General features: G+C 41.2%; 3 protein-coding genes and 1 long non-coding RNA gene across 4 annotated transcripts; 2 read left to right on the top strand and 2 right to left on the bottom strand.

The window, feature by feature from the left end:
* Positions 1-17,398: 17,398 nt before the first annotated feature.
* On the bottom strand, positions 17,399-31,823 carry LOC119735589 (eukaryotic translation initiation factor 3 subunit F-like). The gene is made up of 8 exons (XM_038209352.1): positions 31,661-31,823; positions 28,694-28,764; positions 26,891-26,970; positions 24,426-24,563; positions 22,227-22,318; positions 20,198-20,334; positions 18,965-19,078; positions 17,399-17,916 (listed from the first exon to the last, which is right to left on the bottom strand). The coding sequence occupies exons 1-8, from the start codon at positions 31,773-31,775 to the stop codon at positions 17,824-17,826; spliced, it is 840 nt and encodes a 279-aa protein (XP_038065280.1). The 5' UTR covers positions 31,776-31,823; the 3' UTR covers positions 17,399-17,823.
* Positions 31,824-32,092: 269 nt separating this feature from the next.
* Positions 32,093-38,289, top strand: LOC119735588 (protein Flattop homolog). Its single transcript, XM_038209351.1, has 4 exons — positions 32,093-32,245; positions 35,535-35,597; positions 36,300-36,557; positions 37,947-38,289. Exons 1-4 carry the CDS (start codon positions 32,219-32,221, stop codon positions 38,106-38,108), a joined length of 510 nt encoding a protein of 169 aa, XP_038065279.1. The 5' UTR covers positions 32,093-32,218; the 3' UTR covers positions 38,109-38,289.
* A 2,777-nt stretch (positions 38,290-41,066) lies between these two features.
* Positions 41,067-45,535, bottom strand: LOC119736259. Its single transcript, XR_005272299.1, has 3 exons — positions 45,351-45,535; positions 44,126-44,269; positions 41,067-41,312 (listed from the first exon to the last, which is right to left on the bottom strand). It is a non-coding gene; the product is annotated as an uncharacterized LOC119736259 (long non-coding RNA).
* Positions 45,536-48,438: 2,903 nt separating this feature from the next.
* Positions 48,439-50,600, top strand: LOC119735527 (E3 ubiquitin-protein ligase TRIM71-like). Its single transcript, XM_038209264.1, has one exon. It carries the CDS (start codon positions 48,547-48,549, stop codon positions 50,503-50,505), a length of 1,959 nt encoding a protein of 652 aa, XP_038065192.1. The 5' UTR covers positions 48,439-48,546; the 3' UTR covers positions 50,506-50,600.
* Positions 50,601-72,089: the final 21,489 nt, after the last annotated feature.

Genomic DNA, 72,089 nt, shown 5'->3' with positions numbered 1-72,089 from the left:
CACAGAAACCTTCGTATGCAAATTAGGTGAACAGCGCCGAATTTTATGACGCAATCGTCAAATTCTTGCTTTAAAATACGCGCATGACATCGTCGTCGATCAATTTCGGCCACTCTCGCTAGGAGTAGGAGTCCATCTCTTCAATCCCGTTTGTCTTCTTTCCAGTATTTGGTTCAAATTCAAATGAATTTATTTCAAATAGTTGAGGATTTTAGCTGTCGAATGGTGTGCCACATGTGGGTGGTCGGTTTGATTGTGCGATGGTCGCGAGCAATATGCATGGACATTTTTCGAAGGAAATGCCAAAAATTGCGAATGATCAGTTAGTCTGTATACAGTATACACGTACGTACGTGCAGCAGAGCAGGGGATCTACCCGATGTTCCCCCGGAAATACCGATGTTCCCCCAAATCCATAGGATTAGGGTTAGGGTTAGGGTTAGGGTTATATTGGTAAGGATTTCGAGGAACATCGGTATTAGGGAACATCGGAATTGGGGAACATAGACATGCACCCGTGCAGGAGCTATGGAAGAAGCGTTACAAAGCAAGGATTCCGTTTGTTGATGGCCTTTTTTTTTCGTCCCTTACTATCCCAAAGCGACGGGACGGGGTTGAGTGGGTGGGGTGAGGGAGGCCCGCGGGTTGGAGTGCAGGTTGGAAGGGTGGGGAGATAGGGGGCGGTGCACCGGGAACACTCCATGCACATTTTTTATTGACCCTTTTGGCCTTGCCAATTATCCCGACCCCTTGGGGCGGGGCGGGGATAAAATTTCCTTTGTTCCTAATTTTTCCTTTTTTCCGTGCACCATTATCCAGACCCCGGGGAAGGGGGCGTTAGGGACGGGGGGAGGGGCGAATGGGGGATGGGGGCAAATGGGGGATGGGGCCGCGTCCCCACTTCTACGCCTGTGCAATTAAGCGTGGGTGTGGGTGTGTGTGGGTGTGGGGGGGGGGGGGGAGTTTAGAGTACTCCGAATCAGGAGGTTGGAATATCATGGTTTTTTTATTCACCCTTTGCGCTGTCCCCTGGCGCGGAATGGAATCGTCACCGACACCACGAAGTAACACCCATCTACATACCAGTAAAAACTGGCAATCGGAGAAAACGGCAACTAAAGTTGAACGCCTTCTAAAACAGCACTTTGCGTCAAAACGACAGAGTATTTTCAGTTGGGTTTCTCGTTCTGGACATTTGATGAATTGAATTTATTAAATCTGCTGTTTTTCACTCGTTTGTGTATTAAATAAACAAGAAATAAGAGAAACAAGATGAGTGTTAGTTCGTGAAACCAAAAAAGCTGCGAAACTGTAAATTTTCGTTTTCACGAAGTAACACTCTTCAATGTATTTAACATGAGGAAAGTGCAACTTCAGGTCAGCACGCGCGCGCTCATACAACTTGCTACAAGAAGAGTGTTACTTCGTGAAAACGTTTTTGCTCACTTATGAGCAGAGTGCGCGCCATGCATTGCAATGGAAAATGGAACTTGAGTGTTACTTCGTGAAAACGAAATTGTCACTTTTGCGCAAAAGTTGCCATGGATACTTAGCGTAATTATTAAAGTAAAGCTCTTGAAGCTTTGGAACTTCGTGCAATGGTAGGCCTTGATGAATAATGTTAAAAAATCCAGAAAACTGAAAATCGAAAAAAATATGCTTTAACACGGTAGTGTTACTTCGTGGTGTCGGTGACGAAATATGGGGTGAAAATATCTTATTTTCATGCAATGATGTTTTTGGGTTTTTTTTTGGGGGGGGGCTTTATACGTAAACTTAAAAACAGTAATCATGAAAAATATAAAATTTAATAAAAATGCAAATTGCAGAAACGAATATCTCATATCTATTTTGTGAAAATGTTGTGGCTCTGAAAAGAGCCGTTTTGGTTTTAGTTTGTTGATTCGATGATTTCTTCGAAGGCTTGGCCGACACTTTCTTCTGCTTGCTCGATGTGTTCTTGCTGGCTGGCTTCTTGGCTGGCTTCTTGGCTGGCTTGGCTGGCATGGCTTGGTGGAGGATTTCTTGACAGATGTATATTTGACTTGGATGGCGTTTTCTTGGCAGCTTTCTTGGGTGACTTCTTCGGCGCGGGTTTCTTGACTTTATTCACCATTTTGGCTTTCTTGGCTTTTCTGCAATCTTGGCTTTCATTTCCCGTTCCTTCTTGGCCTTGATTCTCTCCTTCTCCTTAGCTGCATTAGCCTTGGCCGGCAGCCTTCTCTTTCTCCTCGGTGGTGTCAAACTTGAACGTACCAGCGGCTCCCTTACCTGCCATCCGAGTGAGCCTCCAACTTCATTGATTCATGTTTTATTATTTAAAAGTTTACTCTAGCATGGCTTATTACACAGAAATTCTTAGGGTGGATTATCTGGATCCGCACGTCCGTACCCCCGTGGGCGTACCAAACACCTCCCGCATGCAAAAAAAACCATGTCTTTTTTCGCCTCTTTGGCCGACGTTCTGACTTGGTGGGTCCTTTTTCCGCAAGTTCAGAATATTTTCTCTAAAAATTGGTGCAAAATACATGTATTTGAAATGCCTTCCTTTGTCAGAAACCAACAAAATAGAAACTGCATTCTCATGTTTAGACGATACACAATGACATCAGAGGAGAATAACAATCAGTACTGACGAACTGTTCGCTCACAAGATGCCTTTGATCACTAGTTCTCCATAATTATTTAGAGTATTTTGTATTCGGAGTATTCATCATTTTCCATCGTTTCTGACCTTTCAATAACATTGGACTTAAAGGGAAATCTTAAGGGCTCCGCTAAGCCTCATATAATTATGTCAGACGCATATAGGCCCCAAGTCCGGCAAAATCTAATATAAGGCCCATAACTGTTATAAAATTCCGACGCCTAGGTCCGACACCTCATCAGTCCGACGCCTAATAATTTGGAAATTTCGGACTTCCGAGGCGTGGCGGGGGTCCAGGTTTATCATCGGAGGAGTCGGACTTGCGATATATAGGCCTAAGGCCCCAACCTTGATAGTATAGCCTCCCATGCAGCTACGGAACAACTCGAAATTTGGTTAATCAGGGTATATATATTGTTTTATTTCGTAGTACTATGCAGTTTTCTTTGACCATGGAGGGATGGTTTGACTTTCAGGTTTTGAGTTATCAGTGTTGACTTTATCCAGATTTCGCTTATTCCAATTTGTCAGCGTTTTCACGAAGGGGTGAATTTGCCGCAATAGGTGTTGGGGTTTAACGGTTAGGGTTAGGTTTGGGGAACAGGTATAACATAATGCACCCGTTGAACTTGCAGTGGTTGTCAGAAAAGAGGTTTTAAGTTGGTCACGATTTGGAATAAACATTTCGCATACTACTGACTAACTTTTGAAACACAGATGAAACTTCAAAGATGTACCAATTACAGAATAATGGAACAACAATTGCGAGGTACCGGTATCGTAACTAATCCCCATAGATGTTTGTCTGGTCGTGAAAACTAAATCCCACACACTTGTTGTTTTGGCAAATTGCCGATACCCATTCCCCACCCTTTGCACGAATTTGTCTCTTCGTAAAAAATCAAAAGACATTCAGGTGAAGTTTTCTCAACATTGATTGTTATGATTTCGTTGATTTTATCTGATTTTGACCCAGACTTCTTTCCAAAAAATGTTCGTTGCGTGCAATTTCAGCCGGAACAAGAATTTTGAAAAAAGGTATGATTTTTGGATTGATAATTTAGTCCCTCCGTAAAAACGCTGAAAACCTTTTGCAATTTGATTCAAAAATTTCAAAACTATTTTTTAAAAGACTTAAATCTAAAAATTAATGTGGCCTGACGTTGCGAACTTAGCAAGTTCTTCTTCAGAGGCTAATAAAACAGAAATGACAGAGGCACATGCATTAACAAGGGGGTGCACACAAACATGCAGGGGTGAAAGAAGAAACACAAAAGGAGGATTAGGTGGGAAAGGTGTGGAAAGATGCAGGGGAGGGTGGATGAGAGAACAAAGAAACAAAGGGAGATGGCAAACCACAAGGGGTCTGGTATGAACAGGGGAGGGACCAGAAAGACTTGTCATGCTTACTGCTTACTGCTTACTTACTCTGATTCGATTTTTAAAGAACGGGTTTTTGACTATTATGTATTAGCCTGGGGGAGATTATAATCTGGATTGTTTGTTTTGCGTCTGTTCTTTGACGACTCTTCGGAATTGCCCCCATGATCTACCCCTTTCGTGAAGTTGGCATCAAGTGTATTTCCTTTTATTTTCATGCCTTTGTTGTTATAACTTCTCGACATTATTGACAAGTGGTGAACATTCATATTCGTACTTGTATTAGTCATCTAAATTAAAAGCAAACACATTCTTGTCCTGGTGTAAATCAAAGAGTAAAAACAGTAAAAACAGCATGCAAGAACTGACAATAGTAAAACTTACATTTAAATTAACCTATGAATAAAATATGCCTGTAAAACACAATAATTTTTAGAATGATAACATAAAGACTGATAGCAAAAAGACACGATGCCTATCCGCCCTGGGCTAGCACTATGACAATGAAATATAACTTTAAAAATATGCCGGGGAAAAAAGGATAAAGAACTTTAAAAATGTTTTTTTTTCCATCGTCGTAAAATACTAAAAACCACAGGTGCAGATTTTGAAAAGTTATTAAACTTAAATAAAGTTATTTTGTACTGTGTTTTCCAGTGGCTAATTCACAACAAATGATGTAGAGATCTAAACGGTCTTTCATATTTGCTGTATTATTATGTAACTTTGAATATACATGTAATGCCAAATTGCATTTTGGTCAAAAATAAAATGAAGCAAGCTTTGAGTCGAACTCCGATTTGAAAAAATTGACTTGAAGCTCGCCGATCCCCTGGATCATCCAATACATGTACATACACGTATACGTATTTGTATGCAGCATGTATGCATAGTGCCTTGCCGTGGCGTGGGAACGTATCAGATTACATATCGGCCGACCGCAATATCGATCGGTTCAAAAATAGATGGTCCGCGCGGGAATTGACCTGGATTGACCCGCAAACGTTCGGGTTGTCTGTGACGTAGGCAAGTCACCGACATATTTTTCTAAAAATGACTGCAAGTGCGCAGGCGTGCAAATTCCCGCACGATGCATAGGCCAAGTTCGTATGTGGTATGGCCATGGAATTTGGGTGTGATTATGGTAAAAATGGACCCTTTTTAAGGTCTCTCACACCGTAGTTATGTCTCCAGCGTTACATGTGAATTCCTGATGAGCTTGTTAAGCTGGAGTTACTCAAGCTAATAGTAATTGTACTGGGTATACGAACTGCACACGGAGTTGTTTATCGACGCAGGTCACGGACGTGTCCCCTGCTTCACGTGCATTGACGTGTCCCCTGCTGCTTCACGTGCATGTACATGTACATGTACATGTTTGTATATAGACAATGCCTTGTTAGTTCACAGCCATAAACTTGTTGGAGAAAGTCACTACAAAATAAAATCCCAACCATATGCCGGCAACTCTACACACACCCACCACTTGTTAAGGAAAAACTACTCCTTGTCATGCTTGTCATAACGAGATATCAAAATTTGCATGTCTCTCACTTTTTAAAAACTCGCGCTAAGAATTTAAACAAGTTCATAAAGTCATGAAGTTCAGTTACACACCCTTGAGATTGGTTATTGTTTTTTTCCAACAGTGGGCATGGCGAGTTATTGTTGTTCAGCAAGCAAGGATCATCACAAGCCAACGGCACATCCTCACCAGGGCTGGAGTCTGCATGCACGGTAAGGTTTGGGGAAATGTCACAACATCTCAACACCTTCACTGCCAGAGACGAACATTTTCTGCTCGAGAAGTTTTCAGTAGAGTTGTACACTTTTAAATGCCCAGTTGCCACAATATCAAGCCTTCGTTCTTGAGGACAATTCTTGCGCAGGCTGTTCTTCCGTGCTCTTTATTTTCTTCTAAGGAATCCTATATTAAAAGATCCTGCGGTGTCTGTCTGATGTCTTTCTGTCTGTCTGATGTCTATTGGTCTGTCTGATGTCTGTGTGTCATATTTGTTTTGTAAAAGGCTAAAGATGTGTGCGGGAACCACAAAATGCAATGGAGAGACTTTAGTTACATGTCATAGCTCCGTGGTTGTATAAGCTCAAATTCACTGTCCTCTGAAGTCACGGTTTGCACGTACAAAAAAATGATTGATTTGTTTTCTTTTGCTTTTTTGGCAAATTTCTTTCTTTCAGACTTTGAATAATTAAATATTACAACATGACATATGTACATTGTATCTCTATGAAAACACTTTTAAAAGTATTGCTATTATGAAAAACTCACCGGTATAATGTTCATGATGCCCCTTTAATCGTTGATATGAATATGCATTTTAAAACTACAACCCCTTCTCAAAAATACGTCAATTGAGGGAGCACTTATATATTTTTTTCAGATTCATTAATCATTAAGCAGGGTCCTCCCCAAGATTTGCTCAAACCTGTGGGGGAAGTTTTGTTGTGATACACCAACTTGCGGAGCCATGGTGTGGGGTTTGGGGCCCGCTTAGGCCCCCCCAAAAAAGTCTCCGGTTTCTGGTATGCGCGCCCGTCGCCGTAGCCATGCGCGTCGGCAAAATGAAAAAGTTTTTTTTTCAATGAAAGATGATGTCTTAAAACCGCCAAACTCACTGGTTTGACTGGAATCCTGCTGCTGCACAATTTTAACGTGTTTTTAGATTGGGTTATGTTTGAGAATAAGCTTTATGTGGCCTCTCTGGACTCCCACATATTTGCACTAAGTTTAGTCGGGCACCATTTGCAGTCATCAGCCGACATTTGAAGCAAAAAATCAGGTAAAAAAAAAAAAAAGCTGCGTCGCCGCACCACTTTTTCGGCAAGCTCCATACCAGAAACCGGAGACTTTGTTTGGGGGGCCTTAAGGGCCACGAAATATTTTGAACTTTAGAAGCTCTCTGGTGCATTTTAGAGCAAATATTGGGGTCTTTAAGGAAGATTTTTCCTCAAAATTTTCCTCCTGGCCGATTTGCCCTAGATTTTTGTTGTTTATTTACCTCTGCTTTTGTTTTTTTTTCCACTGACAATACAAACTTGCCACCAAGCTAGCAGGTGTCGCGGCATCCCACGGCATCCCGCCAGTGTATAAAATAGCACATCCAAAAAATCCAAGAGAGGACTTTTCAGAATTGAACTGAAACACAATCAGTGATTATGAGAACCAGGATTTGTTTGAAATAATGTACAAGACTCTGTTTATTCCGCCACGCAAAACGCCATGGCACCACAATTTTGTAATTATTTTTTTTTTACGTTTTCCTTCTTTTTCCAGAAAGTTGTTAATGTGTCGAGCTCAGAGGTTGCATCCTTCCTCAAATCAGCTACTGAAGGGGGACTTCGGGTCTGACTCCAAAGCTTTGTGTGAGTTGTTGGTCTTTTTACTAAAATGTTGCATTTTCTCAATTTCTGTGGTTTGACCCTACATCTTTTTTTTAAAATCCAGACAAAGGGCATTGGAAGTTATGTCCAAGTTGAGGCGTTTGATTCTTGTGACAGAGTCTAGCTTCCAAATGTGGGTTCTTCTCTCGTTTGCTGTCATCGTCTCTTCATCACACCTGCAACTCGGTGGAGAAAAGCCATGTCTTTGTGTCATCGTCCAGGGTGATAATGCCATGTTCGCCGTGGAGTGGCCGGTGCTGTGGACAGGACTCGATGATATGGTCAACTGACTGCTCTGGGTGGCCACAGTTGCATGCGGCAGAGTCCCTGAGCCCCCAGCCTTTCATAGTCGCGGCGAAGCGGCCTACGCCGGTTCTGAGGCGGCTCAGCATCGTCCATCGTTTGCGCGGCAGGTCTTCGCCGAGCGGCTCGCCTGGCTCATCCACGAAACGGTGCAGCCTGGAATGGTCTGATGCTTGCCATTCTTCTGTCCAGCGCCGTTTGAGCCACAGCATTTTGGAAATGTCAGGTGGTACGGAGCACAGAACTGGTTGGCGTGCTCCTTGAAAGGATGTCGTGACTTTAGGCGGGCGCGGTGTGGGATCTCTGTGGCAGTTTTGTGGAGAAGATGGTTGTTGGTGGCCTTGCGCGACAGTGCCAGGACGGCCGCTTCTCGACGTAGAGATGGTGGGGCGATGCCTGCGAGGATCGGTAGTTGGTTGACCGGTGTGGCGCGCAGGCAGCCGGAGACCGTGCGCAGGGCGTTGGTGAGCGTAATGTCCAGCTTCTTGGTGTGGGTGCTCCTACACCAGACTGGGGCGCAATACTCAGCGGCGGAGAAGACCAGCGCTTGGGTGGAGATGCGCAGTGTCTTAGTTGATGCACCCCACGTTGTGCCAGCTAGCCGTCGTATGAGGGCAACGCGGGCTGATGTCTTCGCTGACACATTTCCCAGGTGATGGCGGTACGTCAGGGTGCAATCGAGCTTGACCCCTAGGTATGTCGGAGTAGCCTGGAACTGGAGTCTGTTGTTGTTGACGATGATGTTGAGCTCGCGGCTTGCCTCTCTGTTGTTGAGATGGAATGCGGAGGACATGGTTTTGGCCACAGAGAGCTTCAAGCGCCAGTTCCACAGATACATGTATGTGGACAAGGTGTCCATGTCAGCCGTGAGCCCCGATTCGATTGTCTCCCAGCACTTGTCGGCAAACATGATGGTAAGGTCGCCTGCATATCCATACTTGCTCGACAGGGTGTCTGGGAGGTCCTGGATGTAGATATTAAACAACATCGGGGCTAGTACTGAGCCTTGGGGGACACCATTCTTGAGTCTTCTCAGCCTGCTGTGTTGGCCATCGCTGGTGTGGAGGGTGAAGCATCTCCATGATGCAGCCCACCATGTGTCGGTCCGGGATCGTCTGTAGGGGCTTGAGATGGAGTCCGCGGAGCCAGACTGTGTCGTACGCCGCCGTTAGATCGAGGAGGACGACGCCCTCCTTCTCACATTTCTGGAAGGTGTCCTCGATGTCCTGAGTGAGAAGGGTCACCTGGTCTGCCGTGGACTTCCCGCGGCGGAAACCGGCTTGCTCCTTTGGCAGTATTGGGTCGATCACCGGATTGAGGCATGCATGCAGGAGGCATTCCATGATCTTGTACGACACGCACAGGAGAGCGATGGGCCGGTATCCCTTTGGGTCATCCATCGGCTTGTTCGGCTTCGGGAGGGCGATGACTTTTGCGCGGCGCCAGATCTTCAGGAGCTTGGAGGAGCGGTAGCAGACAGAGCAGAAGGATCTTAGCCACTCAGTTGCTTGGCTGCCCTGATGTAGAATGAACTCTGGGTGGATGTTGTCGATCCCGGCTGCTTTGTTTAACTTCAGATGTTTGAAAGCCGACACCATCTCGTCGTTGGTGAAGTCTCCCGAGAGGTTGCGGTCGGCGCACGGGGCCCTCCGTAGGTCGTTCACCTCGCCGGTGATGTTCCTGGTGAAGGCCTTGTCTGCGTTGGGGAACCTGCCATTGCTGATGAGCTGTGCTGTGATGGCGTCTGCAGTGATGGGGCATGGTTTTGGTTTGGTTCCCTGGCCAGTCAGCTTGTTGATGGTCTGCCACGCTCGTCGGCTGGAGTGGGTAAAGTCGATTGACTCGACGGTCTCTGTCCACCTCTCTCTCCGTTTGGTGTTCAGCCGATTAAGGAGATCTGTGGCGGCTGTGGCCCTCTCGACGATGCTCATAGCTTCATTGTGAGCGCGCAGGAGGTCTTCACATTCTTCGTCCCAGCAGGGGATGTAGTTCTTTCTGGCGGGATGTGTTTTTTGGCGGCGTCTTGGAGCACCTTGCGGTAGGCCTCGTATGCGTCGTCAATGTTGGTGGTGGTAGGCACTGGCAGGGCTTCGGCAGCGGTGTTGACATCTCGTGCGAAGTTTGCCCAGTTCGCCTTGCGGAAGTTCCACCTCCGGACTGGTTTTCCCTCCGTCGACTGGATCAGTGATGGTGTTGTGATTAGTGACGGGCAATGTTGTGAGCGAGGGAATCGGTCCAAGATGCGCCGAAGTGGCAGTGGTTCTTGCCCGGAAACTTTGGCGAAGGCCAGGTCTGGGTTGGACTTGGTGTTCCAGCGCCCGGAGATGAACGAGTGGGGCTCCGTCGGGTCAAAGAGGAGCACTGCGTCGGTTGAGGAGGACCAATCTGCCAGAAACTCGCCGTCTTTGTTGATTGTCTTATACCCCCAGTCGGTGTGCCAGCTTGACTCGACGGTCTCTGTCCACCTCTCTCTCCGTTTGGTGTTCAGCCGGTTAAGGAGATCTGTGGCGGCTGTGGCCCTCTCAACGTTGCTCTTAGCTTCATTGTGAGCACGCAGGAGGCCTTCACATTCTTCGTCCCAGCAGGGGATGTAGTTCTTTCTGGCTCCCCGCTGGACGTGTTTTTTGGCGGCGTCTTGGAGCACCTTGCGGTAGGCCTCGTATGCGTCGTACATGTAGATGTTGGTGGCGGGTGAATGTGGGTTGAAATTCAGCCATTGCAATTTATCACAGCTCAAGTTTAATATCAAAAGATACCTCAATAGATGTGTGTTTGTTTCTTCTCTTTTGTAGCCACCACCTTGATGAGCCTTTGGCTTTGTTGACGTATTTTATTTAACCCCTTCTCGTCGGCTAACTGCTATAGCTGTGGCTTGAGGAAAGGCTTTGTGCCGGGAGACCCACGTGCATTTCATTCATCGTTCGCCTGTGATTGCTACAAGAGTGGCATTCGACGGTGTTACCGTGTATTTTCCTCTAGAAGGGGAAAGTTCGGTGAACTTTTATTAGTCATGAAAAGCAAAATCTATTCAGCAACAACACTTGTTCTTGGTTGAATAGATGTTGTTGTGTTTTTCGAGCACAGCGCACAGGCTTTTATTCAATGTACGTACGCTCATTTTTCACTGCTACCCTCGTCTGATCACATGGGTTAATTTCATAGAGCTGCTTAAGCACAAAATTTGCTTAAGCACTAAAACGTCTTGCTTAATAAAATCAGGTTACCGGCCAAAACTCCATGTGATTGTTATGCTAAGTAAACAACAGCTAAATACCAGTCACAAGCAATGCACATCACATGGAGTTTTGGCCGGTAACCTAATTTTACTAAGCAATGTTTTTTCGTGCTTAAGCAAATGTTCTGCTTAAGCAGCTCTATGAAATTGGGCCATGGGCTTTCCGTATACACGGCGTATTTTACACACATGTGCCCTCAGTGAATACCTGCGCACTAAGCTGTACCATCCTGGAGGGGTTAAAAAGTACAGATTCTGTAACTGTGTTGGTACGACAAGCTTGTATAGTATATCCGATCAAAATGACACCACAGGAAACAGTGAGCCAATATGTATTGCCAAAACAACAATTTGTTTAAAACTTATTTTAAAGTAAGACACGTATTTCCTAACCCAAGAGTTGATACCTCTCGTTTCCTCACAGGACCAAGAGACAGAACAGTATGGGCAAGCATCGAGCGTGTGCTGGCAGATCACCCAGCTGATCAAGTTGTCCGATCACTGGCCGTCATGGGCGAGGAATCCGCTCTGTCGCTGCGACAAACGACATCGACCTGAAGAAAGATGCCAAGCAACTGAGGTTTTAAGGTAAAACGTAAACAAATCTTGTTTAAGTTTTGAATGGTACTGCGTAGAGAATTCTCATCCTGGACATTGGTCGTAGTGCAATGAAGACGTCGTCCAACCTGGGCTGAATCATGTTTTAAATTGTTTTGAATTGCAGCTACATGCGATGGTACTGCGTAGAGTCTACTGATCATTATTTCTGTGTTTGTATCTGCAGCCCTCACCTCAGAAGTCAGCGCTCACGATGAGGAGCTGCTGAGGCAAGTCCTGCCTGTTCTACAGACCAGACTCAATGAGTCTACTGATCATTATTTCTGTGTTTGTATCTGCAGCCCTCACCTCAGAAGTCAGCACCCACGATGAGCAGCTGCTGAGGCAAGTCCTGCCTGTTCTACAGACCAGACTCAATGAGTCGACGGACGCGCTTGCCTCCTGCAGAAGGATGCACTTTCAGCTTGGTAAGAGAAGGAAGACATTTTGTTCTCTGGGTTTCATTTCTTAGAGCTTGCATTGCAGAAAATACTTGTGCGGCATGTACGTGTGTATAAATAATGTTCAGTAAAACTGGTTACCTTTCCAAATTTTGTGATTTATAATGTTTGTGTCTTACGATTTAGCCCACTAGTTTAAGAGGCATGATCAGCTGTTGGGGCATTGAAAACCATAAATGAATATGCACACATTTATGCATGGTTAAAAGTACTGATGTGAATATTGTTACTCATCAAATGAACCACAGTGGACATTAACAGGGTCACTGTGTCCCTGGCCTGGCACACTGTGAACCAATTCAAATTCAAAATGGCGCCTCATAGAGACAGCGAGTCGATAGATATTGGCTCCAATGTCATAGCACATTGGTTGAATTCTGTCCAATTCAGGAAATTACATGTAATTCTCTAGGAATTAAAAAGATCAAGTTGAGTTGGTAAAGTACTAGTGCAGTGTTTCACAGGTTCCAGTTCTGCTTGTGTCAGTCTCCTTGTTTTACTCATAAATATTGATACATTTATTGATATTATTGACAGGTGGGAGCAGCCAGCACAGCTTCTTACTCCCTGGGTCAAGCTGGACGACCTCGCACTGCAACAGTGGCTGGACAAATGGACGGTGGCCGTGACTAGACTGAGGCAGTTGGGCGTCTAGTGGCTCATGTCGGTACCAGACTATGTCAGTACTACAATGGTACCCTAAAACTCCTTATAATGTTAACATGTGTTTTTATATTAGTTGCTCATGCAAATCAGGCTCCTCTGGACTGTGTATGTTAGGAGATGATCTGGTACACGGTATCCTGTGGAGACATGTGTATAATAGGGAACAACAAATTGTACATTTATGGGCTCCGTGCACTAACATGCATCAATGGCCAGAAAAGGAGAGTTGGGGGTGACCTAGACTGGTTCCTGATCCATCCACAGTGTATTGTGAATGTATCCAAGGTTACTGGAGACCGGGATTAGTCTTGTAGACCATCACAAGTTAAATTCAACATGTCCTCGCTCCAACGATAAATAAAGTTGATATCTAACAGTTAGGCGAGGCTGATATAGAACACCATTTGATTTTGAAAAGGGGTTGGTAGACTGTTGGCTGTGTGTATGCTACATTGTAATTTTCGTCTGAACCAGACTACGGTTGAACGCTGCTACATGTATAACGATCATCGCAGTATCCACAGAAATTGTTCTTAATATCGATTATCTGGTATAGCAATTTTAAGCTGCTGGTGCTCCGGTACTCACTTCTTAATAAATAGCGCCCTTCAGATCTTCACCCTGCATGCCCTGGTAGTTACTGAAAGAAGACTTTCAACACGTGCCGACTATTGAATTATGTAATTACACTGTTTTTAAGCTTACTACCTACAGCAATGGGTGGCTTTCCCCTTCTATTCCTTGGGGAAATAATAGCCACTTGTCACTCTTCTGGTGACATTTTTCAGCAACAATTTTTGGTACGTTTTGTACTCAAAAATCGGGAACCAAGGACGATGTTTGGTATGGCCAAATCTTCAGTATAGCGGTGTTCGGTATAGCGACGTTGCACTGTACTTGTAAATACATGTATATCGTGTAGCTCTGTGTACATGCATGCTGCATTTGTCATTTTCTACACTACTTGCTTGAATGTAAAACAGATGCGTATTTACAAATGCAGCATAAATTGCAAATTGATCAAGAGAAAGAGATGGATTCATATTTATTCGATGATCTGCAACCTAAGTATAGATACCTATAGCAGCAGGATAATTTTCATTTTGAAATGATTGTTGAATTCTATGTACTTTATTTACAGTTGATCATTTGGTTCGTCTTTTAGACAACATTTAAAGCTATAGTCCATCATTTGTAATTAGTGCATTTTGTTCGTTTGAAACAACAAAAGTATTCAAAATCTAATGAAGGATACTGAACAACTTACTTGATGAAGTTTCAGCTCAGCTTCAGCTTCATATTCCGAGAAAAACAGCATTCTAGGATCTCAATTTAAAATCAAAAGTTGCTAAATCATGTTTCGAATTGTTTTGAATTGCAGCTTTACGCGATGTTGCACACTGATCCGACAAATTATAGCAACCGCGCGCGCCTGTGCGTCGTTCCAATGCATGTGCGCGCTGCGCCGAATAACAAAACGAACAACTAATTAAAATTTTCCTACGGTGCTTCTTAAGAAGCACCGTTGAAAATACCTTCTTTCGTTGATTTCTTCAAAATGAGAGCTTGCCAGAAAAGATAATTTCACAGGGAGTTTAGTTCCCTTACTATCTTTCAACCAGTATGTTTTTCAACAATAATTACGCCAGTTACTTTTTCAGATAGCTGCAAATGATGGACTCGGGCTTTAACAGAGAGTGAACGGTTTAGCTTTGTTACAACTGATGATGTAACAACCATTCACCACGGATCACCAACCGATAATGTTACAATTATTTATACTGTATCACTAATAGATAATGTAACAAAAATTGACCAATAGGGTATTGACATTTACATGTATTACACTGTCAGTCAATTTTTGTTACATTTTCGGTTAGTGATATCAGTCAATTTCTGTTACATTATCGGTTAGTGATACACTATCAGTCAATTTTTGTTACATTATCGGTTAGTGATACACTATCAGTCAATTTTTGTTACATTATCGGTTAGTAATACACTGTCCGTCAATTTCTGTCACATTATAGGTTATTGATACACTATCAGTCGATTTCTTTTACAATATCGATTATTGATAAACTATCATTCAATTTCTGTTACATTATAGGTTAATGATACACTATCGGTCAATTTCTGTTACAGTATCGGTTATTGATACATTATCATTCAATTTCTGTTACATTATCGGTTATTGATACACTATAATTCAATTTCTGTTACATTATCGGTTATTGATACACTATCAGTCAATTTCTGTTACATTATCGGTTATTGATACACTATCAGCCAATTTCTGTTACGTTATCGGTTAATGATACACTAGAAGTCAATTTCTGTTACATTATCGGTAAGTGATACACTATCAGCCAATTTCCGTTACATTATCGGTTATCGATACACTAGAAGTCAATTTCTGTTACATGTATATCATCGGTTAGTGATACACCATCAGTCAATTTCTGTTATATTATCGGTTAGTGACACAGTATTGGTTAATTTGTGGGACATTATCAGTTGGTAATACGTTATCCGTTGGTTACTACATTATCAGGTGTAGTAAGCTTTCTGTATTTGTTATTTGAGGCTGTGAGTTGCAGATATTTTATTGTATTTAACAATATGATGAGATGTTATGAAATAAAAGAGAAACAAATTAAAAAGCAACAAATTGAAGTAACGTCATGATGAAGTTTTTATTCTGTAATTTTTTTCTGCGTTCGTGAATCCTTTATATGCTTTTGACTTGAATGTTGTATAAATAATAGTGTAGTAAATGTTATTACACTATTGGTCAATTATTTATTACATTATAGGTCGTAACCGATAATGTAACAGAAAGTGACCGATAGTGTAGTAAATGCTATTACACTATTGGTCAATATTTGTTACATTAGCGGTTAGGACCGATAATGTAGTAAATGTTACTAAACTATCGGTCAACTGTTATTACATTATAGGTCGTAACCGATAATGTAACAAAAAATAACCAATAGTGCAGTAAATGTTATTACACTATTGGTCAATTGTTATTACATTATAGGTCGTAACCGATAATGTTATTACATTATAGGTGGTAACCGATAATGTAACAGAAATTGACTGATAGTGTAGTTAATGATATTACACTATTGGTCAATATTTGTTACATTATCGATTAGGACCGATAATGTAGTAACTGTAACTTAACTATCGGTCAATTGTTATTACATTATCTGCTGTAACCGATAATGTAACAAATATTAACCAATAGTGTAATAACATTTACTACACTATCGGTACTACATTATCAGTTGTAACAAGCTTTCAAATTGGTTATTTGAAGAAGAGGCTGACCGTATTGCAGATATTTAATTGTATTAAACAATACGATGAGATTTAATGAAATAAAGAAACAAATTAAAAAGCAACAAAATGAAGCAAATAATGGTGCAGTTTTCATTCTGTAATTTTATTCTGCATTCATGAATCTTTCACATGTACATACTTTGGGCTTGAATTTTGTATAAATTTGCTGCTGAGTCTAAGAAAATGTCCTTTTTGTCCCACATAACACATATTTTCTCTAATTACATGTACATAATCATTGCAAAGACTACAATGTAATAACAAGAGTTCTTGTGGGTATTCTCCTTGCAGATGCCCAACAGTAGAATAAAAATGAACACTGAAAGCCATGAATATCTTAGAGGGTTCAACTTTGGTTGACGTATGACACATCAGTGTGCACCATAGAGCTATATTAAATTACTAGAGCGCTGACTCGTGTACAAAGTGATGCCTGCTGGGCGCATCCATGTTTGTGCACAAACCTATGGAAAACTCGAAATTTTGTACGTATTTTGTACTCTATTTGCATATCTGTGTTTGTATTCCATACCAGTGCGTCACTGAAGCCGATGCGTCAAAAAACGAAACACACGATCAGCAAATGAGCAAGTCATTTTGCTCTATGCAAACAGCGCAACACATGCGCGTACTGCTGCAGCCTTGATTAATTTTTTTTTTAAACGTAACACGCGTAAGATAAGTTGTTTGCGTATCTTCTACTTGCGCGTTACATTTAGAGTACACTACACATTTCATTATGTTCTACAAACACGCACATGAATTCAAAATGTCTGCGCCCAGGACAGCTTCAAAGCGTCTCTGCCCGCAAGAATGAGGAGTTAGCGCTCTGGTAATTTAATACAGCTCCTTGGTGTGCACAAATTCTTCGACTTGCCCTACTACTACATGTACACCTTAGTTTGGACAATTGCATCCTCGTTACTGTACGCATTGTTCTGGAGTATGTAGATTTATGACTTTGTTGTCCAAAATGTGTTGAAGAATACCCATGGAATTAAACAGTACCAATTAATCTTGTGACTAGCTCTGGAACGTACAGTGAAATAAATAGAATCAAACCCATAAGTATTTCGTAAGTCTTGAAGTATTTGATAAAATTTGTCCACGACAAATTGTTTTGGGGGAATTTCAAATGTTTTTTCAATCTTTTCCTAGAGTGGTAGGCCACAGTAATTTTAAAACAGAAACGCTGGCATATAAATATTCAGGAACATGGGCCGGAAACTAAAAATAAAAGATTTGAAAGGTGAAGGAAAATCATTTAAAACTTTTATCAAGAAAAAAATGTGTGTAATTGGGTAGTTTTGATCGTGGTTTCTCTTTCGGTAGCATAGAAAGCCAACAACAGTTAAGAAATTGGGATGTGAGTGTTCCCTTGCTCTAGAAATAAGTAAGACATCCATTTTCCAAAAAAAAATTAAAATACCAAAAAACATGAAAAATGTGAGGCATTCTGGCAAAATGGGACGGAACTAGGCAGAGGTTGAAATGAGGGTTTGCAGGTATTAGGCAAGAGAAGAAAATTCTCCTTACAATACTGTTTGTTGCACTTCAATTGGATATTACGTTGACAAGTTACACGTCAAAAATGTAAAATACCGAGTGAAAGGCTGTTTAAGTTATGAAAATGAAAGAAGCCAAATGTGTTCCTCAGTTGTAGATTTTTCACCTGTGACATTGGCAAAGTACGACAGGTATGCCCCCTTCCCTCAAAATGCAGAAACCGTGGTTCATAGATGACATTACTGTGTTATGCATGGCTTGGTAGGTTCCATTGTCATTTATGGGTGAGTCTGAGCGATGAGGGTGAGTTTCTCATTCAGGCCTAGTTGTGTCTCCACGAGGTTGGACAGGTACACTACCATGAGTAGATCCTGAAAATAAAACCACAAAAAAAAACATGTTAATTCAAAGAAGTTTTAAATAATGTGAAGAGGTTTAAGCTACCATTATGGCATTTCAAATTATAAACACTCATGCTTAATTCAGCAGATGGAGGTTTCCTCACTGTACAAATTCCAGGGCTGTCCATATTTTGAATAATTTAGTATTCGATTAATCAAAACTGTGTTTGAGATTAAGATATTCAAAAATTCCAGCTGCTGCAACTGCAGAGCGCGCCAGTTAAAAGTGAAATGGAGTATTTCAAAATTTTATATCACTGTCAAGGGCTTTATCCTGCTATAAAAAGGAGAGACACAATGAACAGCTGTCGACAAAAATGTTTCCATCGAAAAAAAAAATGGCATCTGACAATAAAATGCTGCAACTTTATGATAAAGTAACATCACAGTCGTGTCTGTGTATGTCTTTTTGGTTTTCGAATATTCAAAGCGGCAAGAAGCTATTTGAATATTTGGTTGATGATTGAAATTTCAGGACAGCCCTAAAATTGTTAAAGCTTTTTCCTCTTTAACCCTTAAATTGAACACTTCTCCATGGTCTTTTCAAAGTTTAATCAAGCTTCCACGCTGTATTGCCCTCATGTCTTGCTGTGTTGCGTTGAGCACTTTTTTAAGAGTATGAGTACTTTTCCCACAAGTACAAGAATGAGTACACCTCGTGGAGGTGGGAAAACATCCATGTTTCATTATACTCAATGGGTATTCTTTAGTTCGTAGAACAGTTAATGACTTTTATCTGAATTGTTGTGATTTTTTTATTAAAATAGACATAACTTGGGAATGGGGTTTGCAAATTATGTGAAATTTTCACAGAAACTACTAGTCAATAACATGTACTTTATCCGAATGTTATTTTATGAAATGAAGCGATCCACATATATTATAAAAGATTGTTTTACTAATTCGGTCAATTTTTCTTTACTCGCCCTGTATAGTGACAAACCATGTGTTTTGAGAGTGTGCAGAAATCACAGAAACACAGAACATTTCCACCAAGTTAGGTTTGAAAATACTGTACCTTCATGTTGCTGTTGATGATTCTTTCAAATTCGTCGGGATCCAGTTTGGGAACATTGGCCACCAGGTCCATCAGGAAACGGCCAACCTGGTTGTCGGCTGGGATCTTGCCACTCTGCAAAGGAAATAAGACATTCAATTGAAGCCTGCAGGGAAAACTGGGAAAATCATGGAAGCAAATGCACATTGACCACTTTTCTCTGGGAAAAACTGGGAAAATCCCGGAAAATGCAATCACTATGTGGAACAGCTCTTCATCGGGAAAACTAAATTCTGGTTCTCTCCCTCATCTAAAACCTTCTTTTTTCTTCAGTCTTTTTTGAAAATGAAAAACCCCTACACACATCTGCTAACAGTGTATTTCTCAGAGAACTAACCCTATAAACCTTTCTCAATCCTCCAAAGTCCTCCGGGCGATGTTTGGAGGATTTTGGAGGACTGAGGCTGAATACAACATAAAAGTTTGGAGGATTGTGAAGGATTAAGGGCAAATGGACATTCAGTATTGGCTGATTTTGGAGGATTGAGGATGAATGGTGTTTGAAGGGTTAAGTGGGTTAAGACATTTTTGAAGGAAATCAAACCAACATATGTGATGAGATCAAGCTAAATGAGTCGTTTGTCGGGATTTTTTTATTTGGAGATACAGGCCAAATAGAGCCACTTCATCATATCACTTCATCACATCTCTTGGTGTTCCGACTTCCATAATTTTTGAACTAAAGATGGTACCAGCATACGGTTTTCACAGCAGGAATGCTAAGATGGTGCTCTTTTCAAATCTGTAATTAAAAACATTTGACCAGGGTCGTCAAACGACTCATGTAGCTTGATCGCATCACAAATTTGGAACCAGTATCTTGTCTGAATTTTAAAAAAAAAACACGGCGAAATCCTGTTTTTGCAGGACTTACATCACAAATTACTCCATAAAATTGGTCCACTTACAACCAAATCAACAATTTGGAAAAAAAATTCAAGGTAACAATTTGAAGTGACTAGTACTTACAAAAAAAGATGTGGTTTGAAAACTGTCAATACCTTCGATTCTTCTCACAATTCTATTTTCGGGTTAGTCACTTCATCCACAAAAATTGATCCACAAACGTTCTCCCAAGTTGTAGCCTCAAATCAAACTCAAAACTTAAAGAACTAATTCCTCAGTAACACCACACAAAACAACAAAAATCTAGAGAAATTTGCAGATGAGATTGCAAGCGACTTGAGCTCTTACCACGACGTCGTCCACGTATTCCAATACGATGGCGATCATCTCTTGAAGCTTGACGCAGGATTTACTGACGTGCTGGAGATCGGTGACCGTTTCCATGGTACGACGACCCGAGGCTTGGCCTCGAATTAATGCATCCACTGTCAAATTAGAAAGAGATATATTCAAGACCAATCTTTCCTCGACACTTAAAATGCTTGGATTGACCCCTACTTTTTGAGCGTAATGCTGTTTGTCAGTCAAATAAACATCAATTCCCCAATCTCCCAATGCACAAAGTGAAGTAGTTGTTTCACATCTTCAAAGCATGTCATTGCACGTTTCCCCCATGGTCTGGCGCCACACTTGATCGAGGAGGTGTGCAATGACATCAGGGGTGATCCTGCATTCCTTCAGAAGCTTTTGGCGGCAGCACGCGCCTAATCCGCCACCGTCTCCAGCGCTGTATCAACATTCTGAAAGTGAGCATTTTTTTTCGTATGGCGTTTAAATCTCACCCTCTTGCACAAAGCTGATGAAACTCGCTCCATACAATTTGTCATGCCTTGTTTACATGATCTGAAATTTTTGTTTATACTACGCTGCATCGGGAGTCCTGTTTATTACGTCACGATTTACTATGTTTTGTTTGCTGCCCCAACGACGACTTTTACACAAATTGCACGTTCGGGTCGAAACAAGACCTGAAAAACAGCTCTCAAAAGTACCTTTTGTACTCATTTCATGACAGACACAATGGTCGTTTTTATTTCATCACACCTAAGGCTACATATACCCGGAAAATGACGGAAATGTCTTCGAGCATTCCACAACCTCTTTTTAAATTCCATTGGTAAACAACAGAGTTATTTGCGATCAAAAGTTGGACAGATTTTTGACACGTAGTTCATGTACATTGTTACATTGTAGTTATTCCACGAATGGTGTAGTGCGTCTGTGTCCAGACTTCCACGTGCCGCGAGGCCGAAGGTGGGGCACAGATGGGGCACTGCATTTTACATGTTCCACAAGCGCCAGTAGGACAAGGAATTTATCGTCAAGCAAACTTAACACACAGTAAAAATGGAACATACATGTAAACACCGTACACGAGCTTTTCAGTGGTTAGCCTATTGCACTTGCGTGCAGCGGGAATGGCGCGTGCATCTTGGAGTAGCGTGATACGCAGAGTGTGATATGGACTGTGCGACAAAAAAGCCAAGAGATAGCATATATGGTCACTTTTCATGTTTTTGGTAGATTTTCTTGGAAATACATGTTTTATAAGTGCAAACAAAATTAATTTGTAGGGCATTCCTGCAATTGTACCTTATTTGGGCAGCGCAAAATGAAATACTCATTTTAAAGGGAAGATACAACATTTGCATACATCAAAAAACGAAATGATCAAATTATCACGAAATACCTTACTGGATTGCTAGGGAATGACAGTCTAAAGCACCATGTAAAGTTGTGGCTCCTGGTGTGCTGACATTTTCAAGAAAAACTGTATTTTTCCCAACGCTGGTCGGCCGACCAGCGTTGGAGAAAACTGGCTTTTTTTTCAAAACGTGCTCCTAATTTTCATATGTAGTTCGTCTGCATTTTCTTTGCAATTGATTACACACCTGTGAAGACTACAAGCCTGCTAGACTGATTCTCTGAACGTACAATTCCCCAAAGTCTATAAATTGCTCCGTTTCGTCGTGAGTGAGGTCAGGGAACCAGACTACAAGAATATGATTGGTTTTCTTGGTTTTTCCAGCATCTACGTACCCAAAATGTGAAACAAGTCAGTGTAACAATATTTGCTTTAACATACTAATCTCCAAATCCATTCTTTTCTGAAAACTGCAGCAAAAGCAAATGTTGTTCGTTCCCTTTAATACTGATTGTGTGTATTGTTTTGTGGCGAATCGGCTTCGACAACCAATCCCTGCCCGTGTATAAACTATTTGTCCAAAACCTCTTTTAACAAGCTCTAAGAGATTGCTCAAACACTGGTGGCTTATAATGTACGATCCCACAGAATCAAAATGGAAACGGGACTCACATCCGACCCTCTCAGGTTGATGGCACACTGGCTTCATCTTGATGGGTGTAAAGACGGTCCCCTTGGACTTGTCTGGAACGCCCATGGATTGCCTGCAGGAATAAAGAACAATTCCAGATGTAAAACTCCTCGGCACCCTATTTCACGAAGTGCTGCGACACGTCGCAACCTGACTCACGACGTTTAAACGGACACTGGGTCCTGGAACAGCCCAATTCGGCTACAAAACGCGCTTTGAACAAGATGATGTTAATCAGAAATAACGTTAAATAGTAGGATATAAACATCCACACAACTATCCTTCCAAAACTGGGCGTTTTTGTGTTATTCCTGTATTATGCGTGCGAGAACGAATTTCGGGGTCCACTTTTGCGACCCCATAAATTCGAGCTGTTTGGATCCTAGCTGTGATTTCATTCGTAAAGTGTTCCCCTTTTGCGGACGTTGAAGAAACAACTTTTTTTGGCATTGGTAATTGGTCACCGCTGTTCCCGAGACACACAACGTGTATATCGCACACTGAGAACGACACAAACAACATATTCGTACTCCGTCGTTTCTGATGTAAACAAGCAGTTTTTCTTTTCTTTTCTCGGGAACGGTAAGACATTAGGTTGTTTTCCTTTCAACCAGATGTTTGAGTAAACAATCTAAGTAAACAATCCAAAACATAACATTTTCAGGGATTTCAGGACCTAGTACCCCTTTAACACGTCATAATTCACGACGCGTCGTATGATCCATTTCACGAAACTTGCGATGTGTTGAACGCATCGTATTAAAGTTCCTTGTCAACGGCTTAAAACACGTCGCAAGTTACAACGTGTCTAGTGGTCATCGCAAAATTAGAAGGGGCCCATTTCTTAGCCAGTTTTATGCCATAAACATTACATAAACAAGATTATAATACCGAGACAATGTGTGTAAAGTTGTAAATAAAAAATGCATGGAATAATTATGAATTAGACCGGAATATTGCAGTTGAAAATTTCAAAGTAGCTATACAGCCCACTGAGAGCTTGTTTTCTGTTAAAATTGCATCACACGTCCATTATTTTGTTTCACGTTTTCAAAATTTTTCTAGAGGAGATCGGATGACTCTTTGTTGAATATCAGACGACTATTTACTGTACACTGAATAAATACATAAAACAGTCACCAAGCTGTGCTATAAATACATCTACACCTAATCGCACTTAAGACGTGTTTTGTGAAATGGATCGCAGGACGTGTCGTAGCTGTGACGCATCGTAGAGATACGACGCGTCGCAGTGCTGCGATGCATCGTGCGTTACGATGAGTTTCATGAAATCGGCCCCAGGCCTTTTTGCTAGGACGCAACCTTAATCCAAAAAAATCCTCCAACTGCCTTCATGCAAAAATCGCTTACAGCCTCAATCCTCCAAAATCATCCGTTATTTCTTGAAGGTGGTCCTTGGAGGGGTGACCACTGCCGCAATCCTGCAAAATCCTCCAGCAATCACTGTCAATATGTTGAGGCAGAGCCAGTGACATCCTGGAGCAGTGTGGAGGATTTCAAGCATAATCTAGGCCAAAATGTATGCACAGCTGAGCATAAACAACACAAGGTCCGGCCCAGTGCATCCTCCAAAATCAGCCACACATTGTTGCCATACAGCTTCAAAATCCTCCATTTTGGAAAGAGGATTTGGAAGGATTTGGGAAGGTTAGGGTTAAGGCCAAAATAAAGGGTAGATCGGGATAATTCAAACATTTGCAATATAGTTTGCACAAATATATTGTCAAAATGATGCATTAACCCTAACTCCCTAGGCTTTTTTGCTAGGATGTAGCCTCAATCCTGCAAAATCCTCCAATTGGCCTCATGGAAAAATAGCATATAGCCTCAATCCTGCAAATTCCTCTGATGTTTCTTGAATATGGTCCACGGAGGGGTGACCACTGCCTGAATCCTGCAAAATCCTCCGGCTATGACTGTCAATAGGCTGAGGCAGAGGCAGTGACATCCTGGAGCAGTGCGGAGGATGTATAATCAAGGACTAAATTTATGCACGGCTGAGCATAAACAACACAAGGTCCGGCCCAAGACCTTGACACAGTGCATACTCCGAAATCAGCAACGCACTTTTGCCATGTAACCTCAATCCTGCAAATTCCTCCAATTTGCAAAAAGGATTTTGAAGGATTCAGGGCGGTTAGGGTTATAAACTCGTTTACCTTATCCAGACTTTGATGGACATCTTGAAGTCGGTCAGGGTGGTGTCTATAGTCAGATGGACTGGGTTGACGCATTCCCGGGAGTAGTACTCATGGATCAGCAGGGAGTGGTCAGTGATGTCTGGACCTGTCGCGTACCTGCGTGGAGAGCAGAATTCAATTTTTTCATATCACGATTCTGGTTCTGATATAGCGCTTTTAAAGATCAAAGCGCTTTACATCATTATTACCCCTGTTCATTGGGCCAATTAACCCTACCCCACACGGGGTATTTTCTAGGCATCCTACAAATGCAACAGAATGCAGTAAACAAATACATGTCAGCCTAGGTACCAAGTACTGGTACCTACCCTGCCAAATGCAACAGAATGCAGGGAACTAATACATGCCAGCCTAGGTACCAAGTAGTGGTACCTACCCTGCCAAATGCAACGGAATGCAGTGAACTATTAATACATGTCAGCCTAGGTACCAAGTACTTGTACCTACACATGTACCCTGCCAAATGCAACGGAATGCAGTGAACTAATACATGTCAGCCTAGGTACCAAGTATTGGTACCTACCCTGCCAAATGCAACGGAATGCAGTGAACTAATACATGTCAGCCTAGGTACCAAGTATTGGTACCTACCCTGCCAAATGCAACGGAATGCAGTGAACTAATACATGTCAGACTAGGTACCAAGTACTTGTACCTACACATGTACCCTGCCAAATGCAACGGAATGTAGTGAACTAATACATGTCAGCCTAGGTACCAAGTATTGGTACCTACCCTGCCAAATGCAACGGAATGCAGTGAACTAATACATGTCAGCCTAGGTACCAAGAACCTACCCTGCCAAATGCAACGGAATGCAGGAATGGAATGGATCAGGGGTGGAATGCATCAGATCTGGACTCTGCTAAATGCAACAACTTGCAACAACTTGCAACAACTTTTTACCACTAGTGGATTCCGCCCCCCTAAGATCTCGGCAATTTCGAGTGACAATTTTTTTTTTAAAATCAGTACATGCATAGAGCAACTCTTCCTATACACACCCAAGAAATTTCATGACTATAGGTCAAAGGATTTTGGAATTATGGCTAATTAATCATTCATATGTACGAATGGCAATTCTGCTCTGTGTACACGACGTCGTGAAAATTCATTTTACATGGCGCGTAGCGCCAGAAAATTTTTCGCTAAGCGGCAACCCGTGGTCCGATTTTTATGTTTTTGGTATCAAAAGATGCGCAAAGCTCGAAGCTAAAAAGTCATAACAGCTCGGGTCGCGAAAAAATTTATTTTTAGAGGCTATCGCGGAAAATGTTGAGGGGGGCGGATTCCGCCCTCCCCCCGGCCCTTTTAGGGTTAATGCTAACCACAGAATGTTGTGCTATTTCGTCTCTATTCTGTGCTTACAGGGCTAGCAGAAACAGTCTGCACTAAACCCTGCTAAGAACAGAATTCTTGATTACAGGATGTGCGCATGCACACAAGCCAAACTTCCTCGCTAACCCGTGAAATACGCTAACTGCATGTTGCAAAATATTCTGCTCAAGTTAACAGGGAATTTGTGTTTAACCAGTTTGCGCCGGGACTATTTTGGTAAGAACGTAACGAGGCGCGGGATTAATTTTCACTCGACTTCAAGCCAGGCGGGTTGAAGCCATCACCCTTGAAACAGCACAGTCATATTTCCGGCCTCGCTCGCTGCGAGCGGGTCGCAGACAGGTATTTCCGGCCTCGCTCCCTGCGTGTTTATCTGCCATCCGTTCCAAATACCGCAAAACTTTTGCGTGCTCTGGCGCAAACTGGTTAACCCTTTCATGCCCACATTGTTTATTGACTAGGCTCTCCCCAGGACCAAATTGTTTGCTCAGTCATGCAGAAATCACTAGAGCGTGAACAAAATGAGCACGAGTCAAAAACTCACTTTTTTCAACCCAGATTTTCACTGCCAAGGAGGAATTAAAATCATAGGTGTTGTGTATAAAGTTTGTTCCTTGAACCATACTCTTTTATGTGATGTAAAAATGAAGTCCATACGTGCAAATATAAGAAAGTTATGCCTTTTTATTCATCTGGTCCCAATTATCAAACTGCAAGCCATTTCACCACATGACCGAATGGCACTCCATACCTCAAATTGTGCGTGGATACTTCTGAAGCACTTTTCTCATTTTTTTGTAATGGTAACACTATGAATAAACCACACCAATAGAAAGATCCGAAAACACTCTTTTAGCTGGTATATAGTTGATGTATGGGCGGCCAAACATATCAACATGCTGCCTTTCTGAAAAGTAGTGAATATATCTGTGCTGAGGGTGTTTTGTGTGTGGTTTCCTGGTCGACTAAAGTCGCCCATGGGAACCAGCAGGGAGGTACTTGTTGTCGACAAAAGTCGCCCATGGTAAGGAAAGGGTTAATGGTAAGCAGAGCTACACAATCGAGACCCGGTCTGTGATAATTACCAGCCTACGATGACCTCATTGGCGTTCACTTTCTTCTGTAGATCGTACATGTTCTTAGCAAACTCCATATCCACTGCCACCTGAAACCAAATCATGATGAACATTTGGAGTTTTAGTGAGGGATTACATGCTTGGCAGGTTTTAAACAAATATGTTTACAACCACTGGAGGGCCTGGACGCTTTGGCTGGGGACATTATCCAATTTTAAACGTAATTGTTTAACACCGTTATAAGATGGTTTAACACCGGCCAAGCACATATTTATTCCCAATCATACAGTGGAACGTCGCTACACCGAACACCGCTATACCGAACATTCAGCGATATACCGAACATCGTCCTTGGTTCCCAATATTTTTTTGTACAAAATTTTGTACTGTTGTTGAAAAATTTGAACAGAAGAGCGACAAGTGACAATTATTTGCCCAAGGAATGGGAGGTAAAAGACACCTGTGTTATTTATTGAAAAGTGAGCACCGGCAGCTTGACTGCTATTAACTCTTTCGCTACGGCAAGCCGCTGGCAGCGGCTCGGTTGCGTCGCGATGAATAAACAGGGTATCCCCATGACGTGTGCCTTATCTACATAATTTATATCGTATAACCTCTGACCCTAGTTTGAGCCGCTGCCAGCGGCTCTCCGTCTGGCTGGGGTGCGCTTTTTGTTATTGTGAGCAGTTTGTTTACGGAGATACATTTAAAGATGGCGGCGCCCACATCGACGCTCGGCGGAGTTTCCAGCGATTCATTACGTCCAGTTGGGACAAAAAAGGTAAATTAAATTCCGTAGCGAAAGAGTTAAGAACGTTTTCTGTGGATCCTGTGATGTTGTTATGGCGGCATTCAACTGTATTCCTTTTGATCAAAAAGTCAAAAAAAGTCAAAAACATTTCCAAGGATTTTTTCAACAATTTTACTTCATGTAAAATCAATGCTTATGGTATGTGCCTCTCCCAAGTAGTACTAAAAATCTCCTTATTGGCGCACGCTTGGCGCATACTGCGCGATGTGCCGTAGAACAGGGCGCTGCCGGTGTAGTGTGAATTTGGGACTCTATGAAATACGGACTCGTTGGTAATATTTTACCCGTGCCTATTGAAAACTGTGAACGTTCAACCAATAAAAGGGTAAAAGGGACCAGATTTCATAGGAGTCCAAATTGTATGTGAAAGCGGGAAAAGTGTTTGAAGACCAGCCAGCTGGTATTTTTATCAACTGTTTAAGACCGGTCACGTGACAGGCTCTCGACGAATAGGAATGGGTAATCTGTCTCAGGTAGAATACAGGGCGAGTAAAAAAAAACGAAACCCATGTGAAGTTTTGCATTCTGTAGCCCTTTCGAAATTCAGGATATGAAAGCCCAATTCATGAGCTTTCTTTTTAGTACACTGTACAAGAATCACTCAAATCACTCAAGTACTTTTCAAGTTACAGAATTTCGAACACAACCATGAATCACAAAAAAAGTGTGCATTCTTTCAGCAAAAATGGCAAAATGAAAAACAATTCACACACATCCCTATGTGATTTGTTATTTCGTTTTGCTGAAAGAACACTTGCCCTTTTGTGATCCGTGGATCGAACTTTAAAACAGTGGTTGTGTTTAAAATTCTGTAACTTGAAAAGTACATGAGTGATTTGAGTGATTCTTGTAATAAAAGAATGCTTATGAGTTTGACTTTTGTATCCTAGCATGCCTAGAGTTTGAAAGTTTTACATGAATAACTTCACTAAAACAATGGTCTGACATTTGGGTTTTGGGTTTTTTTTTTACTAACCCTGTATCAATGATAACCTACATACCTCGTCTTCCGACTCATTGTGGGGAACACAGAAGCAGTTTGTGATTTCTACAACTCCCTGAATGTTGGTACCTGCAACAGAGTAGAGAGGCAACTGAAAACACATGAGGCTAAAAAAAATATTAACGTTAGGGAACACTCAGCAAATTTTATGCCCAATTTTGGGACGCCACCATTTTCGAATTTTGGACTCAATTTCATGACACTGAAATTGTTTAAAAACATTCAACAGCAAGCATTTTGAAGGTAACAGTAGAGGTATTTAAAGGGAATGTACATCATTGGCTTTTGCTGTAATTTTTAGAAATGAACTATTGGAGGGGTTAGTATAATAGATCAAATATTGTTACACTGACTTGTTTGAAATGTTGTGTTCGAAAATGCTGGAAAAACCAAGAAAAACAAAAATGTTTAAGCAGTCTGGTTCCCTGACTGCCTCAAGATGAAATAGATCAATATTCATAGGTGGCTTAAAAATTGTAAGGTAAGGGAACCAGTCTAGCCTACCTGCACCCGTTCATAAACATCTAACCAATGGCAAACAAAATTTGGACTGAAAAAATTGTAAATTTGGATCAGTAGTTGAAAAATAGTCAGGTTTGGGTTTTTCCAACGGTGGTCGGCCGACCACCGTTGGAAATGTATACGAAAAACCATTTTCTTGAAAATGACTTCACACCAGGTGCCATAATTTTACAGAATGCTTTCCACTGTCATTTATCAACATCCTAATAAAGTTTTTCATAAAAACTTGGTAGTTTTATTTTTCGATGTTTGCAAATGTTGTATATATTCCCTTTAACTGAACGAATTTGAAGTTTGTCAACAAAAAAGTTTGGTGTGTATGCTTCTAAAGCGTAAATAAATTACAAATATAGTCTAAATGTGAACAATCAATTTTAACCAAGATCTACATGTACATGTACATTTTGGGGTACAAGGTACATTTTGCACATGTTCCAAGTGTGGCCCTAATTTACGGAGGTAGTCCTGTATAAAAATTGGCCACATTTTTTTGTGGGGCTATTAAATGTTCATATGAAATTATTATTGGTTCCCTATATAGTGGTGTTCCCTAACGTGGCGCACTTTGACATTTACCCCAACTTTCCACATCAGTGTTGCCAAACTTCTTTGCTGACATGCAGTGAAATACTGGTACATTTACCTTATTAATGCTTGCTATTTAACCTCTGTGAACAATTTCGATTTCATGAAATTTAATCTGAAATTCAAAAACGGTGGTGTCCGGAAATTGGGCACAAATCGGCTGAGTGTTCCCCAATGTGGCGCACTTGAATATTAAATCTCAGAAAATTCTAAATTAACATTTAAGAATTTCTGTAAAGTTGATTTTATTCTGATAAACAATTATTATCTCTACTACTTTCATACCCAACTAGAAGCTACTTATCAGCAAATTATTTTCTATTTTTGGGAGACATTTTTAAAACCTTCACTGTGCACTTCGAAATAAATCGGAAAATCAAGCCAAGGCCAAAAAAAAAATAAGTCGGTCTCTGGTCAGCGCGCGCGTCGATTTTAATCATGCGCGTCGATCTTTTTTTTCCCAAAATGTTCCGCGGAAGCTCCAACAGCACCCTCTATTTCCGCACCTCCTCAGTTTTTTTTACCACAGAGCACCAAAGGAATAGGAAATTGCACCAAGGCAAATGATCGAAAGCACCAAGGCAAATTATGGAGGACACCAATGTACATGAGGACACCAAAAAAGCAAAATAGTACCCACCTTGTCTGTACAATCCAAGCTTGAAGAAGAAAAAAAAAAGAAGCCACGTGGCCGCGTCAATTCCGGAACTTTGGTCTGACCAGAGACCGAATATTTTTTTTTTTTGGCCTAAAATAACTTTTTCTTTTAACTTTGTAACTTTGCTAAGTACAGCGAATGCACTTGTCTTCTCATCAATGATCAGAATGGGAAGGGAGGGCGCTTGTACGTCGGGGAACGGAGCCACGGAGTTGCGGAGCTGCGGAGTCGCAGAGACTAGTCGCGGGGCACTGGAGACGCGGAGGCGCGGAGTCGCAGAGACGCGCGCCGCCGATAGAGGGCGCAATTCTCGGCGGTATTCTTTACAAAGGAAGGTTAAGGGAGGAGGACGACGGGGCACTGGAGTCGCGGAGACGCGGAGTCAGGGAGTCGCGGAGTCAGGGAGACGTGGAGACGCGGAGTCGCGGAGTCAGGGAGTCGCGGAGTCAGGGAGACGCGGAGTCGCGCGCCGCAGATAGAGGGCGCAATTCTCGGCGGTACTTTTTAGAGAACGAAGCATCCATATCCATTGTTAATTTCCTCGCAAAGGAAGGTAGGAGGGCGACGGGGCACTGGAGTCGCGGAGGCGCGGAGCCGCGGAGTCAGGGAGGCGCGGAGTCAGGGAGACGCGGAGTCGCAGAGACGTGCGCCGCCGATAGAGGGCGCAATTCTCGGCGGTAGTTTTTAGAGAACGAAGCATCCATATCCATTGTTAATTTCCTCGCAAAGGAAGGTAGGAGGGCGACGGGGCACTGGAGTCGCGGAGGCGCGGAGGCGCGGAGTCGCGGAGTCAGGGAGGCGCGGAGTCAGGGAGACGCGGAGGCACGGAGTCGCAGAGACACGCGCCGCCGATAGAGGGCGCAATTCTCGGAGGTAGGTCGACTGCGGCTCCACGCCTCCACGCACGCAGCCGTACGGAGGCGCGGATGTAGAGTGAAGTGGCCCTGCATTCTATAGTTGTACCGCCACTTTTTTCTTCATATCGTCTCAATGAAGGTCATTCATTGAAAAAAATGATGATAAAACAGGAATCTGGGACTTTGAGAAACATTTCCAATGTTGATGATAGGAAATACTTCGAGCTCCATAGACTTTGTACACAACCGCTGAACATTCTTCCCTCGGCGGTGCATATGGTACGGTAAAAACTAAAATTAAACAAAAATTATATTTTTAACTGGTGATATAATAAATCCATACCTAGGAGAGTTCCGATGACCCTAGCATTTTCGTCATTCCTTCTTTCGTAAGAATCTACAATATTGAAAAGAACTACAGGATGCACATGGCATTCTCTCGGTAAAACTGCCGCCATGTTGAGTGTGTGCCGTTTAACATATTAACAGCGCCCTCTAGAAAAAAAGAAACATCTTAATGAGCGACGTTTTTAAAACTTCGGCCTTGCTTCAGGAGTCGTCATGACTGTACAGCACAGCTGAAACGAAGCCGACGTTATGAAAACACCTCAAATGCGCTGCTCATTAAAGTTTTTTAGAGGGCGCTATATGTAATGAATATTCATTCTATGTAAGTAAGTAACAAATCATGTCAGGCCTTTCATAGAAACATTGACTTACTCGATCTATTCTTATTTTTGATTAGTCCACCTGTGCCGTGACCATGACGACACCTTGTTTATGGTGAAAGCGTGGAGTAAGGGATACCGGTTTGTTTACGGAAGTAGTGTTGGCTAAGTTTGTGTTTTGCACGCGTTTTTGGTTCACTGCAGTCAGTTTTTGCAGTAATTTTTGAGACAAAATGGCAGCGCATTTTAGTGCAAATCAGGTAGGAAACAAGTTTATGGGCTTGATTTGAACATTATGAAATTAAAAAAACAAATAAGTGCCCAGTTAACTGGGGATAAAAATGGAAGTAAATTTCGCAAGAAAAGTAGAAAATCGAGTCGACCCAAATCTGATTTTTTTTTTTTCATAATTTTTCTAAAAATAGGCCTACGTGATTTCTTACTTTTTGTTTCAATCTTATCGGTTATCCAACTTTTTTTTTACTTGAAGTATAGCTGGGGCCCATAGGCTTACACTAATTTCTCTTTCTTATTCATGGCTTTGAAGGATTTATTTTAAAGGGAAGTGCAATTAGTCACTGCAATATTAAACATTCTATTACAAATTCTCTCGATGGACGACTTCCATAAAAATAGAAGCAGGTGTTTTTTTTTATGTCAAACAACTCGACCGTTGAGACGGGTCCTACCGGTTGAGACAATTAACTCGACCGTTGAGACAACTCGACCGTTGAGACAACTCCACCCTTGAGACAACTCCACCCTTGAGACAACTCCACCCTTGAGACAACTCCACCCTTAAGACAACTCGACTCGGGACAATTCGACCGTTGCGACAACTCGGGACAACTTTACCATTGACACAAAAAACAAGTCGACTCTCTGGAAAAGCAACGCCGTGCCTTAGGTCAAATGTATGACAATAGGCCTAATTGCAATCAAACTGAAGCCATTTTACAAGTGGACTTTGCATTGGAGACAACAACGACTGTGCGAGCGGCGCGCGTGGTATTTTCCACGTAGCTAGAGTGCCCGTGAATGTTTGGGAATTTGCTAAATTAAATAAACTAAAATAAGCCAACCCCGTCCAGCAACACCAGCCCCATCAACCCGGCCCGATCCGACCGAGCCAAGCAGGCTACCCCCAACCTGTACTCAACACTCGTGGCTGGACACGGCAACAAAATCCCCATGGCAAATTTTTTTTTTTGGTGTTTCCCCATCCCGAACCCGACCGCCAAATGCTCTCGGTAACAGGTCATCTCGTACCTTGGGCAACTCGTACCTTGGACAACTCGTACCTTCAACTCGACGTCATTATACCGAGTCGTACCTTGGACAACTCGTACCTTCGGCAAGTCGTACCTTCAGTTAAGACGACTCGTGCCATCACGCGTAGGTCAAGTCGTACCGTCAGTCAGGATAATGATCCGAGGCTGAATAAAGTGGACCGTAACTCATTGAAAGTGGACTGCTTATTTAAAATAAAGGCGAATCTCTTTTTGGTATGGGCTCTCTTTCCCCCCAAAAGAGGAATTTATTTAGCGCGAAGCCGGCCGCAGCAGGTTACACGCAGTGTGCGCGGCATGCACAGGCCCACGCGGTACGTTTGCGGTCAACTCGCGGTAGCCATCCGTGCAAAGTGACACGGTTCTTGCGCCGCGCTGACCGGTTAATAATAATATGGACGTCTGTGCACGGTGACATTTTTGATGCAGTCTGCCGTTACATTTAGAGACTTGGGCTACGTGCAAATATTAAGGAACTGATGTTTTTATCCAAGATTCACGTCTTACCATCATTTTTGCAATGTATGACCATCATTGAGATGATATATATGAAGAAAAAAGTGGCGTCAGGTTGCAACATTTTTACTATTATTGATCCCTATAATCGCCTAAACTACTTTTTTTTATACGGAATATACATGTAATTCCATTAACAACAGAATGGCAGTGCCGCGCGCGCCGCGCAGGCCGGCCGCTTCCGAGTCACCGGCATCGGTACCGCGCACAACCGACCGCTGCTCGCGCCCTCGGAGGCCGGCCCGGCAGTCAATTTCATTGCCCTTCGGCAGGCCCAACGCGGAAAATCACGCTGCCTGGCAAAGCCATTAGATCTTGAATGTGGTTCTGTGGGATAAAAATAACTTTGACTTGAAAAGAATCGTATCGTTTCGGAGTCAAGGAACCACACACTGTTCATACTAAGTCACGCACGTACTACTTTTTATTCCGATGGTACGAGTCGTCTTAATTGAAGGTACGAGATGTCCAAGGTACGAGTTGTCCAAGGTACGAGATGTCCAAGGTACGAGTTGTCCAAGGTACGAGTTGACCAAGGTACGAGTTGCCCAAGGTACGAGTTGACTCGAAAGCATGCTCTCTAGACTCATTCTCTCTCAGCTTGGAAAACCCCAGCATATTGGGAGTCCCGGCCGAGCCAAACCCAATTGTATCCCGTCAAGCAACCCCAACCCAATGATCAAACCCGAAAACGGTGAAAAAATCCCCGGTATAGGGCCTACTATTTATGAAAATTCCCTACTAAACTATCCCCAGAAAAATTGCGAGTTGACTTGTCTCAATGCAAACGGGTGACTTGTCTCAACGGACGACTTGTCTTTCCATTTACTGCACATACGGTCGAGTTGTCCTGAGTCGAGTTGTCTCAACGGTCCAGTTGTCTGACCATCGTTTGTTTACGTAGTGGCTAGCTTGAGAAACTCCAGCTGACATGCTCATTAGGAATTCACATGTGACTTCCTGATGAGCATGTCAGCTGGAGTTACTCAGCTACGTAGTGGGCCATCGTTACGGCAGAACGCGATTTCAACTGCTATCGTCATGGAATTGCAAAATCACCATCGTGAATCTATCTGACATTTGTAACTACATATACCACCAGAATGCTTCGGTAGCTCGAGTGGTTAAACACTCGGAGATGGGGATCCGGGTTCAAATCCGTTGCCACGCTGTAAATGCGTTTTATTAAAAATAATTATAGGCCTAATACATGTAGTTTCCTTTAATCTCATGTTTTTAATCAAATCGTTCTTTTTATTTGTAATTTACCAACATCCTAGTACTTGTATTTCATAAACATTTGGTACTTTTGTTTTCCAATGTTTGCAACTGTTGTATTCCCTTTTACTTTTTTTAGGCAAAAATAGCAGTGTAGTATTCAAGCCTGTCATATTAAAGTCTTTTTATAAAGCCAATCACAAGTAACAGGATGAACAATGACAAAGGACTGCTTTTGTAACAGTTCATTTGAAAAGCTAGTGACTTGACTTGAGATTGAAGGACTTGTGATGGACTTGTGATGGACTTGTGATGGACTTGTGATGGACTTGTGATGGACTTGTGGAGGACTTGTGGAGGACTTGTGATGGACATGTGATGGACTTGTGATGGACTTGTGATGGACTTGCAGGGACTCGAATACAACATTGCAAAACAGTCCATAACAATTTGAATGAAGCCTATAAAAAAAGGAACCATAATTATTTTCACTAATATGCAGTGTACTTTCCTATTGCATTTACAGTACGAGCAAGCGTTTGACAGCAAGAGACTCCAAAATTGGCAGCTCCCACATACATATAAAGAGGTGAGACTGATGAATTGGATCTATACTTTCTTTCTCTGTCCAATCCAGGAGATCAAAGACCAGGGCCCAATTTCACGGCGCTGCTAAGCACACGATTTGTCTATTTCATGGAGACCGTAAGCATAAGGAGACCGTAAGCATAAGCACAGCAAAAGGCACGCTTACTTCAGAGGAAAAATTTGCTCAACTTAGTGACGTACATGTAACAATAGAAATCTCCATGCATGCAGCGCCCGTTAGCACTTTCTGCTATGTAAGCACAACTTTTCTGCTAACTGGTAAGCAGCCCTGGGCCCAATTTTAAGGTGCTGCTTAGCACACATTTTTCTGCTAACATATAACAGTGCCTCCATCTATTTCACTGAGATCTTATCTCCCCCCGCCCTTTCCCCATCTATTTCGCGGAGACCAGAGGGTATCGATCAGGTTGGCGTAGCGACCCACATATGTTCCTACGTTCCTCGCCTTCCACTGCTCCACTGATCGAGTCCAAGTCCTTGACTTGAGTGATACAACTCTCAATGTAGAAAATCTTTTGAGGCAATACATCCATTCAAAATTGTTATTAGTCAAATATAACACTTTCATTGATAATCTGGGTTTCATTAACATCCCCCACAATATTCATTCAAGAAAACATCCTACTGAGAGTTCCAAATTTGCAGACTACATGCTAATTGTTTGAGCTCCTTTTTCATCCAGAGGCCGTCGCGTTATGAGGGCTTCACCCAAATCATCGCCAACGACCGGGGTCACCTCCTGGAAGGGGTGCCCAAGTCCACGGAGAACCCATGGGGGAAGTTTGTGGGCACCTGGGACATGCCCCTCAATGTTCCCGGCAACGTGACCACGTTCATGGCCCGCTCGGACCCGGCTGCCAGGACCATCGTCCGGGGACGGATGGAGCATGCAGAGTTCATGAGGCAGGCCGCTGGCTCCCCCGTCAAGCAAGCCCAAAAGGTGAGTTGATCGACTGACAAGTCAGACAGAAACAAGGGAGCAACTCTTTTAAACCATGGAAGGGTTCCATTCTGTTTGGGTCTTGGCCTTGATGACAGAGTTGGTATTATCATAAGTCATCGCATCAGTGCAACAAGGTTGTGACTCGATTCTGTAACAAAGTCGTATCGCTTGCCAATACGCGTTTTCACGTAATACGGGTTTCACGTAATACGCGTTTCGCGTACATGACGTCCCACGCCATTTTAGAAGATATGACCTTGTTGCACGGACACAGCGAAGTTGTCTTTAAACAAACTTTCTTGATCCTGATCGGTCAATCCGTGGTGAATACGCTCCGTGCAACAAGGTCATATCTCGCGTATCGCGACGTCCATTGACTTTGTGTGTACATCTGGGTTATTTTAAGCGAGATACGACCTTTTGACATTGAAACTCACGTTTCACGTACATGACGTCCCACGCCATTTTAGGAGATACGACCTTGTTGCGCGCACACAACAAAGTTGTTTTCAAGCAAACTTCCTCGATCCTGATTGGTTGATCCATGGCAACGAGAGTGTGGTATTATCCCAGATACCACGGTCCATATCGCGCTCCGCGCATCACGCTATTCTAAGATGCGCAAACCATTCCTCTTGAATGAACACACGATAGGATAATCATCAACAAATTTGTGTACAGTGTGCGTATTCCATCTGTACTGTTTGTCAAGCTTGCTTGAAGATAAAATCATTAACTGCCCCTCGAAAGCACAATTTACGCCCCTCTCGCAACATTAAAACTGTTCCCCTCTCAAGATGGAAAATTTGCCTTTAAAAAAAAAATAGTGCTCCTCACGTGAATAAAATGGTCACCGAACTGGCCATCAATAGCAACAGTGATAAAAAAAGTTCCCTTTGCAAAGGCCCAACTAGTCAAATTCAAGGGCGAACCCAGAGAGGGTACTGCTGGGGGTGTGCCGGAGGCCGAAGGGCTCTCTCAAGTGAAAAATTACCTTACATTGTATTTGAGAACAATACGGCTATATTGAGACCATTTCAGGAATAGCCTACACTGTAATTTTTGGAGTAAGGGAATTCAGATTTTTAAAACTTTTAATGCAAACATTTGTAAAAGTGTATCTCAAATTCAATGTTGTGAGTCAATTTTTTTTCTGTGTAACATGTATTCCTTGCAAGATGAACGCAAATAGTTTCACAAAGTTTTCTCCTCTTCCACATCAATAAAAGATGCCTTTTTTCTGAACAAGTGCACCTATTTGGTGATGCCCCCCCCCTCCCCCCCCCCCCAGTTTGAAAAGCGTTCCACACCCGCTTACAGAGAATACATGAATTCAGCCAGTGTCGTCAGCGTATTTATCTTCTTTGTTTCTCCTGCTTTCTCCAGGCACCAAGTCCCAGGAAGGCCTCTCCCAGTCCACCCAAGACCCCTCCTCCTTCTAAATCACCTCAAGACAGACCCCACAGACCATCGCCGGCAGAAAACGTGGAAAACACCTCCGCTTCTCCAAGACCGGCATCGAAATCGCCGCGACCAGAGGCAAATTAACACATTTCTTTTGCATAAATCCACCTGACCAAGTCCAGAAATTGTTAACCGTCGTAAATAGAAGTGTGAATAAGGAGGAAAGAAATCATGGACAGAATGTTGCATGCGGACGCCACTTTTTTCATCATATAATATCACCTCATTGAAGGTCAGTCATTGCAAAATTGTTGAAAAGACACATGAATCTGGGACTGAGAAACGTTTCCAATTTTCTTAGGAAATACTTTGAAAAATGCACTCAATTCACACGATTCACAATGCAGTGCGCCACCAAGAGTTTGCCATGGAGATTCCATATTTCAAGTTTACGGTCGACAAAACACGGCCCTTTTGAATAAGTGTCAGTAGACAACTTGAGCTAGTTTGTTATAGATTGAGGCATAGCGTTCTGCCGCCATACAAAAAACACCATATGTGATGCAATCAAGCTACATGAGTCGTTTGTCGGGAACTTTCATTTGGGGATACAGGCAAAAATAGGGCCACTTCATCACATCACTTCATCACATCTCTTGATGTTTCAACTTCCATAATTTTTCAACTAAAGATGGTATCAGCATGCGGTTTTCACAGCAGCAATGCTGAGATTGTGCTCTTTTCAAATCTGTACTAAAAAAAATTTGACCGGGGTCGACAAACGACTCATTTAGCTTGATCGCATCACATATTAGTGATCACAAGAAAAAAGGGCAAATATATACTCCAATCATAGGCTTACGAAACTACTGGTCGGACAAACTAACAATTTCAAATGTCCTTCACTGCGAAATTGTCGACCATCTCCCACAATGCACTGGGAACAATTAACTCTCCATCGCAAACTCTTGATTATGCACTGCATAATGTGAATCGCCCAAATTCTCCGTGGACTTTGCACACAACCAAAGAAGCGGCGTCTGGATACTACATTCTTTCCAAAATCTTTATAGTTATAATAAATGTCGACAGCAAATGGAATTAGAGTCTATTTATGCTGTCAGTTCTGACCACAGTCTCTGCTTGAAATGGAATAAAAACTTGTGTACATGTACTTGCTACAAATATACAGGCCAGGTCATTCAAGGCAAAGGCTGTCCACGTTAAGTACACGGAGGATGTTTATTTGAATAGCTTGAATTATCTTGCCTGATAATAAATTCATTCATTCTTTTTTTTATAAAACTCCTTTAAAATAGTTTAATACTAATGCATAATTGGTTCAAGATTCAAACCTTTTATCATTTTTTTTTGTACAGGCCACAAAAAAAAAGTAAATAAGGCCAAAACAAAAAAAATATTCGGTCTCTGGTCAGACCAAAGTTCCGGAATTGACGCGGCCACGTGGCTCTGTTTTTCTTGGATTGTACAGACAAGGTGGGTACTATTTTGCTTTTTTGGCATCCTCATGTACACTGGTGTCCTCCATAATTTGCCTTGGTGCTTTCTATCATTTGCCTTGGTGCAATTTCCCATTCCTTGGTGCTCTCTGGTAAAAAAAAATTGAGGAGGTGCGGAAATAGAGGGTGCTGTTGGAGCTACCGCGGAACATTTTGGGAAAAAAAAAAAGATCAACGCGCATGATTAATATCGACGCGCGCGCTGACCAGAGACCGACTTATTTTTTTTTTTGCCTAACCAAAAGAACTGCCACGCAGGCATCTACTTTATGATATGTATTTCTAGGAACTTAATTGACTCTTCTAAGTGAGTATTCAGTTTTAAATACCATGTGTGTAGTGTCCGTGAGCTATTTGGGGGTAATGTATGTTATTTTGCGGTATTCAAATGCTTGATTTAAATTGTCGTGTAAATAAAAAGAGTAGTATCAAAGTCATTTGATTGGCTGATATTCCATTGATTTAGATGTTTCATTTGGATTATGGAAGGTTTGTGCTGTACGATTCAAGACGTTGTGTATTGGATTCGCAATAATCACGAGGGCGTTATGAGGACGTCCAGTGAACAGCCCTTTTGTCCACGACAAGGAAAATAATGTTCAAGAAGGGAAAAACGGGGAGGGGAAATAAGCCTTTTCGGAGTTCCAACTGCGCATTCATAACCTATGACAACGCGCATTGTTTGTCTCAAATGGCCTTTGACATCATCGCGCTACTGACTTTACAAAAAGGCTGTTTGTGCATTGTGGGTACTGTCAAAGGGCATTTGAGACAAACAATGTGCGTTGTCACAGGTTACGAATGCGCGCAGTTGGAACTCCGAAGAGGCTTATTATTAGAATGTGCGCAATTAACCATCATCATTTCTATTTTAATAACGTCCATTTTTCCCATGCTGCGGGGTGAGCAGGCGCGGTTCTACGGGGAGGCTAGGGGGGGGGGCTATAGCCCCCCCAAAATTTTGTCTAGCCCCCTCAAAAATAAATTCCGTAAAAAAAAAAATTGCATTAGCAAAAAGAAGGATTGTGATAAACATGCGAACGGTCTCCCCCTAAAGAAGAAATAGCCGTTACAAGGGTGCATTAGTTAATATAGTGTGAATGATTTTAGGATTTTATTGGCGCTCCCCATTGAAAATATGGCATTTCTGCTGTAGTAAGCTCAACTTTTCCGCTGTTAAGCAGTGCCATGAAATTGATCCCAGGTGTTCATCAAATGCTACACCTGAGCAGGTGTTTATCAAATTCTACACCTGTACAGGTGTTTAACAAATTCTACACCTGTGCAGGTGTTCATCTAATTCTATACCTGTACAGGTGTTCTTCGAATTCTACACCTGTACAGGTGTTCATCAAATTTTACACCTGTACAGGTGTTTATAATCTACACCTGTGCAGGTGTTCATCGAATTTTACACCTGTACAGGTGTTTATAATCTACACCTGTGCAGGTGTTTATCGAATTCTACACCTGTGCAGGTGTTCATCTAATTCTACACCTGTACAGGTGTTTATCAATGCCCTAGGCATGCTGACTTTTTCCCTCTAATAAATGCACTACAGAAAAAGCAGGATGTGCCTCGCCATATTTTTTGTCATCACAAAACCCCAGAAAAAGGGCTCAGTTGTAGTCTCTATAAATGAATGAACTCCATTTTCATCAACAAGAAAAATACAGCCTTTATTCTTGGCCAACAGCGTGTTTTCCACTGAAACAGAGGGTCCGTTATTCATCCAGGAAAAGAAACCCTCAGGTTAGAAGTCTGTTCAACTCTGACATGAGGCTGGATTTCTCGATGGTCTCCCATGTCCTCCCTGCGTAGTGAAACCTGCAAATGTCAGAAAATAACGGTCTTTCAATATCAAAGAGACAGAACACCATACGGAGGAGTACAGCTTGAGCTCACAGAGTCCAGGCGCAGATCCAGGGAAAACCCCCCCCCCCCCCCCCCCTTGCGAAAATTCCTGGATCCGACCCTGGTGTCTGTTCACTTTTCAGGAAAGTCTTGGTTTCCTTACAAAATAATTAAGATAAAAATGGAATAAATGCAGAATCTCTACACTCAGATAAACAGTTTTTTTTTATTTGTAGTGTGAGGACTTTAAAGGGAATGTACATCATTGACTTTAGCTGTAATTTTCAGAAACGAACTATTTGAGGGGTTAGTATAGATCAAATATTGGTACACTGACATGTTTGAGGTTTTGTGTTCGAAAATGCTGGAAAAACCAAGAAAAACACAAATGGTGGAGTAATCTGGTTCCCTGATAGTCAGGTGGCTTAGATTTAATTTTCGACAAGATCGTGACCGACTGGTCCAAAGCACCAAACTTGGCAGATAGATTCTTATAGCCCTAGAGAAGATATTTAGAAGGGGTGACACCTGAAATTCTTTCGGGAAGAGTCCCTAATTTGCATAAATCGTTAATCCCTGTCGTGTAATATATTTATTCCCATATTTGGGTATATTTCTATTTTTTTATTTTGTTGAAATTTGTATTTTGGGGATTCTACTTACATATCTTTACTTAAATGACATTTTCCAAAGCATATAAGTGACTGAATAATTATGAGGACATAGTAACGATCCAAAATGGCTACTATTATGCCCTAAAATTGCGCGCATTTACCTTGTCTCCAGATAGCATCAATTAGTTTTGCCAAACATCAGCACTGATGAACTTCAAATTCACCAAGTAGCTTACTGGTACAGTTTCCCTAATAAAGCCTTATGAAAAATCATATGAACAATGATAACATTGTGATATTTAGCCCAGAAAACAAAAACTGGGAAAAAACGAGGTGTCCATAAATTAGGCTAACAAGTAGGTGAAGGGTTGCCTAACATGGGAGACTGGAACAAGTTCAAGGAAATTCCCAAACTTATTGTTGAGAAAACGTTTTGGCCTAGACAAAATTATTGTAAACAACAATAATCTTTTATTTGGGGGGATTTCGTTGAACATGTTCAAGTCCCCACGTTACCCTTCCCGTAGTAGCCAAATTTAAGGACACCACATTTTCTCCCCTTTTTTTGTCTTTTGGGCTAAACATCAAGATGTTATCAATGTTCACATGATTTCCCACTTATTTTTGTTAAGGTAACTATGCCAGTAAGTAGCTTTGTGAATTTGAAGCTCATCAATTCCCACGTTTGGCGCGTTAAATGCACGTAACTTTAGGGTAAAATAGTAGCAATTTCGGTTCTTTACTATGTCCTCCTAATTTTTCCCGATGCACAGTAGCATACACGAGTCCTGTTTATTACGTCACAATTTACTGTGTTTTGTTTGCTGCCCGCAACGACGATTTTACACGGTTGCACGTTCGGGTTGAAACTAGACCTGAAAAACAGCTCTCAAAAGTACCTTTTGTACTCATTTCATGACAGAAACAATAGTGGTTTTTATTTCATAACACCTTAGGCTACATATACCCGAAAAATGACGGAAATGTCTTCGAGCATTCCACAACCTCTTTAACATTTGCCTGTCCACTACAACAAATGCGATCAAAAGTTCAACTCAATTGAGGATCAGTCACTTTTAATCTGGCAAACATTGATTCATTTTGGAGATTTTATATATTTTAGGGGGAGTGTGTGGCCTAGTGGTTAGGATTCGTGACTCGTGATCAGAGGGTCCGGGGTTCGAATCCAGCCGCTGGCCATATATTGTGTCCTTGGGCAAGGCACTTCACCCCCACTTGCCCCTCTCCACCCAGGAGTATAAATGGGTACCGACATTAGCTGGGGAGTAATCCTGCGATGGACTGGCATCCCATTCAGGGGGAGTAGAAATATTCTCAGTCGTTTCATGCCAAGGAAACCGGAGATAAACACCGGCCTGATGAGCCACATTGGCTCGGGACAGACTTTAAAAACAATATATATATTTGAAACAATCTATAACACCGAAAAGTAATATAAGCTGTAAAAAGAAAAATTGAGGGAATAGATAATGTGCCTGGCTGATTTTATACAGCCGTTTCAGAGGCCCGGACGCTGTTAATGGCCCGAGCTGAAGGCGAAGGACATTGTTAAAGACCAGTTCTAAAAGTACTTGTATAATACTGGCCAAGCACATATATTTATTCCCATTCATAAAAACCTTTGAGTCACAAAGTAAAAAGTCAAATACAAATTTCTAAGGATTTTGTTCAACAAGTTTTTTTACTTCATGTTTTTTTGAAACACCCCTCTTGCTATGTTATGGTATTTGCCTCTTGCCAGTAGTCGTAAACATCTCCTTATATGGATATCGGCACGCCTGTGGAACAAACTGTGCGATGTCGGCTGGTGCAAGTGTAAATTTAGGACTCCTGAAATACGGACTCATTGGTATAGTATTGCCCAAGTTTAACCAATAAAAGGGTATTAAAAAGGGACCAGATTTCATAGGAGTCCAAATTTCATGTGACACCGGAACAGGCTCTCGACCAATAGAATGGGTAAACTGTCTTTTAGTTATTTAAACACTCCCCAACACCCCCTCTGCCTAAAAGCCAGAAGCAAAACAAAAGCCACTGATGGGAGCATCTATTACAAGTCCATTAAACTATTGACCGATCTTCAAGATGAAGGAATATTTGAAGGGCAATAAATTGTCACCATCAAAAAATTTGTTGACAAAAAAACCTGACCAGTTCTTTTCAGTTAGCGGAGAGGTGTGAGTGAGGAACTACTGGCAGCACCGTAGATCTGGTTCCGGAAAGACTTGACGAGGAGGTCCACACTGGGATGGCCTTGATATGAGACCGGTAACAGACTCAGCAAGCTTGACTGATCTGATGAAGTGAAAAGAAAAAGATTCATACAGCATTGCAACATGTTTACATTAAAAACCCTTAATTGTCATTCACTGTCGGTCATCAAAAAGAACCGCATTGGTGCGCAGATTACTTGGATAAGATGCACAGATTATAACATTTCTTGGGCGGTTGCCAGGGACCGCCCCGTGCAGGTTAAAAAAAAAAAAAAAAAAAACATTAAAGGTATTTAAACAACATTTGCAAACGTCAAAAAACAAACCTACCAAATTTTATTAAATCTTGATGAAGTGAATAATAATCTCAAGCACCATGTGAAATCTTAACACCTGGTGTGATGTCATTTCAAGAAAAGTGGAATTTTTGTATCAATTTCCAACGATGGTCGGCTGACCATCGTTAGGAAAAAAACAGCAAACACAAATGCTATATATTACCTGTAAGTAGAGAAAAACAGATTATCTGTACATAAGAACCATAACAAGTAGATCTGGCAGACTCTAAAGAAAACGACTTAAGACACACGTGAGACAACAGGAAGAAAATCCTGAAGATCACCAAGCTTACCATCAGTGGATGAATTGCAGGAGAGAGTGAATGATTTTCTGTTTTTCTCTTTTTTTTTTAATTTTTAACGGAAGCTTACCATCAGTGGATGAATTGCAGGAGAGAATGGATGATTTTGTATTTTCTATTTTTTTATATTTTAATGGAAGCTTACCATCAGTGGATGAATTGCAGGAGAGAGTGAATGATTTACTGTTTTTCTCTTTTTTTTTCATTTTTAATGGAAGCTTACCATCAGTGGATGAATTGCAGTAGAGAGTGGATGATTTTCTATTTTCAATTTTTTTTATTTTAATGGAAGCTTACCATCAGTGGATAAATTGCAGAAGAGAGTGGATGATTTTCTATTTTCTATTTTATTTCATTTTTAATGGAAGCTTACTATCAGTGGATAAATTGCAGAAGAGAGTGGATGATTTTCTACTTTCTATATTTTTTTAAGTTTAATGGAAGCTTTCTATCAGTGGATGAATTGCAGAAGAGAGTGGATGATTTTCTATTTTCTATTTTTTGAATTTTAATGGAAACTTACCATCAGAGCATGAATGCTCAGAGGCCGCGCGTGTCCAGATGTGGCAGAACAAACAAGTTGACATCAAGCGGCAGGTTTTTTAGGATTCAAACCAGGCATCAGTTTGGTGTGGGACAAAGATGCTGTACCTGTGTAAATGCAAGGACATAAGCCATAAGCCCCAGCCGCTTCGCACGAGGGCAACAATTAACAGGTCTCCCAACAAGTTCATCACAAGTCAGCCATATAAACTGAAAGCAATTGAGGTAAAGTGTTCTACTTGTGAGTAGAATTGAAAGCAATGAAATAATCAAGTTTACACCAGTCTGCTCGGGTGACGTCATCATGGGTCATGTGACATTTCATGGAACATGTTAGTACACATAAACACGCAAAAGAAATCATAATGCGGAAAATCCTATATATGCTCTATTTATGAAACAGAAGATCTAGTTTTCTTTTCTTTTTTTAAGCTTCTTTTCTTCTTTTCATATGCTAAAAAAGAACTTTGTCGTATTTATGTAGAACTGGAAAGTGGTCGGTTTTCTCTCATGCTTCAATGTGTCTTGCATTTTGATTTGTGCATGTCGATATACTAGCACGATGTCGTCATTAAGTTGGAACCTTGACTTGTCTTAACTTATTCTTTAAAATGTTTATAGTGATAGAAACGTGCTACTTTTGTAGCACGTTTCCGACGCAATACTTAAATGAACATCTTCATCCCTTAAAAATTTGTTAAAGAGCCATTTTCCCTTGAAATTACTGTTTACTAAATTTTCACGGATTTTTCAACATATTAAGAGTCCGTGAAAACACCCTTTAAGAAGGTCCTTTGTTTACCCATGGAGACAGACTGAGTGTACCGTTATGTATAACCAATGATAATCCTCAGTGGACAGTGTCATTAAAAAAACGTGAAAATACCCTTACAGGATTAGTCCTATAAGCCTCATGTAAATGTCCGTGAAACATCTAGGATTCTTTTCATGGAGAAATTGTAATGAATTTTTAACGGATGAAGATGTTCATAGTATTTCCACTGAAAAAAAACATACAACTACATGCACATGAAGTACAAAGTTACAAATTAAATTCAAAGTAAATAACTTTTCTCCCATGTGTGTAAAACGACTAACACATACTGTATGGACTGTGACAAGTCTAAAAAAAATTCCTAAAAATAGCACAATACCCTGTGTAGGGAAATTCCCAGATGAGAAATAATACGATATAGTACATATTGCACACGCACCGCGGTAACTTCCCAGTACAGCATTACTAATCTCATTTCCCAGTTCTGTGAACTATGGTGTGCAGCGTGCGTGGCTCCATGTTATTTTCACGGTTATTTTTGAGAGGATAAATAAAAGGTAAGTTACAAACACATGAAGATGTACAATAAAGTTACATGTCCCATGCTAGCTTACATGTACATGAAAGATAATTGGGTCACATTCCAGAAATTTGGGGGTCCAAAAGTGTGCGTTTTTCTGTGTCCATTTTAGTACACATGACCTATAAATTTGCCAAAAGTATCATTCAAATTAACTTCACACCATTGTTTCATTTGTTTGGCAGGGGGGGGGGTACTTTGCTCACTCTTCGAGACAGCTAAAAAAATGTGTTAAAAAATCTTACACATGTCAGATGTAACAGGGACACACAAAATGGACCTCAAATTTATGGAATGACCCAATTGTTTTTCCAGTCATGATGAAAGGTCTGTATACCTGTATGGCGCCTTTCAAATTATCCTATTTAGTACATTTTGGAATGCACAAACTCAGATAATTATAAGCAGTTGTACATTGACAATATCATTGATGAGGATGTAGTAAGTTGAGTTCATGAGCCAGAGTAAAAGTGGAAATGTGGCTCATGTACATTGCAGAGAGCAAAGGAAAAGACCAGAACAATTTTTAGATTTTTTTTGAGAGTTTTTTTTTTCTTGAAAGCTGGGCTCCATTTACATCATGTACATGTACATGTACATGTAAATCATCTCTCTTTTCTGAATATTTTGTAAACCCTTCATGTAAAAATGAAATAAAAATATTTTCAAAAAAGACTTCACGTCACACTTATACCGGCTGATGAAGCAGTATGAACCCATACTGAAACAGAGTTCACTGATTTTTGTGACGAGTCGAGTCAAGCCATTTTAAAGATGTCACTCGAGTCAAGTCGAGTCATTAGGCCAAAAAAAAAAAGTCTCCGGTTTCTGGTATGCGCGCGCGTCGCCGTAGCCATGCGCGTCGGCAAAATGAAAAAGTTTTTTTTTTCAATGAAAGATGATGTCTCAAAACCGCCAAACTCACTGGTTTGCCTGGAATCCTGGTGCTGCACAATTTTAACGTGTTTTTAGATTGGGTTATGGTCGAGAATAAGCTTTATGTGGCCTCTCTGGAATCCCATATATTTGCACTAAGTTTAGTCAGGCACCATTTGCAGTCATCAGCTGACATTTGAAGCAAAAAAATCAGGTAAAAAAAAAAAAGCGCGTCGCCGCGCCACTTTTGGGGAAAGCTCCATACCAGAAACCGGAGACTTTTTTTTTTGGCCTTAGGTAAAGAAGGTCGAGTAGAGTCGAGTCGAGTCACAGTGTGTAGTCGAGTCAAGTCAATGGAGTCGAGTCGAGTCAAGTATTAAAGCTCGAGTCAATTTGAGTCACAAATATTTGAACAATATACAATAAATAAACAGAAGAGAGAAGTCATTTTTGGGGCTTTTTTAATTTTACATTCGGGCTATTGCATGTGGTGACACCACATTAGACTCTTAATGAAAATAAAAAGTAGGTGCCAGCTGATTGCCATTCAACTAATAGGGACACTGATCAAACCACGTCTACATTTTTCGCGAACATTCTAAATTGACGTGAACAAAACCAGCATCCGCGTATGGAGTCATTGCAAATATTTTTCACAAAGTTTTGCTTTTATTTTTTGGACTCGAGTCTTATTAGTTTTCCTTGAGTCGAGTCGAGTCATTCTGATGAGGGACTCAAGTTGAGTCAAGTCATTTGCTCGCAGTGACTCAAGTTGAGTCAAGTCATTTGCCCTCGAGAGTCGAGTCACCAAAAATTGTGACTCGAGTCGAGTCATTGACTCAAGTCATTACAACTCTTTACTGAAGCACAGTTTTCAGATCTCTTAAAGGCAAAGAGGAAGACAATGTTTGTAAAAATCAATTTCTTCGGTCAACAGATTTCAAGATGGCCGAAGTGACCACAGAAGATGTCCTGGACAAGATCAGTCAGGGTCACCTGGAGTGCACAATTTGCATCCAACGGTTCAACCGTCCCAAAATCCTCGACTGTCTCCACAGCTTTTGCCTTGGATGCCTTGAGGATTACAAACGCACCCAATATCCATCAAGCCCTAAACTTCCATGCCCACTCTGCCGAAAGGAAACTGTCCTACCCGACAACGGAATTGCTGGTCTTTCCAACTACTTCGCCATGACTGCACTGGTCGAGGAATTCACGCACCAGGAAAACCTTGTGAAGAGGCAAAAGTCAAGGATAGTGTGCGAGGTTTGTGAAGATGACGAGGCAATTTCCAGATGCACAGACTGCAAAGAGTACCTGTGCTGCGAGTGCCAGAGAGCACACCAAAGAGCAGTGAAGACGAAGAAGCATGAGATTGCCACCCTGGATGATCTGCGGTCGGGGAAGGCAACCTTCAAGAGCAAGATGCGAGATGAGGTACCTAAGTGCAAGAAGCACACTAACCAAGAGGTGTGCTTCTTCTGCAATACCTGTAAGGTCTTGATCTGTGCTGTCTGCACCGCTCTAGACCACTGCAAACCATCTCATACCTACGAGGACATCGAGGAAGCAGAGATGTCATTCCGAGACAAGGCCAAGAGTCTGCTGTCGAAAGCAAAGGACAGCAGGCGCAAGTTCCTTGTGGCAAAGAATTTCGTCGACAGTGCATCCCAAAGACTTGAACTGATGCTTGCCGACACCTCAGCTGACATCTCACAGAGAGCGGATGAGGAGGTTGTGAGGATACGAGAGATGGAGGCCAGCTTAAAGGAAGATGCTGCCAAAATCGGACAAGAGAAAGCGGAGTTGTTGAAAAATGCCCAGGAGTCTTTCTCCGAGAACCTGAAGTGGACACAAGGCACCTTGGAGATGGCTGAGGCCGTTTTGGATCAGTCCAGCCGTTTTGAGCTCCTGGAGTTGATGGAGAAACTTCTCTGCAACTTGAACGATATCAACGAGTTGGATGTTCCATGCCCAGAGCAAAATCTGTCCCCCTTCCTCGCATTCAAACCAGTACCAGTGAAGAAAGTTGCACTTGGGAAGCTTCTCCTGAAAGAGAAGTGGTCTTTGAAGGCGCACTTTGATGGCAAGGTCACTTCTGGCGAGGTCACAAAGGGGTATCGGTTCAAAATGGCTGCCAGCATTGCAACTTTCACCAACAGCGACATAATTGTTGCAGATTTTGAAGACTACAAACTCCATCTTTTCACTCCACAAGGCCAACTGAAGTTTGAATTTGTGGGACCCGGGGACCAACCCGAAGGGCAACTGTTCAATCCATATGACCTTGCCGTGACTCAAGATAACAAGTTGGTGGTCATTGATAATTTGCTCGTGAAAGTCTATGATGCACCTGACACACAACATATCAAGTTCCTGTTCAGCTTCACACCACCTTCGGAGTCAGACGGCAATGAAACAGGAAGTGATCTCTCCTGCATTGCAGTTGACGAAAAGAACCGCATCGCAGTTGGCGATGCAAAGAGAAAAATCATCTCTCTACACGAGATAGACGGCTCCCTGATCAGCAAAGTACCAGCCGAGCTGCTGGACAGACGTCTTTCCATAAGCAACAAGGAGCGACTCATCTTCAGCAATTATCAGAAAGCCAAGTTGGTTTGCATCGACTTCGACGGACAGGAGGTGTTCTGTGTAGATACCGTCGTTGACGGTAAACAGCTGAAGCCAGCCGGGATGTGCTGCGATCGTCACGGCGATATCTTTATCGTTCTCCACGCCAGCGACGAGCATGGAGCCGGGGAGATCCACCGCTACAGTGCGGAGGGGGCCTACATGGGACGCATCGCTGCTGGTCTGAGGAATCCGCTGGGATTGACACACACTCCGGCTGGTGAACTTGCAGTTGCTGATATGCTTTCGGTGAAGATTTACCATAAAGATTGACAGAAATAACAATATCTAGGGATGCAGTCTCTCTTTTTTTTGCTGTATCCCGACCAGGCCTGTCACCACTACTGTACATCAGGAGGACGGCATAGTACCCACTACCATAAAAATACAAAATACATACGGATGGCTTTTTTCTCGCCAAGGGGGGCCCGGCCCTCCAGGCCCCCCTTGGCGACGGGCCTGATCCCGACATACTTGTTCAATCCGCACTTGGTCCCTCATACAAAAAGTAAAGTCTGTCACAAGCCATTGTGGCCCATCATGCTGGCGTTTATCTCCAGTGTTCTTCGCACAAATTGACGAAGAATTTCTATTCCACCCCTAGATCAGATGCCAGATGACTCCCCAGCTAATCCTGGTACCCATTTATACTCCTGGGTGGAGAGAGGAAAGTGAGGGTAAAGTGGCTTGCCCAAGGACACAACATACTGTGCACTTACTGATGCTCTCCAGGTGCGGTTTTATGGGGTGGGGGGGCATTATCCCCCCCCCCCAAACAAATTTGCCCAACGCTGATCGGCCGATCAGCGTTGGAAATTGATACAAAAATAGCACTTTTCTTGAAAATGACAGTATACCAGGTGCCATGATATTACAGGATGCTTTACACTGTCATTCACCAACAGTCCAGTAAGGTATTTCAAAATGATTTGGTAGTTTTATTTTTTGATGTTTGCAAATGTTGTATTTTCCCTTTAACAGGGACATGGTTGAAAAACTGAATACCAACAAATTCAAAGTATACAGTTGTTCGGTACTCAAGCCAAACTTCAGTCGAAGCGAGGACAATACATGTCGAGATCACTAATATTGCCATTGATAATGTAACTCGATCATTTTTAAGCATCTAGGTGTCTGGTTAGATCCATCTCTAACATGGAATGTGCACATTGACAAACTGTCTCAGAAAGTTAACAAGCGTGTGGGGGTTCTCTGGAAATGTCCTGCCTCATATCAGCGTACAGTACATTTGTTACAACATGTAAACAAAAACACTTTCCGCATAAGACAAGCTTCTGGATAATACGAGGAGATTAAGTAATGCCGGTGAATCTCATGCTAACGAGAGTCAACTGTGAATACTGAATTGTTAATAACTTTCTCAAACATATATGTAAAGTTAAAAAGAAAATTGTGCAAGTAAAACTACTTTTGTTTCTGTGCTAGTACTAGAGACATTTCAAGTCAAAATAACCATTTACTGCAAGTAAACTTGTACAGGATTACATTTGCGTCAAATTCTCCTCATGCTAAAATGTTCACAAATTTGATCTGATTGGTTTCTCAGTGTTGCATATGTAAAATTAATCTTAAAATTTACATGATGAGATTGTTTCAGGAAAAGATTATTAATTTAGAGATCAATTACTAGTTTTTGGTCATGTTTTATGAGCCAATGTTCTAGATTTTTTTTGTGCTGGTGGTTTGAACAGTAGTGGACGACAAGAATATGATGCAAAGGGGAATATCAGTAACACATCAAAATAATGACAGAGGACAAGAAACACAAGAAACGCTGTCACGTTAGCAGTTTTTCCAATGGTTGTGATTTTTTTGTTAAATACCTGAAACCACCAAAGAAAAATTTCAACACATGAATGGACATGCAGCCTTTCGCTAAAGAGGATTTGAGCTAATTATTTATACTGCTTTTGGACATTATCCTCGAATGTCCAAAACTTAGGTAACCTTTTCCTTCAGTTTTTGATGGAATTTGAGGGTGATTTTCAAATTTAACAAAGAAAGAAAGAAATTATTCAACACATATTACATGTATTATGTCCATAAATGTCCATTCAAATTTTAACAATTTTTGGGGTGGTTTCAGGTACTGTAAAAAAAATTAACCGTTGGAAAAACTGCTAATGTGACGGATGGAAAATGGCCCCCTTTATTGTGTTTCTTGTCAGAAATCAAAATCAAAATCAAAAGTTACAAATAAAAAAATTACAACTTAATCTAAACATATTGACGATCTAAAGGTGTAATCCCCTACTGTTGACTCCTAGTGCAAAACACTTTTTGAAAAGTTGAACAAAGAAATTGACTTGAGTGGGGTTTGAACCTGCCACCTCCGGGTTACCGTTCCAGTGCCCTACCAACTGAGCTATCCAGCCCTATGTTGGCGGTTCCCCGATTGGTCAATATCTTTGTAAAACACTCATGTTGGAGAACAGCAATATAATAAAGCTAAACTATAAATTGTACATGTAACACTTATCTGGGTGCTTTGTCTTTAAACACATGTGTTTTAAAAAGGAACAGAGGTCTATGTCTGTTCCATGAACAAGCTTTTTTCGTTCATATTGTGGCGGTCGTGCCGACAGCAACCCCAAGTTGTCCTCGGCCGACGTCAGCGAGCGGTCAATTCTGAGAAGGCCAAGGAAGCATGCCTGTTTTGGGGCAGTCTACCGCCAGGCGCAGCAGGGGAACAACTTTATTCGTGGGCGGGTCTTATGCCAGCAGCTCTCGCGCCAGCACACACGGGAACAGGGCAGGGGAAGGAAAACAGGGCACCTTTAAATCAAACACAGGACTCTTCTCTTTAGGTGAACATTCCTTTATTATAATCTACTCAGGCAGACTGCAAATCATCTCTAGGCCTTGACAGGTGTTGGTCACCTTTCCAGGTGCCTCCCCTAAACAGGTGCGGGTTTCCTAAACAGGTGCGAGTTCCCTGTACAGGTATAAATCTTCCCCACTAAGTTAACGTCCACTCACCACTACGGCCTCGCTAATTATTCCCGTGGATGGAGTTCCTCCCCTCTTCAACTGACCGAACTAGCCCCCGCTAAATTTATCCCAGTAAGAGCCTCACTTACGGACACAGCTGCCTACTACCACTAATCTGCACGGGCCAAGGACTGAATAAACACGCTCAGCAACTGCGACCCACTACAGGTCACCCACGTCTCACTACTCTGGAACGGAGCACGCGCTTGCGCTTATAATTATACAAGTGAAAACGCTTTCAACAACCTATAAATTAAATGCCCCCACTCCCCCAGACCAGGTATTTTCGAGGGCGCCCTCATTCGCCTACATTACTTTCAGCAACGGGATGTCTTTTTCCAGCATCGCACCAATTTCAGCTGTTACTAATATTAATAACCTCTAATCGATTTCATCAGGGTGTGTAAATATGAAACTATAATTACTTTACCACCTGCCGACGTTCCAGCTTGGGACTTGTTAATTGGAACAATGTGGGTGTCATCTGGTGCAGCTGGGTAAAGTGTTCCAGATTTCATATTTTACTGGACGTTTTGTGTTGTTTTCAACACTTTTTGACACCTTTTACTTTTCAACAAGCCGAAACGAGCTTTACTTAAATAATCATTTAATTCATTTTGTATATTGCAGATTTAGTAGCATCGATCATTACTTCAGCCAAATTATTCAAACAAACAAAAAAAGCTTCAAAACTGCAGTGTTCTGTTAGTGCACTACTGATATTCGTGCCGCAATCTCAATTTAAAAAGTGATTAGTTTACCAGTTTCTTAGTATCGTTCATGCTACATGTCGGCCCTACCAATGGCAGGCCTTATTAGATCATAAATGTGGCAGAGCCTTCCATTGTCTTTCGGGACAGGTGTAAATTCTCTGACTTGATATACCCATCCGCGCGGCGGCACATTTTTATTTTATAGACCTACCCCTAGGTCCTTGCCGCATTTTGAATCTTAACAACAGTGACGCACCGGCACCCAGGATTTGCCTGGGGGGGGGGGGGGGGGGGGGGGGAGGGCTCACAATATTTGTTTCAATTTTTTTTAGAAGTTTGAATTTTTTTTAAAGCATGTTGCCAAAATGTTTGGCAGGAGAAAATAATTTTGTTGCTTGGGGTGGGGAACGGACTATTTTGACATTGGTGGCGCCATTTACACCCCTATTATACTACACAAGCTGATTTACCCGATCATAGATCGGGTATATAGGGCGTAGTGTTGGGGATGAAAATGAAGTTTGAATTTTTTTCAAAACACGTTGCCAAAATGTTTGGCAGGAGAAAATAATTTTGTTGCTTGGGGTGGGGAACGGACTATTTTGACATTGGTGGCGCCATTTACACCCCTATTATACTACACAAGCTGATTTACCCGATCATAGATCTGATATAAGGCGTAGTGTTGGGGATGAAAATGTGGGCAGTTGAATGTAAATGGGGGATTATTGAGGAGACACGCAGTTATAGAAAAGCATTTTTTGTGGTGTGATCTGAGGCAATTTCTGACCACTAAAACCAATTTGAGCAAAAGATCATCTTTTAAACATCGTTTTCGAACTTGGGGTAATTGAATCAGTTACACGGTATTCTGAGCAATAGAATCATTATAGTAGGCTACAATTTTTATTCGGGGAAGAGAAAGTGGGGGGGGGGACCAAACAATGTCCCCGCTTTAAAATGTGTGTGGGGTGGGGGGGGGGGGGGGGGGAGGGGGTCCCCTGTTCCCCACCGATATATGCACATGATAATTATGTACCATCACAACTGTCTGTAAATGTTCCCGTTGGTCTGTTAAATTGGCATTTTGTGAGGCAGTCGCATTGCCGGGAAAACGTAGTGAAAAGGTTATCGTAGTACACAGGCGAAGGCTGATTGTACATGTTTTGACAATAAATCATAATGCAATCAAACGTGAAGTTGTCATTTGCAATGAAAATGTTGAGTGTTACCATAAAATTACAAACGGTCTGAATGATATGGAGGAAGGCCATAATTAAGTTTCAGTGTTGGACTCTTCAACAAACGTAAACTTGAACTTCTTACCATTTGCGAGACCGTCTGCGAGGAAAAAGTCGATTCAACGTTTATTAAAGTTGGTCAACCATCTATATAAGAGCAAGTTTTACTCAGCCTCCGAGAAATGTTCGCTCCTGAAAGGATCCGAGACCGCGGTCTCCCGCGACGCCAAAATGGCTCCAGGTCCATAGAAAAATACGAAGAATTTCTTCCGCCAAATCAAGCACTTCAGGTCGTCCTATTTTTCCGTACGGACCGGCGATTCGTTTTGTCGATTTTTTGTGACTGCGTTCAAGATCGCGACCGCGACGCCAAAATGGCTCCACGTCCATAGAAAAATACGGAGAATTTCTTCCGCTAAATCAAGCACTTCAGGTCATCCTAATTTTTCCGTAAGGACCGGCGATCCATTTTATAGGTTTTTTGTGACTCCGTTGAAGATCGCGATATTTGAAGCAATGCATCGATCCTTCGTTGATCCCAAACAGGCCCCCGAAATTATAACGCGACACTGAATTATACCGTGACGTGGCAGGCAGCGAACTCACAACGCTCAGCCTTGCATGCCTTGGTGGAAGCATAGAGCTAGTGGAAGCATGGAGCTGTAAACAAATTATGGAAGCAACAGCACTCTATCACGCAACGTCACATGCTTGTGCTTCAAATAGCGAGCACCGTATACTCAACCTCGTTTCCAGGGTGTGGAGCAGGCTGCAGTACGCGTTGCCAGTGACGGTTTTACGCATAGCCGGGAAGTACCACGCAGTGTAGACTTTCGATTGGTCAGACCGCGCTAGGCATACTTATGTGTAGTCCTTCTGAGTATTCGTTGCACTCGACGCAGGGGCGGCAAGCGAAGCATATGAAAGAATAGGGACACTTGGTGGCCACGCACCATGGACAAAAAAATATTTTACCAAGGTCACCCCATATTAACGTTTGGTGAACACTTTTGCAGAACGGCCGAGTAGAACACGTATCAAGCGAAACCCCTACGTTGGTCTCGCTGACCTCGCACAGTCTAGACACGCAGAAAAGCCAGCATGGGGCGGCCAGGCAGTCAACGTGAAAGCGCACACGACGGCAAATTCCTGTGCAAAATGCAGTCACGAAAAATCGACGAAACGGATCGCCGGTCCGTACGGGAAAATAAGGACGACCCGAAGCATCCGACCCGGCGGAAGACACCCTCCGCATTTTTCCACGGACGTGGAGCGATTTTGGCGCCGCAGGAGCCCGCGGTCTTGGATCCATTCAGGGGCAAACATCCTAGTAAACTTCTCTCTTATATATATAGATACCCACGCGGCAAACAGACTGGCTGACGTCTAGGTCATTGTCTAATCTACAGCTACGATAGCCCCTGGATACCACCAAACTACTATTGCGCCACAATATTGTTTTGGGTTAATTTCATGTACAAACACAGGTCCACAACAATACGTCTTATTGACCGTTTCGACATTTTGCTGAAACAGTCTTTGTTTTCGCTAAAGTTTTTTTTTTGGCTGTTTCGGCAACCAGTCGAAACAGCCTTTGATTTTCAGCCATGTCCCATAGCATTTGTACACGTTTTCATCGTTGGAGGCTTTATATGGACACTAAAATCAATCCAATTGACTTTATACTCGGCACACACTTAGACCAGCACCTGAAGATGTGTGCCAAACATTGACATCATGATGACGTCAATGTTTGGCACACATCTTCAGTCATGTGACATCACAATATAGGCGCATACTTTGAAGGCCTATATCATATCTACAGAACTACGTACAGGTCTGATTGGCATGAAACTTGGTATGTCCCTAGACCGGGATGTGTTATTGATGAAAACTACTAACCAGAAATGAGTCCCTAACAGATATAAGCTCACTTAAGTCATGATCTAGGGTGAAATCAAACATTTCAGGCTTTTACCCAAAGGTTCAATCTAAAAAGTTGTCCATATCCGCGGTGATCAAAAATACTGATTTTGGCCCAACAATCCAACTATACGAAATTTAGTAATATCGGAGTCTTATATAGCACACGTATCTACCAACAATTAGGTACTCAATGCGCTGGAAATTATGTCTATTATTATAGAAAGGTAAATATAGTTACACAAGTGCATTACACAAGACACGGGACCTACGGCTTTACATCCCATCCAGAGGCCGAAGCAATAACGGTAAAGTGCCTTGCTCAAGAGCACAAGAACCACGGTTCCCACGGTCAGGATTCGAACCCATGTACCATGGCACACGAGTCGAACACCGTTACCATTGAACCACAGCACTTCAATGTCAAAAGTTCTCACCAGGTGGGTATAGAGGCCAAAAAATGAATCCCCGAGAGATTTCAGCTCACAAAAGTCAGGATTCAGGCAGAAAACAAACATTTCAGGTTTTCACCCAAATGTCCCTAATCTAAAAAGTTGTCCATATCTGTCATCATCAAAAACACTGAATTTTGGCCAAAAAAAATCCAACTACACAAAATTTAGTCAAAAGTTCTCACCAGGTGGGTATAGAGGCCAGAAATGAATCCCCAAGAGATTTCAGCTCACAAAAGTCAGGATCCAGGCAGAAAAAAACTTTTCAGGTTTTCACCCAAATGTCCCTAATCTAAAAAATTTCCCATATCCGTCGTCATCAAAAATACTGATTTTGGGTCAAAAAGTCCAACTTCACGAAACCAAGTCAAATGCTTACACGAGGTGGGTAGATGCCAGAAATGAATCCCAGAGAGATTTCAGCTCACTACAGTCAGGATCCGGGCAAAAAACAAACATTTTAGTTTTTTACCAAAAATGGTCTTAATCTGAAAAGTTTTCCATATCCGCGGTCATCAAAAATACTGATTTTTGGCCAAAAAATCTAACTTCACGAAACCAAGTCAACAGTTCACACAAGGTGAGTAGACCCTAGAAATGAATCCCCAAGAGATTTCAGCTCACTTCAGTCAGGATCCGGGCAGAAAACAAACATTCTATTTTTTTTACCAAAAATGGTCTTAATCTGAAAAGTTTTCCATATCCGCGGTCATGAAAAATACTGATTTTTGGCCAAAAAATCCAACTTCACGAAACCAAGTCAAAAGTATAAACAAGGTGAGTAGATGCCAGAAATGAAACCCCCAAGAGATTTCAGCTCACTTCAGTCAGTATCCGGGCAACAAACAAGCATTTAAGTTTTTACCAAAAAATGGTCTAAATCTTAAAAGTTTTTCATATCCGTGGTCATCAAAAATACTGATTTTTGGCCAAAAAATCTAACTTCACGAAACCAAGTAAAAAGTTCACACAAGGTGAGTAGACCCTAGAAATGAATCCCCAAGAGATTTCAGCTCACTACAGTCAGGATCCGGGCAGAAAACAAACATTTTAGTTTTTTACCACAAGTGGTCTTAATCTGAAAAGTTTTCCATATCCACGGTCATCAAAAATACTGATTTTTGGCCAAAAATTCCAACTTCACGAAACCAAGTCAGAAGTTCACACAAGGTGAGTAGATGCCAGAAATCATTCCCCAAGAAATTTCAGCTCACTACAGTCAGGATCAGGGCAGAAAACAAACATTTAAGTTTTTACCAAAAAATGGTCTAAATCTTAAAAGTTTTTCATATCCGCGGTCATCAAAAATACTGATTTTTGGCCAAAAAATATAACTTCAAGAAACCAAGTCAAAAGTTCACACAAGGTGAGTAGATGCCAGAAATGATTCCCCAAGAGATTTCAGCTCACTACAGTCAGGATCCGGGCAGAAAACAAACACTTCAGTTATTTACCAAAAATGGTCTCAATCTGAAAAGTTTTACATATACGCGGTCATTAAAAATACTGATTTTTGGCCAAAAAATATAACTTCACGAAACCAAGTCAAAAGTTCACACAAGGTGAGTAGACCCTAGAAATGAATCCCAAGAGATTTCAGCTCACTACAGTCAGGATCCGGGCAGAAAATAAACATTTTAGTTTTTTACCAAAAGTGGTCTTAATCTGAAAAGTTTTCCATATCCGCGGTCATGAAAAATACTGATTTTTGGCCAAAAATTCCAACTTCACGAAACCAAGTCAAAAGTTCACACAAGGTGAGTAGATGCCAGAAATGAATCCCAAGAGGTTTCAGCTCACTACAGTCAGGATCCGGGCACAAATGAAACATTTGAGTTTTTACCAAAAATGGTCTAAATCTTAAAAGTTTTCCACATCCGCGGTCATGAAAAATACTGATTTTTGGCCAAAAATTCCAACTTCATGAAACCAATTCAAAAGTTCACACAAGGTGAAAAGATGCCAGAAATTAATCCCCAAGAGATTTCAGCTCACTACAGTCAGGATCTGGGCAGAAAACAAACATTTTAGTTTTTACCAAAAATGGTCGAAATCTTAAAAGTTTTCCATATCCGCGGTCATGAAAAATACTGATTTTTGGCCAAAAATTCCAACTTCATGAAACCAATTCAAAAGTTCACACAAGGTAAGAAGGTGCCAGAAATGAATCCCCAAGAGATTTCAGCTCACTACAGTCAGGATCCGGGCAGAAAACAAACATTTCAGTTATTTACCAAAAATGGTCTAAATCTGAAAAGTTTTCCATATACGCGGTCATGAAAAATACTGATTTTTCGCCAAAAAATATAACTTCACGAATCCAAGTCAAAAAATCACACAAGGTGCCTAGACACCAGAAATGAATTCCCAAGAGATTTCAGCTCACTACAGTCAGGATCCGGGCAGAAAACAAACATTTTAGTTTTTTAAAAATGGTCTTAATCTGAAAAGTTTCCATATACGCGGTCATGAAAAATACTGATTTTTTGCCAAAAAATATAACTTCACGAAACCAAGTCAAAAGTTCACACAAGGTGAGTATATGCCAGAAATGAATCCGCAAGAGATTTCAGCTCACTTCAATCAGGATCCGGGCAGAAAACAAACATTTTAGTTTTTTACCAAAAGTGGTCTTAATCTGAAAAGTTTTCCATATCCGCGGTCATGAAAAATACTGATTTTTGTCCAAAAAATCTAACTTCACGAAACCAAGTCAAAAAATCAAACAAGGTGCGTAGACACCAGAAATGAATCCCCAAGAGATTTCAGTCCACTACAGTCAGGATCCGGGCAGAAAACAAACATTTCAGTTTTTACCAAAAATGGTCTAAATCTGAACAGTTTTCCATATCCACGTCCATCAAAAATACTGATTTTTGACCAAAAAATCTAACTTCACGAAACCAAGTCAAAAGTATAAACAAGGTGAGTAGATGCCAGAAATGAATCCCCAAGAGATTTCAGCTCACTACAGTCAGGAACCGGGCCAAAAACAAGCATTTAAGTTTTTACCAAAAAATGGTCTAAATCTTAAAAGTTTTCCATATCCGCGGTCATCAAAAATTCTGATTTTGGCCAAAAAATCTAACTGCATGAAAACCAAGTCAAAAGTTCACACAAGGTGAGTAGACACCAGAAATGAATCCCCAAGAGATTTCAGCTCACTTCAGTCAGGATCCGGGCAGAAAACAAACATTTTAGTTTTTTACCAAAAATGGTTTTAATCTGAAAAGTTTTCCATATACGCGGTCATGAAAAATACTGATTTTTTGCCAAAAAATATAACTTCACGAAACCAAGTCAAAAGTTCACACAAGGTGAGTAGATGCCAGAAATGAATCCCCAAGGGATTTCAGTCCACTACAGTCAGGATCCGGGCAGAAAACAAACACTTTAGTTTTTTACCAAAAGTGGTCTTAATCTGAAAAGTTTTACATATCTGCGGTCATGAAAAATACTGATTTTTGGCCAAAAAATCCAACTTCACCAAACCAAGTCAAAAGTTCACACAAGGTGAGTAGATGCCAGCAATGAATCCGCAAGAGATTTCAGCTCACTACAGGCAGGATCCGGGCAGAAAAATAGTAGTTTAGTTTTTTACCAAAAATGGTCTTAATCTGAAAAGTTTTCCATATCCGCGGTCATGAAAAATACTGATTTTAGGCCAAAAAATCCAACTTCATGAAACCAAGTCAAAGTTCAAACAAGGTGAGTAGATGCCAGAAATGATTCCCCAAGAGATTTCAGCTCACTACAGTCAGGATCCGGGCAGAAAACAAACATTTTAGTTTTTTACCAAAAGTGGTCTTAATCTGAAAAGTTTTCCATATCTGCGGTCATGAAAAATACTGATTTTTGTCCAAAAAAATCTAACTTCACGAAACCAAGTCAAAAAATCAAACAAGGTGCGTAGACACCAGAAATGAATCCCCAAGGGATATCAGTCCACTAAAGTCAGGATCCGGGCAGAAAACAAACATTTTAGTTTTTTACCAAAAGTGGTCTTAATCTGAAAAGTTTTCCATATCCGCAGTCATGAAAAATACTGATATTTGGCCAAAATATCCAACTTCACGAAACCAAGTCAAAAGTTCACACAAGGTGAGTAGACACCAGAAATGAATTCCCAAGAGATTTCAGCTCACTACAGTCAGGATCCGGGCAGAAAACAACATTTAAGTTTTTACCAAAAATGGTCTCAATCTTAAAAGTTTTTCATATCCGCGGTCATCAAAAATGCTGATTTTGGCCAAAAAATCTAACTTCACGAAACAAAGTGAAAAGTTCACACAAGGTGAGTAGATGCCAGCAATGAATCCCCAAGAGATTTCAGCTCACTACAGTCAGGATCCGGGCAGAAAACAAACATTTCCGTTTTTTACCAAAAGTGGTCTTAATCTGAAAAGTTTTCCATATCCGCGGTCATGAAAAATACTGATTTTTTGGCCAAAAAATATAACTTCACGAAAACAAGTCAAAAGTTCACACAAGGTGAGTAGACACCAGAAATGAATCCCCAAGAGATTTCAGCTCACTACAGTCAGGATCCGGGCAGAAAACAAACATTTCAGTTTTTACCAAAAATGGTCTGAATCTGAAAAGTTTTCCATATCCGCTGTCATGAAAAATACTGATTTTTGGCCAAAAAATCCAACTTCACGAAAACAAGTCAAAAGTTCACACAATGTGAGTAGATGCCAGCAATGAATCCCCAAGAGATTTCAGCTCACTACAGTCAGGATCCGGGCAGAAAACAAACATTTCAGTTTTTACCAAAAATGGTCTGAATCTGAAAAGTTTTCCATATCTGCGGTCATCAAAAACACTGATTTTTGGCCAAAAAATCTAACTTCACGAAACCAAGTCAAAAAATCACACAAGGTGGGTAGACACCAAAAATGAATTCCCAAGAGATTTCAGCTCACTACAGTCAGGATCCGGGCAGAAAACAAACATTTCAGTTATTTACCAAAAGTGGTCTTAATCTGAAAAGTTCTCCATATCCGCGGTCATGAAAAATACTGATTTTTGTCCAAAAAATCTCACTTCACGAAACCAAGTCAAAAATCAAACAAGGTGCGTATCCACCAGAAATGAATCCCCAAGGGATATCAATCCACTCAAGTCAGGATCCGGGCAGAAAACAAACATTTTAGTTTTTTACCAAAAGTGGTCTTAATCTGAAAAGTTTTCCATATCCGTGGTCATGAAAAATACTGATATTTGGCCAAAATATCCAACTTCACGAAACCCAAGTCAAAAGTTCACACAAGGTGAGTAGATGCCAGCAATGAATCCCCAAGAGATTTCAGCTCACTACAGTCAGGATCCGGGCAGAAAACAAGTATTTTAGTTTTTACCAAAATGGTCTAAATCTGAAAAGTTTTCCATATCCGCGGTCATGAAAAATACTAATTTTTGGCCAAAAAATATTACTTCACGAAACCAAGTCAAAAAATCAAACAAGGTGCGTAGACACCAGAAACAAATACCAAAGGGATTTCAGTCCACTACAGTCAGGATGCGGGCAGAAAACAAACATTTTAGTTTTTTACCAAAAGTGGTCTTAATCTGAAAAGTTTTCCATATCCGCGGTCATGAAAAATACTCATTTTAGGCCAAAAAAGCTAACTTCATGAAACCCAAGTCAAAAGTTCAAACAAGGTGAGTAGATGCCAAAAATGATTCTCCAAGAGATTTCAGCTCACTACAGTCAGGATCCGGGCAGAAAACAAACATTTCAGTTTTTACCAAAAATGGTCTGAATCTGAAAAGTTTTCCATATCCGCGGTCATGAAAAATACTGATTTTTGGCCAAAAAATCCAACGTCACGAAACCAAGTCAAAAGTTCACACAAGGTGAGTAGATGCCAGAAATGATTCCCCAAGAGATTTCAGCTCACTACAGTCAGGATCCGGGCAGAAAACAAACATTTCAGTTATTTACCAAAAATGGTCTAAATCTGAAAAGTTTTCCACATCCGCGGTCATGAAAAATACTGATTTTTGGCCAAAAAATCTAACTTCATGAAACCAAGTCAAACAAGTCAGGTGTGTTTACAAACACAAATGCCCCGCAACCGTGACTGTTTCCATGACATAACACCACTCTAACATCAACTTACATGTACCTTGGTCAAATGGAACGTTCATTGACAGCATTAGTGTCTTCTGTAGGTTTTATATGAATTAATCCCTAATCCCTATGATCTCAGAATAAATACAAGATTTCTATTGTTTAGCCACTGTGACCTTGACCCTTGACCTTTCGACCCCAAATGCAAAAGGCTTCTTAGGATTGCCAAGGACAATCCACAAACCAAATTTGAAGTTCATATGTAAAGTATATCTCAAGTTATCGCGCTGACAAAATTTCTATTGTTTCAGCCACTGTGACCTTGACCCTTGACCTTTTGGCCCCAAATGCAAAAGGCTTCTTAGAATTGCCAAGGACAATCCACAAACCAAATTTGAAGTTCATATGTAAAGTATTTCTCAAGTTATCGTGCTGACAAAATGTCTATTGTTTCAGCCACTGTGACCTTGACCCGTGACCTTTCGGCCCCAAATGCAAAAGGCTTCTTAGGATTACCAAGGACAATCCACAAACCAAATTTGAAGTTCATATGTTAAGTATTTCTCAGGTTATCGTGCTGACAAAATTTCTATTGTTTCAGCCACTGTGACCTTGACCCTTGACCTTTTGGCCCCAAATGCAAAAGGCTTCTTAGGATTACCAAGGACAATCCACAAACCAAATTTGAAGTTCATATGTTAAGTATTTCTCAAGTTATCGCGCTGACAGATTTGTCCGGACACACACACCCACCCACCCACACACACACCCACACACCCACCCACCCACCAACCCACGGAAGGACAAGGCGGAAACAGTATGCCCCTTCGGCTTCGCCGCGGGGCATAAAAATCACACAAGGTGCGTAGACACCAGAAATGAATTCCTAAGAGATTTCAGCTCACTACAGTCAGGATCCGGGCAGAAAACAAACATTTTAGTTATTTACCAAAAGTGGTCTTAATCTGAAAAGTTTTGCATATCCGCGGTCATCAAAAAAGCTGATTTTTGGCCAAAAAATCTAACTTCACGAAACCAAGTCAAAAGTTCACACAAGGTGAGTAGACACCAGAAATGAATCCCCAAGAGATTTCAGCTCACTACACTCAGGATCCAGGAAGAAAACAAACATTTTAGTTATTTACCAAAAGTGATCTTAATCTGAAAAGTTTTGCATATCCGCGGTCATGAAAAATACTGATTTTTGGCCAAAAAATATAACTTCACTAAACCAAGTCAAAAGTTCACACAAGGTGAGTAGACGCCAGTAATGAATCCCCAAGAGATTTCAGCTCACTACAGTCAGGATCCGGGCAGAAAACAAACATTTAAGTTTTTGACCAAAAGTGGTCTTAATTTGAAAAGTTTTCCATATCCGCGGTCATCAAAAATACTGATTTTTGGCCAAAAAATATAACTTCACGAAACCAAGTCAAAAGTTCACAGAAGGTGAGTAGATGCTAGAAATGAATCCCCAAGAGATTTCAGCTCACTACAGTCAGGATCCGGGCAGAAAACAAACATTTTAGTTTTTTACCAAAAATGGTCTAAATCGTAAAAGTTTTCCATACACGGGGTCATGAAAAATACTGATTTGTGGCCAAAAATTCCAACTTCACGAAACCAAGTCAAAAGTTCACACAAGGTGAGAAGGTGCCAAAAATGAATCCCCAAGAGATTTCAGCTCACTAGAGTCAGGATCTGCGCAGAAAACAAACATTTGAGTTTTTACCAAAAATGGTCTCAATCTGAAAAGATTTCCATATCCGCGGTCATGAAAAATACTGATTTTTGGAAAAAATTCAAACTTCACGAAACCAGGTCAAAAGTTCACACAAGGTGAGTAGTTGCCAGAAATGAATCCCCAAGAGATTTCAGCTCACTACAGTCAGGATCCGGGCAGAAAACAAACATTTGAATTTTTACCAAAAATTGTCTCAATCTGAAAAGATTTCCATATCCGCGGTCATGAAAAATCATGGGCGTCGCGAGGGGGGGCAAGGGGGGGCACTTGCCCCCCCCCTGGAAAAGCAAAAAAAGAAAGAAAAAAAAAAGGAAGATAAAAAAAAAGAAAAAAAGAAAAAAAAAGATGCGCGAAGACAAAGTGGTGTAAATTTAATGAGTTGGGGGGGGGCAAAATGTCCCTGCCCCCCTCTAAAACTGATGAATCCAGAATGTGTTGAGAAATACAAGCATTTTTTGGCAAAAAAAAAAATTTGCCCCCCTCTAAAAAAAATCCTGGCGACGCCCATGTGAAAAATACTGATTTTTTGCCAAGAAATCCAACTTCACGAAACCAAGTGAAAAGTTCACACAAGGTGAGTAGATGCCAGCAATGAATCCGCAAGAGATTTCAGCTCACAACAGTCAGGATACGGGCAGAAAACAAACACTTTAGTTTTTTACCGAAAATGGTCTCAATCTGAAAAGTTTTCCATATCCGCGGTCATGAAAAATACTAATATTTGGCCAAAAAGTCCAACTTCACGAAACAAAGTCAAAAGTTCACACGAGGGGAGTAGATGCCAGAAATGAATCCCCAAGAGATTTCAGCTCACTACAGTCAGGATCCGGGCAGAAAACAAACACTTTAGTTTTTTACCGAAAATGGTCTCAATCTGAAAAGTTTTCCATATCCGCGGTCATGAAAAATACTAATATTTGGCCAAAAAGTCCAACTTCACGAAACCACGTCAAAAGTTCACACAATGTGAGTAGACACCAGAAATGAATCCCCAAGAGATTTCAGCTCACTACAGTCAGGATCCGGGAAGAAAACAAACATTTTAGTTTTTTACCAAAAATGGTCTAAATCTGAAAAGTTTTTCATATCCGCAGTCATGAAAAATACTGATTTTTGGCCAAAAAGTCCTACTTCACGAAACCACGTCAAAAGTTCACACAATGTGAGTAGACACCAGAAATGAATCCCCAAGAGATTTCAGCTCACTACAGTTAGGATCCACGCAGAAAACAAACACTTTAGTTTTTACCAAAAATGGTCTCAATCTGAAAAGATTTCCATATCCGCGGTCATGAAAAATACTGATTTTTGGAAAAAAAATCCAACTTCAAGAAACCAAGTCAAAAGTTCACACAAGGTGGGGTAGTTGCCAGAAATGAATCCCCAAGAGATTTCAGCTCACTACAGTCAGGATCCGGGCAGAAAAAAAACATTTGAATTTTTACCAAAAATTGTCTCAATCTGAAAAGATTTCCATATCCGCGGTCATGAAAAATACTGATTTTTTGCCAAGAAATCCAACTTCACGAAACCAAGTGAAAAGTTCACACAAGGTGAGTAGATGCCAGCAATGAATCCGCAAGAGATTTCAGTCCACTACAGTTAGGATACGGGCAGAAAAGAAACATTTTAGTTTTTTACCGAAAATGGTCTCAATCCGAAAAGATTTCCATATCCGCAGTCATGATTAAACACTGATTTTTGGCCCAAAATCCAAACATTTTAGTTTTTTACCAAAAATGGTCTAAATCTGAAAAGTTTTTCATATCCGCGGTCATGAAAAATACTGATTTTTGGCCAAAAAATCCAACTTCACGAAACCAAGTCAAAAGTTCACACAAGGTGAGAAGATGCTAGAAATGAATCCCCAAGAGATTTCAGCTCACTATAGTCAGGATCCGGGCAGAGAACAAACATTTGAGTTTTTACCAAAAATGGTCTCAATCTGAAAATTTTTCCATATCCGCGGACATGAAAAATACTGATTTTTGGCCAAAAAATCCAACTTCACGAAACCAAGTCAAAAGTTCACAAAAGGTGAGTAGACACCAGAAATGAATCCCCAAGAGATTTCAGCTCACTACAGTTAGGATCCACGCAGAAAACAAACACTTTAGTTTTTTACCAAAAATGGTCCAAATCTGAAAAGTTTTCCATATCCGCGGTCATGAAAAACACTGATTTTTGGCCGAAAAATCTTACTTCACGAAACCAAGTCAAAAGTTTACACAAGGTGAGTAGACGCCAGTAATGAATCCCCAAGAGATTTCAGCTCACTACAGTCAGGATCCGGGCGGAAAACAAACACTTTAGTTTTTTACCGAAAATGGTCTCAATCTGAAAAGTTTTCCATATCCGCGGTCATGAAAAATACTAATATTTGGCCAAAAAGTCCAACTTCACAAAACCACGTCAAAAGTTCACACAATGTGAGTTGACACCAGAAATGAATCCCCAAGAGATTTCAGCTCACTACAGTCAGGATCCGGGCAGAAAACAAACATTTGAGTTTTTACCAAAAATGGTCTAAATCGTAAAAGTTTTCCATACACGGGGTCATGAAAAATACTGATTTGTGGCCAAAAATTCCAACTTCACGAAACCAAGTCAAAAGTTCACACAAGGTGAGAAGGTGCCAAAAATGAATCCCCAAGAGATTTCAGCTCACTAGAGTCAGGATCTGGGCAGAAAACAAACATTTGAGTTTTTACCGAAAATGGTCTCAATTTGAAAAGATTTCCATATCCGCGGTCATGAAAAAACACTGATTTTTGGCCAAAAAATCCAACTTCACGAAACCAAGTCAAAAGTTCACACATTGTGAGTAGACACCAGAAATGAATCCCCAAGAGATTTCAGCTCACTACAGTCAGGATCCGGGCGGAAAACAAACATTTTAGTTTTTTACCAAAAATGGTCTAAATCTGAAAAGTTTTCATATCCGCGGTCATGAAAAATACTGATTTTCGGACAAAAATTCCAACTTCACGAAACCAAGTCAAAAGTTCACACAAGGTGAGAAGACACCAGAAATTAATCCCCAAGAGATTTCAGCTCACTATAGTCAGGATCCAGGCAGAGAACAAACATTTGAGTTTTTACCAAAAATGGTCTCAATCTGAAAAGTTTTCCATATCCGCGGTCATGAAAAATACTAATATTTTGGCCAAAAAGTCCAACTTCACGAAACCAAGTCAAAAGTTCACACAAGGTGAGTAGACACCAGAAATGAATCCCCAAGAGATTTCAGCTCACTACAGTCAGGATCCGGGAAGAAAACAAACATTTTAGTTTTTTACCAAAAATGGTCTAAATCTGAAAAGTTTTTCATATCCGCAGTCATGAAAAATACTGATTTTTGGCCAAAAAGTCCTACTTCACGAAACCAAGTCAAAAGTTCACACAAGGTGAGTAGATGCCAGAAATGAATCCCCAAGAGATTTCAGCTCACTACAGTCAGTATCCGGGCAGAGAACAAACATTTGAGTTTTTACCAAAAATGGTCTCAATCTGAAAAGTTTTTCATATCCGCAGTCATGAAAAATACTGATTTTTGGCCAAAAAGTCCTACTTCACGAAACCAAGTCAAAAGTTTACACAAGGTGAGTAGTTGCCAGAAATGAATCCCCAAGAGATTTCAGCTCACTACAGTCAGTATCCGGGCAGAAAACAAACACTTTAGTTTTTTACCGAAAATGGTCTCCATCTGAAAAGTTTTTCATATCCGCAGTCATGAAAAATACTGATTTTTGGCCAAAAAGTCCTACTTCACGAAACCAAGTCAAAAGTTTACACAAGGTGAGTAGTTGCCAGAAATGAATCCCCAAGAGATTTCAGCTCACTACAGTCAGTATCCGGGCAGAAAAGAAACATTTGAGTTTTTACCAAAAATGGTCTCAATCTGAAAAGATTTCCATATCCGCGGTCATGAAAAATACTGATTTTTGGCCAAAAATCCAACTTCACGAAACCAAATCAAAAGTTCATACAAGGTGAGTAGATGCCAAAATGAATCCCCAAGAGATTTCAGCTCACTAGAGTCAGGATCTGGGCAGAAAACAACATTTGAGTTTTTACCGAAAATAGTCTCAATTTGAAAAGATTTCCATATCCGCGGTCATGAAAAACACTGATTTTTGGCCAAAAAATCCAACTTTACGAAACCAAGTCAAAAGTTCACACATTGTGAGTAGACACCAGAAATGAATCCCCAAGAGATTTCAGCTCACTACAGTCAGGATCCGGGCGGAAAACAAACATTTTAGTTTTTTACCAAAAATGGTCTAAATCTGAAAAGTTTTTCATATCCGCGGTCATGAAAAATACTGATTTTCGGAAAAAATCCAACTTCACGAAACCAAGTCAAAAGTTCACACAAGGTGAGAAGACACCAGAAATGAATCCCCAAGAGATTTCAGCTCACTATAGTCAGGATCCAGGCAGAGAACAAACATTTGAGTTTTTACCAAAAATGGTCTCAATCTGAAAAGTTTTCCATATCCGCGGTCATGAAAAATACTAATATTTGGCCAAAAAGTCCAACTTCACGAAACCACGTCAAAAGTTCACACAATGTGAGTAGACACCAGAAATGAATCCCCAAGAGATTTCAGCTCACTACAGTCAGGATCCGGGAAGAAAACAAACATTTTAGTTTTTTACCAAAAATGGTCTAAATCTGAAAAGTTTTTCATATCCGCAGTCATGAAAAATACTGATTTTTGGCCAAAAAGTCCTACTTCACGAAACCAAGTCAAAAGTTCACACAAGGTGAGTAGTTGCCAGAAATGAATCCCCAAGAGATTTCAGCTCACTACAGTCAGTATCCGGGCAGAGAACAAACATTTGAGTTTTTACCAAAAATGGTCTCAATCTGAAAAGTTTTTCATATCCGCGGTCATGAAAAATACTGATTTTTGGCCAAAAAGTCCTACTTCACGAAACCAAGTCAAAAGTTTACACAAGGTGAGTAGTTGCCAGAAATGAATCCCCAAGAGATTTCAGCTCACTACAGTCAGTATCCGGGCAGAAAACAAACACTTTAGTTTTTTACCGAAAATGGTCTCCATCTGAAAAGTTTTTCATATCCGCAGTCATGAAAAATACTGATTTTTGGCCAAAAAGTCCTACTTCACGAAACCAAGTCAAAAGTTTACACAAGGTGAGTAGTTGCCAGAAATGAATCCCCAAGAGATTTCAGCTCACTACAGTCAGTATCCGGGCAGAAAAGAAACATTTGAGTTTTTACCAAAAATTGTCTCAATCTGAAAAGATTTCCATATCCGCGGTCATGAAAAATACTGATTTTTGGCCAAAAATCCAACTTCACGAAACCAAGTCAAAAGTTCATACAAGGTGAGTAGATGCCAGAAATGAATCCCCAAGAGATTTCAGCTCACTACAGTCAGCATCCGGGCAGAAAAGAAACATTTTAGTTTTTACCAAAATTGGTCTAAATCGTAAAAGTTTTCCATACACGGGTCATGAAAAATACTGATTTGTGGCCAAAAATTCCAACTTCACGAAACCAAGTCAAAAGTTCACACAAGGTGAGAAGGTGCCAAAAATGAATCCCCAAGAGATTTCAGCTCACTAGAGTCAGGATCTGCGCAGAAAACAAACATTTGAGTTTTTACCAAAAATGGTCTCAATCTGAAAAGATTTCCATATCCGCGGTCATGAAAAACACTGATTTTTGGCCAAAAAATCCAACTTCACAAAACCAAGTCAAAAGTTCACACAAGGTGAGTAGATGCCAGAAATGAATCCCCAAGAGATTTCAGCTCACTACAGTAAGGATCCGGGCAGAAAACAAACATTTTAGTTTTTTACCGAAAATGGTCTCAATCTGAGAAGTTTTCCATATCCGCGGTCATGAAAAATACTGATTTTTGGCCAAAAAGTCCAACTTCACGAAACCAAGTCAAAAGTTCACACAATGTGAGTAGACACCAAAAATGAATCCCGAAGAGATTTCAGCTCACTACAGTCAGGATCCGGGCAGAAAACAAACATTTTAGTTTTTTACCAAAAATGGTCTAAATCTGAAAAGTTTTCCATATCCGCGGTCATGAAAAATACTGATTTGTGGACAAAAATTCCAACTTCACGAAACCAAGTCAAAAGTTCACACAAGGTGAGAAGACACCAGAAATGAATCCCCAAGAGATTTCAGCTCACTACAGTCAGGATCCGGGCAGAGAACAAACATTTGAGTTTTTTACCAAAAATGGTCTAAATCTGAAAAGTTTTTCATATCCGCGGTCATGAAAAATACTGATTTGTGGCCAAAAATTCCAACTTCACGAAACCAAGTCAAAAGTTCACACAAGGTGAGAAGACACCAGAAATGAATCCCCAAGAGATTTCAGCTCACTACAGTCAGGATCCGGGCAGAGAACAAACATTTGAGTTTTTACCAAAAATGGTCTCAATCTGAAAAGATTTCCATATCCGCGGTCATGAAAAATACTGATTTTTGGAAAAAAATTCAAACTTCACGAAACCAGTCAAAAGTTCACACAAGGTGAGTAGTTGCCAGAAATGAATCCCCAAGAGATTTCAGCTCACTACAGTCAGTATCCGGGCAGAAAACAAACACTTTAGTTTTTTACCGAAAATGGTCTCCATCTGAAAAGTTTTTCATATCCGCAGTCATGAAAAATACTGATTTTTGGCCAAAAAGTCCTACTTCAC

The sequence above is a fragment of the Patiria miniata genome, unplaced genomic scaffold (assembly GCF_015706575.1).
Source record: "Patiria miniata isolate m_02_andy unplaced genomic scaffold, ASM1570657v1 HiC_scaffold_29, whole genome shotgun sequence".
NCBI lineage: Eukaryota > Metazoa > Echinodermata > Asteroidea > Valvatida > Asterinidae > Patiria > Patiria miniata.
This window is presented reverse-complemented; position numbering and strand designations above follow the sequence as displayed.

Bases quoted from the DNA above. Each gene is read 5' to 3' on its own strand.
- LOC119735589 (XM_038209352.1), bottom strand. From the start codon at position 31,775: ATGGCGGCAGTTTTACCGAGAGAATGCCATGTGCATCCTGTAGTTCTT. The intron at 28,765-31,660 runs GTATGGATTTAT...ACTCTGTTGCAG, and splicing joins GGTCATCGGAACTCTCCTAG to GTACCAACATTCAGGGAGTT. The intron at 20,335-22,226 runs GTGAGTCCCGTT...CTAATTTGACAG, and splicing joins TCAACCTGAGAGGGTCGGAT to TGGATGCATTAATTCGAGGC.
- LOC119735588 (XM_038209351.1), top strand. From the start codon at position 32,219: ATGGCAGCGCATTTTAGTGCAAATCAG. The intron at 32,246-35,534 runs GTAGGAAACAAG...TTGCATTTACAG, and splicing joins CGCATTTTAGTGCAAATCAG to TACGAGCAAGCGTTTGACAG. The intron at 36,558-37,946 runs GTGAGTTGATCG...TGCTTTCTCCAG, and splicing joins CCGTCAAGCAAGCCCAAAAG to GCACCAAGTCCCAGGAAGGC.
- LOC119735527 (XM_038209264.1), top strand. From the start codon at position 48,547: ATGGCCGAAGTGACCACAGAAGATGTCCTGGACAAGATCAGTCAGGGT.